At 40.1% G+C, this 55,870-nt stretch overlaps 4 protein-coding genes across 7 annotated transcripts; all 4 read right to left on the bottom strand.

Annotated features, from left to right (window-relative positions):
* Positions 1–2,793: 2,793 nt before the first annotated feature.
* On the bottom strand, positions 2,794–10,283 carry LOC308081011 (uncharacterized protein). Of its 2 annotated transcripts, none has more exons than XM_080457420.1 (10): positions 10,241–10,283; positions 6,124–6,183; positions 5,669–5,941; positions 5,275–5,528; positions 4,181–4,345; positions 4,026–4,041; positions 3,826–3,923; positions 3,564–3,614; positions 3,047–3,129; positions 2,794–2,930 (listed from the first exon to the last, which is right to left on the bottom strand). In XM_080457420.1, the coding sequence occupies exons 4-9, from the start codon at positions 5,285–5,287 to the stop codon at positions 3,071–3,073; spliced, it is 402 nt and encodes a 133-aa protein (XP_080313546.1). In that variant the 5' UTR covers positions 5,288–5,528; positions 5,669–5,941; positions 6,124–6,183; positions 10,241–10,283; the 3' UTR covers positions 2,794–2,930; positions 3,047–3,070. The 2 variants fall into 2 exon arrangements, with proteins under 2 accessions (XP_080313546.1, XP_080313545.1); XM_080457419.1 differs by having other exon boundaries at positions 4,181–4,348.
* Positions 10,284–14,351: 4,068 nt separating this feature from the next.
* LOC308081014 (CD276 antigen homolog) lies at positions 14,352–26,824 on the bottom strand. Its single transcript, XM_080457422.1, has 7 exons — positions 26,788–26,824; positions 24,746–24,835; positions 22,710–23,036; positions 21,520–21,566; positions 18,415–18,679; positions 17,670–17,702; positions 14,352–15,441 (listed from the first exon to the last, which is right to left on the bottom strand). The coding sequence occupies exons 2-7, from the start codon at positions 24,831–24,833 to the stop codon at positions 15,323–15,325; spliced, it is 879 nt and encodes a 292-aa protein (XP_080313548.1). The 5' UTR covers positions 24,834–24,835; positions 26,788–26,824; the 3' UTR covers positions 14,352–15,322.
* Positions 26,825–31,535: 4,711 nt separating this feature from the next.
* On the bottom strand, positions 31,536–39,927 carry LOC308081007 (myelin-oligodendrocyte glycoprotein-like). 2 transcript variants are annotated; one of them, XM_080457413.1, is made up of 6 exons: positions 39,841–39,927; positions 38,170–38,260; positions 35,325–35,651; positions 34,948–34,971; positions 33,461–33,493; positions 31,536–32,563 (listed from the first exon to the last, which is right to left on the bottom strand). In XM_080457413.1, exons 2-6 carry the CDS (start codon positions 38,249–38,251, stop codon positions 32,382–32,384), a joined length of 648 nt encoding a protein of 215 aa, XP_080313539.1. In that variant the 5' UTR covers positions 38,252–38,260; positions 39,841–39,927; the 3' UTR covers positions 31,536–32,381. The 2 variants fall into 2 exon arrangements, with proteins under 2 accessions (XP_080313539.1, XP_080313538.1); XM_080457412.1 differs by having other exon boundaries at positions 39,845–39,902.
* A 6,419-nt stretch (positions 39,928–46,346) lies between these two features.
* Positions 46,347–53,064, bottom strand: LOC308081008 (uncharacterized protein). Of its 2 annotated transcripts, none has more exons than XM_080457415.1 (7): positions 53,012–53,064; positions 52,465–52,752; positions 52,045–52,305; positions 51,084–51,197; positions 48,522–48,602; positions 48,333–48,383; positions 46,347–46,499 (listed from the first exon to the last, which is right to left on the bottom strand). In XM_080457415.1, exons 1-7 carry the CDS (start codon positions 53,040–53,042, stop codon positions 46,486–46,488), a joined length of 840 nt encoding a protein of 279 aa, XP_080313541.1. In that variant the 5' UTR covers positions 53,043–53,064; the 3' UTR covers positions 46,347–46,485. The 2 variants fall into 2 exon arrangements, with proteins under 2 accessions (XP_080313541.1, XP_080313540.1); XM_080457414.1 differs by having other exon boundaries at positions 48,519–48,602.
* Between the last annotated feature and the right edge of the window lie 2,806 nt (positions 53,065–55,870).

Below are 55,870 nucleotides of genomic sequence, written 5' to 3' on the forward strand. Positions count from 1 at the left end.
GTAAGTCTTTGACTGAAAACAACACTTGACCTACAGAGCGACAGCGTGGCTATGCCACTATAACAGTTATCGCCAGTATACCAGTGATCTGCCCAGTCTTTTCTGTCCTCCACAGGGCTTGTGGAGGGGTGTGAAGTGCTGCTCTACCCACCATTCTCGTCATCACTGCTCTACTCATCCTTCTTATCCTTGCTGCTTGTTTTATTGTTCGTTTCTTTGGTTATATTTTTTAGATTTTTTTTTTTTTTCTGTAAAGGGCATTTATTAAATAATTGTTTTTTTTGCCAGCTTTTATTGTTCCACGAATCTGCGTAGCCTGTTTTATATTTTGGCTTAAGTTTTAGACCAGAGGACCAACACCTCTTTATAAAAAAAGGTGGCGTAGCCGATTTTTTATCATTCTTAAGGTCTCGACACAAATGCACTGGGCACTTTAAATAGCCTGTGTCGGGCTGAGGGCCACACACACTCACACAGTTTGACTCACTGTGTGAAAGTGAAAGAGCAATTCCATTGAACTTGCATCATGTTTATAGTGTGCAGTCAGAATGAAAGTTAAGAGCAGGGCAGGGAAGTACCTGTATTTATCTTTCAAGCCAGAGCCGGCCATTCCATTAGGCAGAGTAGGCAATAACCTATGGGTGCCATGAGGCTGGGGGGGCACCCACCAAGCCTAGATTTGTTAAAAAAAACAACATACTATAATTATTCCCTCCCACACGCATGGCACGTGCACATGTGCACGTATGTACAGTATGTGGTCGCCGAATGAAATAACCGCTCTGTTGTTAAGAAGTTAATGTGTGAATTACTTACCAACGGCCAGCGGTCAGTATCACCTCAAGACAATAGTCACACATAAGCCTTCCCCTCAGATGCCACATTATCACATGAAAGAGGCTATATGAACTGAAGATGGCTACGCTTGGCTATGACATTTTCTGCAGGTCACAGTATACGTATATAGCGTTAACATGGTAGAATACACCACTGCCTAAACCTAACCTTATTCATAAACTTAACCTCAGTAAAACTATGCCTAACCCTAAACTTATTTCTAACATAATCCTCTGTAAAACAAATACAAGAATACAAAAGAACCACTGGTCCGCGATTTTTTTTCTTCATGTTTGCTCATTACTTTTATTTGGTTTGATAGATGTTACTTTTAACTCACCGGTAACACTCCTGAGGTGGTGCTTTTTGTGTCCTCAGGATAATGTAGGCTATATTAAATTGTCGGAAAACTAAATTAAATTGTTGAAAACAACCTGGTGTGAATGACGTCCCTTGATCAGCGTGTGAATTGGGCGTCACAGTCATACATGTGCGTTTGTGTTAGCCACGACCACAGCTGTTCTTGTATGATAATAAGGGGAGGGGATGATTTTAGCACTTAGTAAAAGCGGTGTATTTCGATTGGGCCTTTTGACTCAAAAGTGTGATGCCCCATTCCCTTATATAGGGTGCGTTCGGAAATTGCGCACCGGAGCACAATCGCCTATTAGTTTGTATTGGCCAGTGCGCTCATTGCTGTATTTCCGAACGCACCCATAGTGTCATAAGACTGCTTGCTCTGCTCATAGACCATATTCACACGGCGGCCATATTGCCATTAAGTCAATGAAATGCCACCCCAGTTGCCACAGCAACGCAATGTTAAATTCCAAAATGGCCGCCGTGTGAATATGGACTATACATGCTCTTCCTAGGTGAACAGGGTGGGGCAGTCTACATACCTGCTAATGGCTCATTGGAGAGCACCTGGGCCCGGTGCCTCCAGGAGTCTATAAAAGCCCTGCCCATGCCAGTTGGTGGGGAGATCCAGAGGAGAGAGGACTGCCGTCTTCCTCAGCTCTACACGCCTCTGTTATGTTTTGTTTGACTACTCTTTCCATCCACACACCCTGCACTACACTATGTTCCACTCATGCACACTTACACCACTGATTTACTGACTCCACACCTCATCGGATCCTTAGTTCTATCATGTTACTTTATCCTCAGTATATTCCTCAGTTGCCTTTGTTAGTTTATTATTTAATAAACATACTTTGTTACACCTTCCGTTGGTCTCCCTCCCCTATTATTTCTCGTGGCAAGAGCCAGCCATGACAAAAATACACAGGGAAGACATATTTGCATGTTATAACCACATCAGGGGGTCTATTAGAGTATGTTAACTTCATAGACACATACAAAACAGAAAAAGTACAAAACTATGGCACCCACTCTTTAAAAATGGCAAAAATAAAATGGCAAAAATAAAATTGCCATTCTGAAATGTTGATGGCCTCACAAATATAGTAATACCAACCTGTGTTTGAGTATGCGTGCATGAGTGCGTGCGCGTGTGTTGTTGACAGCAGTCCGTTCTGCAGCAAGCTGATGAGGGAGTGGGTGTAGTTGGAACTGAGCTGTACAACAGTACATGTGTGTTCTGCGTGTACTGGGTCCAAAACAATTATTTCACACTTCTTTTACTTAACAAATGAACAATTTATTGAGAAATTAAAACATCTTCAAATTAAATGTTAACATTTATTTTAATATTCAATAGTAAAGTTGGGTTTTAATAATGGTCTTTCATTGTTTTCTGTATGCTACACACTCACTAACATTAGACAGCACACACATGGGTGTTCACACTGAGGGCCGGAAGCATAGGGTAGAAGTTGTGGTTTTTCATCTGAAAACCACAGTGCATATTTTCCACTGCAGAATGCAACAGCTGTACCAGTGAGCTTATTGTCAACAATGTAGTTTCGATACCAACATATCCACTTCCACAGAGCTGAGAAATAGCTGCGTGCGTGCGTGCGTGCGTGCGTGCGTGCGTGCGTGCGTGCGTGCGTGCGTGCGTGCGTGCGTGCGTGCGTGCGTCTGTGTATGTTTAACTCATCCTCTCTTCTTCACTCAAACATCTCCACCTGTAACACAATAAGATATGAAGTGTGACATATAAGGACTGGCCTGCATTGTCACAAATACATTTGTTGAATACTCAGTTCTAATTGGTCAGTCAAAGCAACCAGTGGTCTGTTACCTCCCCATCCATTATCAAAGGGTTTCATCTGGAATTTGAGTAAACTGGATCAGCTGAACGTTGAGGTCTTGATGATTCTGTGACTAAAAGAGATGAGTTGAAAGATGATTAGAAGCTCTACAGAATGTGGGTCAGGTTGGAATATTCATCTGTTGCCAGAATTTGTCATTCAGTGAGTTCAATTCTCATTCCATCTTAACCACTTAAACCCCATATGGTTGACCGGAGTCCCTCAGGGCTCAATAGCCCTGAGGGACTCGCTGCGACGCGTTGTGAGGTTGTCGATCTGCTATTTTCTGCAAAAGCTTTCCCCACAATATGGATGCTGGAGTTTAAGTGTTTAATAAATCCCACAGATATCTCTGCTTACAGGCAATTTACTCAACAACCTATTGCCCTCAAAATATGAATAACTCTGGACAACTAATATACTGTATATTCGGTACCATTTTCATAGCTATAATATACTTTATACACTATACCATTTCAAAGTTATAATATACTGTATATACTGTACCATTGTCATAGTTATTAGATCGATTCATTACTTCATAGATGCTTGTGTTGCCTAAAAGTAAACAAATAAACATTAAAGTGGACAAAATATTTTTAACATGGTTGTGTCAAATATTCTGTTAATTAGCAGAGTAAACAAACACTTTTTAACTGGTGGCATTATTTCAGCTGTACAGTTAAAAATTAAAAAAGTAATGTTTTTAATTATTAAACCCTCCTTGTCAGAAGTGTCATTAACCAACATGTTTAGTTCAAAGACTTACCATACTGCAGTGGGCAGTACACATCATCAGGAGCTCCACTCTGATTGGTCCTCTGGTCTAGAACCGAGACCTGATTGGTTCCCTGAGACTGAACAGGTCTGTAATTATAATATATTATATTTAGCAAAAAAGAAGTATAAAATAAGATGGAATCTACTGCTGTCATGTTGATGAATAACAGAGATCATTACTGTACTTACCCGACACAACATGGATCTGTAAAGAAATGTATACAAAAATGAATAAAAAGGCCACAGTACTACTACTGTAAGTTAAAACTTTAAGCCTTCATATCGCTTTACCATGGTACTAAGTATTCAATTAGTTGTAATCCATCTAATGTAGTAGTTCTCACCTTTAGATGTTCTGTATAGACACAGAAGCACCAGAAGTATGGTCAGTAGAATCACACCAACAAGTCCCAAGATCACACCCACTACAGGTGGAAAACTCAGACCCACTACAGGAGGAGGAGTGTGTTCTGGTACAGGTGGAGAACTGTCTTCCACTAATCCAGACACTGCTAGCAAAGAGAGGTTATAATACAGAAGATGGAGTCAAATACACTGCTGTTAAATCACTGTTAAAGATTGCATGATTCATTTGATCTTAAACCCCAGCATCCGTATTGTGGGGAAAGCTTTGGCAGAAAATAGCAGATCGACACTTAAGCTCACAATGCGTCGCAATGCGACGCGTTGTGAGCTTGTCGATTGGCTATTTTCTGCAAAAGCTTTCCCCACAATAACAGAAAACAGAAAATATACTAGTACAGAGCCCTGAGGGACTCAAGCATATAGTTTAGGTGGTTAACTGTTAAACATGGAATACTTCAAACGTATTGACTATAATCTTATAAACAAGAGCAAAGTATATTACAAGCTTGTTTGATTCTACTTGCCTAGTGCCCCCCTCCCACAACCCAACCCTGCTCCAGAAGCCCAGTCCTACTGCACCATGACCACAACACTGAGAAACAATTAATAATCTTTCAACAGTCTTTCACTTTCACTTTTTATTCATTTCTGCCAATGCTAAACAAATGTCAATCTCAGATCACATTAATTCAACAGCTATGTTGGCCCATGCAACAAAGCAAAGACTGCTTGACCGTCTAGACCTCAGAGGGTCAAGCAGAGAGGTCACTCACAGTGTCAGTGGACTTCATCATTGCATTGGTCAATTGCCCTCTAAATAGATAATGGCTTTAGCTTGCATTGACTGGGCAGCTGTTGTATCAGCCCAAGGGGTTATACAGCAGCAAGCCAATCAGCACAACCTTAGTCCTTCACTCCTCATATAAAGTCTGGTAATATGCAGTGCATAGGACCACAATGGAAACAAGCTTTTGTGTTATCCTTTTAGCATTGCTTGTTAAATTGTACCTGCCGTACTATTTTCAACGTGCTAATAAAGTATTAAATCAATCAATCAATGCAGCGATCTCACCTCTCACATCCATCCAGCTCTCTGGTGACTTTCCAAGGTCAGAGATGTGACACTTCCTTCATCAGACTTGTTAACACTGTGGATGGTCAGCTGTCCTGTAGGCCCAGTGCTGATGAGGGATCCATCTTTATAGAAATCAGCTGTACGGTCAGAGGATGGTTCATGAAATGTCTTGGTTTTGTACCAGCAGTGCAGAGTGACATCACTTCCTTCCATCACAGGAAGTACAGGCCTCCCCAGGATCACAGCTCCATCTGAACAATGATAATTTGACTGAGGTTACATCACTCTGAACAACTCTATCCTAACATGATGAGGTTTTAACATGAAAGACACTTTAACTGACAATTTAATAAAAAAAACAAAAACAAAGTAGCTGATTTTCTGAACGTACCAGTCACAGTGACAGTAACAGTGTTACTTTTTCCCTCTGAAGACTCACACCAGTAAACTGCACTGTCTAAGGCGAGCATGTCTTTGACAAGACATCCTGTGTTGTTCATCTTCCCCCAGCGACCACCATCACCACCACACTCTGAGGTGACGTTTTTTAGGTTTTTCCTCTTCACTCTCCAGACAGTAGAGTTAGACTGTCTGTCCTCACAGCTCAGAAAGACAGACTCAAAATTTAGGAACTGAGACCTGTCAGGACTGAATCTGAGAGAGGCTGTGGGGCACAAACAGAGTTGTTGATTGCCTGACAGACTGATCATGTATACTGTATTTAAATGCATACCATACATATATTTATTGGTACAATTCCCTGATTCCATTGATAGTTATCATTTATATAATAATAATTTGATCAATAATTTGATCATCTGGTCAGTAGAAAACAAACAGACTCACCTCTCGTAACATCACAACTGTTTTGAACCTCTGCTGGGACAATCACCATGGAATTAACCACTAGAGAGAGAGAGAGGGGTGGGGGGCAGGGACAAAGCTTAGTATTCCTTCCTACTGTGTCTTGAGTCTGTCAGTGTGGTGTGTCTGTGAGGGGGGGCAGGGGTTAGGAAGGAATAGCAGCTGGGCTCAACTTGACAGAGAAGCAACTGATGTGTACTTCTCCATATGACAGACAGAGTAGCAGCTGATTTATACTTCTCCATACAACTGTGTGTTACTGTTCGGATTGTGCTGTTTGTGTATGTCTTCTAAACCTCCCGTTTCTATAATATTCTTGTACCTCAAGGACACTTGAGCAAGTTCAACTGGGCGAGCTGAGGGTCAAACCAGATCCGATTCCTATGCAGCCTCTCTACTCAGCTGCACCCTTAACACTCTCACCGCCAGGCCCGTAGCCTACGGGCCGATAAATCCAACTGTAAAGCGCCGATCCCGTAGCCTACGGGCTGTGGTGCTTTTTCCTTTTTTTTCGAAAAGAAAAACTTTTTTCAATTTTCTAGTACGGCACATTTCATTGTAACACCACCGGAAATGGAGTTATTCGGGATCACGTTTTGCCGATCCCATAGGACTCCATTCTAAAGCGCACACTGCAACGCCATTTTCTTCGATTGTAGTTTTTCTCCTCGCTGATCACTGTTTAACCTAAACCGTTCTAACTACAACATGGATGCCCCGTTTGACACGTGGTTTGGACTGGTACACGCAGGGAGAACTCCGCGATGTTTACAAACAGTGCAGAGCTCAATCTTAAGGATTTTAACGAGGTCTATGGCAACGTGAAAAAAACAAAAAACAACAATAAAACGTTGGCACTGGTGACTTGAGTACATTATGAGATTATCCTCTGGCGGTCAATGTGTTAAAGACCTAGTGAAATGGCTTTTTTGATCATTACATTTTGAAGTTTCAGTCTGAAATGGCTCAACCAATCAGAAGGACCTGTCCCCTCAAGCTATGGAACGTTGGATTCTCACTCCCTGCAGCTGTGCAGCTGAATGGCTAGTATTTGTGTAGCCTGTCGCTCACGAGAGAGAGGCCAGTGTGACGCATATGTTTGTTACTACATTGCTTATTTCGAACCTAAAATGTTTTCAGATACATGTTTTAGAGTGCTGATTAGGTTTAAAGCGAGTAGTATACACTGTCTGGACGTCATCTTGAATGAGATTCAAAACAGAGTAGCTCTGTTATTAAAATCAGGTGTGTTTGGAGTAACATGCAGCTATGTGAATCACACAGTTGAACAAAGTCAAGATACATAATTCTGTATGTTACAGTTCATGTGGGAAACCAGTACCAGTAGTATGTGGGAGAAGAGGAACGAGGAGCACCTGTTTTTGGCCGCGAGTTGAACGGGAAGGGGCAAGCGCACGAGCGGACGAGCGGGAGGCAGACGGACGGGAAGACGACGGACCAACCAGGTCCGCTAATCGCCGCCCTGGCCTCTAGGACACATTTTACCCCGACGGCCAGGTGTTTCGTTTCCCTCGAGGGGCCTAGCATTGAAGAGACCAGGTCGCGGCCCAGCCCCCCCGATCTCCCGTGTGAGCGCTCGCCGTTCCGCTTTTGCCATGTATTGGTTTCCACCATGAACTGTAACATATGGGCTTGCTTATGTCATCACTAGGGGTGTGCCGATACACTAATTTCACCAAACGATACGATACGATATTTGGCTCACAACTTCGATACGATTTCGATACGATACGATACGCACTTTTTTATTATGAAAATATATGGGGGAGAAAAAATGCAAACAAATAATTCTGTTTTTGCATTATTCAGACGCAAACTTGTAGCTTTTCAGCTACAATAGCCGTTTTGAATCCAAATAGGGCAATAGTGTGACACCTGACCCGAAAAGAAACAACATGTTGTCACCCTTTTCACCTCGGGGCTGTTTGCATGCCTGATTATTATTATTGTAAAAAAAAAAAAAAAAAAAAAAAACTTTTTTTTTTTTCAAAACGATATTTTTTTCCCCCAAAACGATACATATCGTCACGAAAACGTATCGCGATATATCGCGGGACGATATATCGGCACACCCCTAGTCATCACCCAGTACGTTTTTGTTTGACAGGAAGTAATAAAGATTGGCCTTTTAGGGACTTTTGTTATAAGAATACACAAAAATGTACATCTATTGTTGGGCATGTCCATATTATGACCACGGATATGCTCTAAAAGTGTGGAAAAACGTGTGTTTCAGTGTTTTGAATGTTTAGCGTTCAGTGTTCAGTGGAACACAATGGAAACAAGCCCTAGGCTTTTTTTGTGTTTATCCACATAGAGATTTTTTAAATGGTTGAAATTGTCAATAAATAATTAAAATCCCAAAACTTTTTGGCGACGCCTCTGACGACGTACAGAACCTACTGTTCAAAACGAATGCTGCAGGGTCCAAGGGTCTTTGGAACGTAACAACAAGTCGCCAAAAACTGGGATTATTAACTGTAAAGTTAATTTACACATTTCCTGTGCATACTGTACATAATAATTTTGGCCCCCGGTGGAGGCTCCTCACTGGCAGGTGGGCCAGTAGTGTACAACAGCAGCGACAACACACATTAATGTGTGTGGGGAGGAATTAATTAGCATAATGGCTACATTGGGGAGAAAAAGGAGTAACTAGAAAAAGTGCTCCTCGGAGCACAGGTCTCCGCCAGGTCAGGTAGGTTATTTTGGCCTCCTGGTGGCGCTATAATAGGCCAATGTGAAAAGGGTGCCATTTATTCCTAGGCCGTGCACGGCAATCGGACACTGCATGCATGATTTGAGGCATTTTCTTCTAAAAATGTGTTTTGCTGAAGTTGACCTGCTGGTGGCGCTAAAACTGGCCAATGTTAAAAGGGTGGCATTTGTTCCTCAACGTAGTGCAAATGTGCATTCAAAGTTTCACCGCAATTGGACGCTGCGTTCATGATTTGCGGCATTTTGTTCAAAACGGGCCACTCCTGCAAACATTACATGTCAATGTTAGCCAATCAGGATGGAATATGAAAAATCAAACAGATCACTGACTATAGAGATCATGTGTACCGATTTGCGTGAAATTTGGATCAAATCTGAAGGCTTAATATCAAAAAAATTGTTTTACATAAGTCTGCCTCCTGGTGGCGCTATAAAAGGCAAATGTGAAAAATGCAGGGCAAAGGTTTTTCCTTGGCCTCTAGAGAGTGTGCATACAAAGTTTTACACTGATCGGTGCAGTTATAGGTAAAAACACGAATCGGCCTGTTACAGCGCCACCATGAGGCTGATTTGAACATTTTCAAATGGCATTTCTTCCTCGGCCTAATGGGAATGTGTGTGCAAAATTTCATGGAAATTGCAAGCTGTGTTCATGATTTGAGGCATTTTGTTGGAAACAGAGTACTCCTGCAAACTTTGAAAGCCAATTTTTGCCAATCTATATATGAAATATGAAAAATCTGAAATTAGCCGTTTCTTTTAATGACTATAGAGATACTGTGTACCGATTTGCTGGATTTTTGTCCAAAATCTGTAGGAGTACTGTCCAAAAATTTGTTTTGCACAAATCGGCCTCCTGGTGGCGCTAGAAAAATTTGGAGCAGAGGTTCTGCTCTGGCATCCAAGGAGTGTGTGTGTACAGTTTTGCTGCGATCAAGCCAACGGTGCCAGAGATTAGCTGTACACAAAATGACAGAATGACACACACACACGCACGCATTTACGCACGCACGCACGCACGCACGCACGCACGCACGCACGCACGCACGCACGCACGCACGCACGCACGCACGCACGCACGCACGCACGCACGCACGCACACACACACACACACACACACACACACACACACACACACACACACACACACACACACACACACACACACACACACACACACACACACATACAACCTGCCTTGTCAAACTCATTTTGAGACCTATCTTTGATTGAACCCCGTACATCATCCAATTACTTAACTTTAAGCTTAATTCTGACCCTAACATGTAATCAAACACACGTTCATATAACATGAAATACCTACACTACAATAATTGTTATAAAGTGTTTTTGTACTCACTGACTATAAGGTAGAGTGATGTTAACTCCATCCTGTGTTGCCGCTCACTGACTGACACACTGTCATGACAGAATCACTGACTCCTCCTTCTGTTGTGGTGGTGAGGAGGAAGTGTGTACAGTGTGTGTGTTTGTGTGTTGGTAAAAAATTGTTAAGCTACTCATTTGAAACTGAAATCATGTTTCAAAGTATTTTATATGGACCCCACAAACAAACTGGTACCAAAGAGATTTTGCAACCTTAGGGAGAGTTAGGTGCTACCTGGTCTGGCCTATACTATTTCTCTTAAAAACTTCCTGTGTAATTGAGTGTGTTTACCTCCTGTGGTTAACATTTCCTGTGTGGGTTTTCAGATCTGCTTAAGCAGATCTGAAAACACCCACACAGGAACACACAGTTTATTGTTTATTGTCTCCGCCAGGCCGAAAGGCATGGCGAGAGAGTATGTTTTACCCCCTGTCCGTCCGTCCGTCCGTCCGTCCGTCCGTCCGTCCGTCCGTCCGTCCGTCCGTCCGTCCGTCCGTCCGTCCGTCCGTCCGTCCGTCCGTCCGTCTGTCATTCTGTCATTTTGTGGACAGCTAATCTCTAATCTCCGTAGGCTTGATCGCAGCGAAACTGTGCACACACACTCCCTGGATGCCAGAGCAGAACCTCTGCTCAAATTTTTTCACATGGGCCTTTTATAGCGCCACCAGGAGGCCGATTTGTGCAAAACACATTTTTGGACAGTACTCCTACAGATTTTGGCCAAAAATCCCGTAAATCGGTACACAGTATCTCTATAGTCATTTAAAGAAACGGCTCATTTCAGATTTTTCATATTCCATCCTGCTTGGCAAAAAATGGCTTTCAAAGTTTGCAGGAGTACTCCGTTTCGAACAAAATACCTCAAATCATGAACACAGCATGCAATGTCCGTGAAATTTTGCACACACATTCCCATTAGGCCGAGGAAGAAATGCCATTTGAAAATGTTCAAATCAGCCTCATGGTGGCGCTGTAACAGGCCGATTCGTGTTTTTACCTATAACTGCACCGGTCAGTGTAAAACTTTTTATGCACACTCTCTAGAGGCCAAGGAAAAACCTTTGCCCTGCATTTTTCACATTTGCCTTTTATAGCCACCAGGAGGCAGACTTATGTAAAACACATTTTTGGATATTAAGCCTTCAGATTTGATCAAAATTTCACGCAAATCGGTACACATGATCTCTATAGTCATGTGATCAAGTTTGATCTGTTTGATTTTTCATATTCTATCCTGATTGGCTAACATTGACATTTGAGTTGCCCGTTTTGAACAAAATGCCGCAAATCATGAATGCAGCGTCCGATTGGTGAAACTTTGAATGCACATTTGCACTACGTTGAGGAACAAATGCCACCCTTTTAACATTGGCCTGTTATAGCTCCACCAGCAGGTCAAATTTAGCAAAACAATTTTTTAGAAGAAAATGCCTCAAATCATGCATGCAGTGTCCGATTGCCGTGCACGGCCTAGGAATAAATGGCACCCTTTTCACATTGGCCTATTATAGCGCCACCAGGAGGCCAAAATAACCTACTGTACCTGACCTGGCGGAGACCTGTGCTCCGAGGAGCACTTTTTCTAGTTGCTTATTAAAAAGATCCCCATTTGCTGCCGCCTAAACGACTCCTAGTCTTCTTGCGGTCCAAGACAATAATATACATTGCAATAACAATAGATTACACAAAAACATGTATACCATAATATATAATACACAAATAGAATATACTAAATATGTATCATAAAAAACATGTATCACTGTATCACATAAGAAAAAGAATACAAGAGATTAAACTGATTCAGAACTAGATAAAACAATATAAGGTATGCAAATACTCAAGCTAGTCTGCAGCTTGAATGTCTGAGTGCATGTTAAGTCTAGCGTTCCTTTTAAAACAAGCCTTTTCTTTAATGTAGTCACCTGGAAGATTGTTCCATGATGTGATAGCCCTATAAAACACAGCCCTCTTCATATAATCGCAGATCGGACCACCTCTTGCCCCTCGAGTTGAATGTGCAGGAGTACTTGAGCTGAATGTAGGGCTGTGGGACCTCCCAGCCGGCGTCAGTTCACAGCTGCAACCAATGCCTAATGATTAGTATAAAGGTATTGGGTAGGGAGCTGAGCGGTGCGGTAATGAGTGTCGAAATCACCTGCCCTCACGCTGAGCTGGGGAGGAACGTTACTTGGTAGGCAAACATTTACTTATGTGCAGCGATTTTGTAACAGTTATTGATTTTAAAGGGTGTATTTTAAATTGTATTTGTTTATATAGGACTTGGCAAAGGCTGTGAGCTGAGCTGCAGTGGTTATGATCAGTGGACCATAGTAGAGGTATGCACACGCCATGGCAATATTCTAATTCTTATTAATAATTATGGTATGTTATTGAAACTGATAATTAATACTTTACAGATTGCCGAGGCATTGTCTGCCGCTGCCCTATGGTTTATTGTCCCTATTAGTTTATATGGTTTTGTGTTTTTTTGAGTTATTGTATTTTGTTGTATTATGTTGATCAATAATTGTCTTGCTATATTTTATCTATTGCTCTTCTAACCTCATAGATTTTCTTAAACAGTACTATTGTACTATGATTTTATACATTCTGTGTTCATTTGACAGCCTGACTGGGAAAACCTTATGTGGTGTTTATTGAGTTCCCTTTAACTCAGTCTAACTAAAGGGTGGCGTAGTCTATTTCTCGCTGTGTTACATATAAATTATGTTATTGTGAAGAAATTTGGTATAGTCTGAGTTGAGAATAATTTTATGAAAATATATTCATAAAACCCTCCTTGATTCTGGTTTAGGAGCTATCTGGCTGCCAGGTCACAGAGAGTATATTTTAATGGAGCGCTATCTAGCAGTCAGGCCCTGGACTGTTTAACGCCAAAGGGAGCTGCCTGGGACCTCTCCTATTAATTTGTTTTTTACGAATGATATGCAGTATGTAATTATTAAAGCTAATTTGACAGGTTGGCGACAGGATAATGTTTTTATTTTATTTTATTTTATATTAACTTTGCTGGAGGTTTGGACAAACATGTCAGCTGCACAATATTACAAACATTTAACAATTCCAACACACGATGTTTGTCAACTGGCCAACTAAAAGTCCCCTACTCCCTTACCCCACCCTAAATGGCCCACAGGTCCACAAGCATAGAAAAAAATATAATAATACAATAAATACATTTTATAAAATAAATTAATAATAATAATAATAATAATAATAGTAATACAATGGAAAAAAACTAAAACGGGTCCAAACAAATAGCTGCAATAATAATAATAATAATAATAATAATAATAACAATAAATGTATATAATGCTAAAGTTTCTCCAGTGCTTTGGATAAGATGTCAAGCTTATTTCCTTTTGCTCCATTGGTTTGAGCTATAGAGAGTTCCAAAGAGATCAAGTCCAATAGTGTGAGGATACATTGTGAAACTTTGAGATTATGAGGAGAAGGATCAACAGCTGTTAGACCCAAGAGCAAGATTCTTCTTTGAGGTTTTGTCAACCCCATCACTGAATCATCATTCAACATTAAAATATTAGGCAAGAGTTTCCCATTACCTCAGATAGTACCTGTGAAACTCTGAACCAAAAGCTATCTGCATCTGGATACTCCCACATCATGTGCAATATGTTCCCAGTTTGTCATTGCTACATAGTTTGCAAATGGGTGTTGTACAGAGCTGGAGTTGTAAACGTTTCCTTGGAATCAAATAAAATCTGTGAATACATTTAAAATTCAACATTTGAAAGTTATAATTTCCTGATGTAAGAGACAAAACTCTATTCCAATTAACTGCTGCCAATTCTTTAAGTCAACATTCCAGACCTTAGACACACCCATTGGCGGATAAGTGGATTCTCTTAACTTCTTGTGCAAATAGGATGCAAAGCCCTCATATTTAGGAATATAATTTACAGTATATTATGATTAAAGGGTGTACAGGCCGACGACCTTTGCTGCGTGTCCCCCCCCCCCCCCCCCCCCCATCTCTCTCCCCATTTTCTTGTCAGCTTACTTTTCCTATCCCTCTCTAAATAAAGGCATAAAAAAGCCCCCAAAAATATCTTTAAAAAAAAAAAAAGAGTGGGTGTACAGGTGAGCATTTTTCCACGGAACATCATATGCTTGAATGACTTAACTGTAAATAAAAGAAAGAAGAAGTTGTTGGAAAACCGAAATTTTTCCTGAGATCTTAAACAGTCATTATTAAATATATCAGAGAATGTAAGGACGCCACAGCTGAACCAAGATGGAAAGACCAAGGGTTTGCGCTCTAAACACAATGACATGATGACGCGTTTTTTTAAAAAAAAGTGTATTTTCCACTTTTTTTTTGCTTGTTGCCATATATAAATAGAGTGAGATATGATAGGGCCACATTTTGACTGGCAGTATTTGTTAGACAAACCACTAAACAGAACTTCATTTAATTCGTAGGGGGTGACTATAGGCCTACTGCGCTCCAGCATAAGTCATCATGGGGTATTCTTTTCTTGGCAAAGGATACATCAGAGTCATATAACTCTAAAAAACGATTTGGTAATTCAAATCCGCCTTGTTTTTTACTCTGGCAAAGGATTTTTCAACCTTGGTCGTTCCCCCTTCCAAAAACCTTTTGCAGCAAGGCCCTGTAAAATAAATATTGTGAAAATAGCTGATCTACAAGCAATTAATTTGTAGGTTTTAAAAAGGTCTTAAAAGTCCTTAAATTGTCATATTAGAAATGTGCAGATACCCTGTTTACACTTATACTGTACATTAAGCTAATCATCTGGGGACCCCCCCAAAATCATTTGGGGACCCCCTGGGGGTCCCGACCCACACGTCGCTGAGAACCACTGGTGTAGACAATGCCTGCTTAGTGCTAGTACATAGGTATATCATATAATGATATCACAATTATCATAACCATGTTGTTTCATCTTTGTCAACATGTTGAAAAAGCATAGAGAACAGTTCAGCAGAATGGGTTGACTCGTGTTGTTGTACAACATCAAGAGTTAGAGGTTAACAGACAGTACTCTAAATTCATGGGGGGGTGCTGCAGAATCTCTTATAAATCAGGCCCCTAGTGATGATGATGATGATGATGATGGTGATGGTGAAGAGTGTGATGATAAGCCATCCCCACCAGGGAAACTCTCCAGCTGAGAGATAGAATGAAAGATGAAGAGGTGGGAAGAGACACATAAGATGAAGAACAGAGGTTCAGTCACCCATACTATACTTACAGATCCATGATCAGCTACTCAATAATCAATAGCTTTTATAGATCAGTCATTTTTACCACTCAATGATACACAAGTAGCCTACATACAAGTATTGAAACACACACAAGTGTAACTATCTGTATCTATCCTACTGTATACAGACATGCACACACATCGCTTTTTACCTTCTCGCTTGTTTAGTATTTGAATGAATTCAAATACAGTTTTGTTAGGACAGTAGTAGTAGTCATAATAATAATAATAATAATAATAATATGGTAAATGGGCTGCATTTATATAGCGCCTTTCTAGACCCTTCAAAGTGCTTTGCAATATAGGCTACATCACATTCACCCATTCACACACCGTTGGCAGAGGAAACCATGCAAGACACCAATCTGCTCATCGGGAGAAGTTTGATTGCTCAAGGATACTTCGACACCTAACCAGGAGGGATCAAACTTGGAACCTTCAGATTCACTCTACCTCCTGGGCCACTGGCCCACTGCCGCCTCAGCAGTCTAAAAACAGACTTTTGTGAAGCACTTTTGAAAACACAGTTACAACGTGCTTCACATAGCATCAAAGACATCAAATTTAGCATATTGAGCAATAAAAGAGCATAAAAACGAAAAACACAATCCCAGACTGTAAGCAGGTTGTCAAAGTAAGTCTATAAAAGTGTGTTTAATAGATTTTAAATGCCGACCATGAGTCAGGCGCCTATGGCCCTGGTGGCAAAGGCCCCATCGCCATTTGTCTTCAGTCTAGACTTAGGAACAACCAGAAGGGCTCTGCCCGAGGTTCTCAGACCACGCTCATATGGGATTAAACGGTCTGTGATGTAGGAAGGGCTAGCCAATGCTATGCCTTAAAAGTTTTTTTTTCGGGAAAGAGAGAGAGAGAGAGAGAGAGAGAGAGAGAGAGAGAGAGAGAGAGAGAGAGAGAGAGAGAGAGAGAGAGAGAGAGAGAGAGAGAGAGAGAGAGAGAGAGAGAGAGAGAGAGAGAGAGAGAGAGAGAGAGAGAGAGAGAGAGACTCAGTCTCTGTGTACACAAGAGAGGATATAATGTATACAAGAGAATTAAATAAATAATGTTTAATGGTTTTATAATGTATTGGACACATGATAAATGATCAATTATAATACATTTGGATGCATCCTGCTGCTTATATTTTCCATTCATATGGCTACAACTACACAGCTAACACAATACACTGCTTTTCAAATAGCTGAACTACAGTTTAAGCTCACAACTGTACTATTTTCACAATGCTTGCCTCTTTCTTATGTAATGTTTGACAATTTGGCCAATTTAGTATTAAAAAAGGTCTCAAAAGTCCTTAAATTGTCACTTTAGAAATGTGCAGATACTCTGTATACACTTATACTGTATGTTGGTTTACACTTATACTGTATGTTGGTTTATGTACTGTTGAGTGAGAAAACACATTAAGTAACTTATCAACTGGGGACCCCCCAAAATAATTTGGGGACCCCCCTGGGTTAGGGTTAGGGAACCACTGCTGGTTTGTCCAAACATCTGTAGGACATCCCTAATATGATGCCATGAATGGACAGAGATGTTGCATGTTGATGGGACATTCTAAGACGTATTACTGTCTCTCATTCTTGTCTCATAATCCATCCATGATGACACTGTTAATAAATGCAGTGCAGCTCAATATATTCCATATAACAACATAAGTCAATGATCACCAACTATTAATTTGATGACTCAAATGAACGATTCAAGGTAAAAAATGGCAAGATATACTACTCTGACCCCATGGGGGCTTAGAACAACATTTCTGTCAGAACAAAAGTACCAGTACCACTACGAGTCTACTTGTGATACTGATGGTACTACTGAGCGGCAGTGGCTCAGGGGTAGAGTGGCCGGATAGAGTGCACTGGAAACCGCAAGGTTCCCAGTTTGATCCCGGTTTCCCCCAGAGTTAGTGTTGTGTGTCCTTGAGCAAGACGCTGAACCACTAATTGCTCCCGATGAGCAGGTTGGTGTCTTGCATGGTTTCCTCCGCCATCGGTTTGTGAATGAATGGGTGAATGTAATGCACAATCTATGTAAAGTGTTTAGGATAAAAGCGCTATATAAATGCACCATTTACCATTTTACCATTTACTGATACCACTGCTGGTACTCACCTGAGACCCTGGGTTCAGAGAAGGGTGGACAATCTGTAATGACACCATAGTTAAAGGTCAGTACTTCAATAACGTTTAGTTACAATTTACTGTTATATTACTTCCACTACTAATGCTACACATACAAGCTAGCAATACTAATGTATATACAAACACTACTACTAGATTACTACTTCTAAAAACTAAAACCCAAAAGTGTCAAGTAGATTTCCTTTTTGGCCGGTAAATTACAGAGACTGTTGTTGTGCCTTACTTGCATTGAATTAAATGGCCCAATTATCCTTGGCTCTGGAGTGGCCTATGAATTGTGATCCATAATAACAGGGGGTGACTCAAGAGCACAGTGAGAGAGAGAAAGAAACCGGCGGCAAGATTAAAGTTAAATTTACGGTTCTGCCAGCCTGCAGTTGGATATTTATTGTTTGTGTGCATTCCATGCACATATTGTGTCATTCCCCAATGCCTAGTCCCACATATATAGGTATGTCTCATGCGAGTAGGCTATTAATAGGCTACAATACCGGCCTTAACATGAATCTGGGAACAGTCACATGACGGTAAGGAGGGCCATGAAAACTGTGGGAGGAGTACTGTGTATCGTGGGAAACATTTGCGGTTATATACTATAATATACTCCACAGTTAGAGTAGATTCTACTACTCTACTCCAATCTACAACCACACTTGCAAGTGTGGTTGGGTTTGAGGTATCTCTTTCCCTTGCTGTCACTCAACCATAGACTCACCAGCCTTCATGTTGTCAATGATGGGTCCACCCACTGCCTTCATCACCAACTGGAATCTCTCTGGGATGTCCTCACAAATCACATGAACAGTCTGGTTCAGAAGACATGGGACACAGGAATATGAGGCAGGAGGACTGGTGTCTAAACACTTCAAAATGTCAGATTGTTCTCCTTTCCACAGGAAGCCTTTATCCACCAGGCCATTACAGATAAGGGTCACAGTCCAAGAGTCTGGGTCGGTGGTGCGGAAGCAACTGAGCTTCATCTGTGTAGGAGAGAGGTGAAGTTTATTCATTAACATTATTGAATGCTTTTGGAATAATACAGAACGTATACAGTAGTACTAGGCTGACTCAACAATCACAGTTGGAGATTGTTGAGTCTATATTGTTATTTTTTACTAGTCACTGGAGTTTGTCACTGGTGACTAATCATGACCATTTGGTGACTGTATTGTATACAAGACAGGGTATAATAACAATGGCATGGCTTCCCTGCCAAGCTCTGATGTCATATTGATGACATCAGTTTTTACAAACTATGGAGATATGGCAGGGATTATGAAATCACAACTAAAATACTGGCATTGTGCATCAGACCTTTGGCACTGAGTTTAGCCTTGCACAGACACAGGTTGACGGACACGCACAAGAACACACAAAGATTTGGGGTGTATATACAGACTAATGCTGTTCTAGATGTAGACGACTGACCCCTTTTGTGTCATTCAGTAAAAACAGCCTAGGACAAATCTAGTGACATTTTTCTTAGAACAAAATTGGTCACTGGGTTGGTGTCACATATACCAAAAATCAAGCTAACAGGTATCACACCAATTTATTTAAATTAATGAAACTGCTTTTTGGTATTTGCTGGGCAGTCTCCTATAGTAATTCATTTTTTGAAAGACACACATAACTTATGACTTGAGCAAATATGATGGTTATACTACACCTTTTTTTTATTAATAGGCTAATAACTAAATGCTGCTGTATAACCCTGCATATTGAATCTCTTGTCTTTGTGTCAGTAAATGTGTACATTATTTTATCTTATGTCGTGGAATATATCCATATAACTGCATTAAAAAAGGTGCGGCGGCGCCCTAGCGTCCTCTATTGACCAGCCACCCCTTGCTAGTAGGCCTACTTTATCAGGCAAACACAGGAGCGCTCACCAATATTAAGGAGGTGCTGACCATCCGCGAGGAGGCCGATGCAATAATTATTATAATTATATTGAAACCAACGTTTCGACCGTATCGTCTTATTATCACATTAGTGTAATTGTTTTATTTGTCACAGTGTTTTGAGAGTGTTTGTATTTTTCCTTTTAAAACCCAGTTTGTGTGATTGTATTCAGTTTTCAGCTAAAAACAACAATAACTTTGGTCAATAGGTGGCAGTGTAAGACCATAGTTCAGACCTGGTTTGCCTCCTGAGAGTAGTGTAGACCAGGGGTTCCCAAACTTTTCAGGCCGTGACCCCCCAAAATAATCATATTTGAACTGGAGACCCACCACCCTGACAAGCACTTGGAATTGTAGGCATTGCATTTAATTTGACTCTGTTCCACAGATAAATATTGTGAAAATAGCCGATCTACAAGCTCACAAGGCCTCGCACTTGTAGATTGGCTATTTTTACAATCTGTACCTCTTTCTTACCAATATTTTAGAATTTGGCCAATTTGGTATTAAAAAGGAAAAGTCCTTCAATTGTCACTTTAGAAATGTGGAGATACCCATGTGGAGATACCCTGTATACACTTCTACTGTACGTTGGTTTGTTTAACCGACGTAGTCATTAGGTTTGACTCAAATTTTTCCATCGGCATGCCTTACATCACAACTATGCAAGGTCTTAGACTTTCTCATCATGATAGAAGATGTCTCATCAAGATGTTACTGTAATGGAAACCACTATCGAAGCTCCTTACCAGGTAAAACTGGTAGAACTTGATCTCCTCCTGACCTCAAGTAACACTGTCCTCTGAAAAGCCAGCAATCTCTATAATAACCATATGACAGGCACCCACTCACCTCTGCACCTAAATGGCCCTTTGCTCATGTAAAGTGCGATGGAAGCACTGCCACTAACTGTACTGATATGAATTATTGAAATCCCACATACTGAATAGACTTTCACCATGCCACATTTAATGCCTGTCTTAGCCACCTGGCAGTCTTAAGGTTTTCTTCAGAATAGCTAGGTAACCTCTTTAACACCTGGCATCCCGATTTTGGGCATGTTATTATATGCTAAGTAAATAAATAAATAATTAGAACAATTTATGAAACGTTTTGAAAATACCGGATCTACAAGCTCTCAACATGTCATGATGTAATATGTTGTGAGCTTGTAGATTGGATTTTTGTTTTAACTTATATTTCTCTGTGGCTCATTGGTTAATGCAGAAATAATATCATTGTAAAATGTTTGGCACATTGGCATAGACACTATGGCATATCAGGAGTTCATTATGTATTTCTGGTAAAACAAAAATATTGATCACTTATTTTGTATGTCTGTGGCAAAAATAAAATATTGCTAACTAACGCTTATATGTAAATTCCAACACACTTCATCGCCCCAAGACAAAGCTCTGGACCATGGCCGACCAGGCCTTAAGCTCAGCTGCTCCTCGGCTGTGGAATGCCCTCCCATACCACCTGAGAGCACAGTTGACACTGTCTTTTTTAGGTAATCTCTCAAGAACCGATTTCTTGGCCGATGGGTTCCCCCTTTTTTTGGCAGATGGGTTCCCAGATTGGTTTTAGGGGACTAAAACGTTTTAACTCTTTTTAGCCCTGTATAGTTGGAAGAGGGGCATTTTTTAATGCCAATGTAGCAATTTGAAATTTGCTTTGAATGCTAAGTGCACTACAAATAAAATGTATTTTCATTATTATTATTACTATTATTACTATTACTATTACTATTATTATTATTATTACTCTTATTATTATTATTATTATTATTATTATTATTATTAGTAGTAGTAGTAGTAGTAGTAGTAGTAGTAGTAGTAGTAGTAGTAGTAGTAGTAGTAGTAGTAGTATTAAGTAGTAAAATGGGTGAGTTGGTCGAAAGTGGCTTAACACACCTTAGTAGTTGACTTTCCCCTTGGTCCCTGCGGTGGAATCTTGCTTCCTGTGGGAAGAGCAGTGAGAGGAGCTCATTATTTGTGTGTGTGTGTGTGTGTGTGTGTGTGTGTGTGTGTGTGTGTGTGTGTGTGTGTGTGTGTGTGTGTGTGTGTGTGTGTGTGTGTGTGTGTGTGTGTGTGTGTGTGTGTGTGTGTGTGTGTGTGTGTGTGTGTGTGTGTGTGTGTGTGTGTGTGTGTGTGTGTGTGTGTGGTGCTTACTGCAGATCAGGCCATTTCCCATAAATGACTCCCTCCCGACAAGTGAAAGTGAAAGTATGTAACTGTCTGCCTTGATGCAATTAATTGTATGAAAAAATGAGTGTATGTGTGTGAGTGAGTGTGCGTGCGTGCGTTTGTACGTGTGTGTAGGTGTGGTGCTTTACAGCTGGGCACAAAAGGGACACAGAGAGACGGGTACAACAGGTATTCTGACAAAGTCCCAGACACTACGACTCAGACATTAATTGGTCGGATCGGCAAACAGTTGTAGGTGTGAGGGCCCAAACCTCTAGTAGTGTAAATTGAGAAATAGACATTGTGAGGACAGTTTTCCTGGTCCTCACTTGACAAATCGTTGTTGTTGTTTTTTGTTTTTTTTATTAAGACAATTCGGACAAGATTCAAGTTGGGGATAGAGTTAGGATTATGCATTTAGATGTTAGATGTAGGGGTTAGGGTTGAAGTTTTGCCTGATATATTGTTAGTTGCACATCAGTGTCATGCACCTGAAATAGCTGACTACAAGCTCGAAACGGATCACGAATCAGATGAGATCCTCTCTGCAAAATAGATTGACCACTCCTAGCTAGGCCAAACTTTTCTATAACAACAGATCTAAAATCTTCATGTTAGTGTTTGGTGAGCAACAATAGATACGTAATATGTATCTCTAATGCTGCAGGATGTTCTGAGATTGGCTGAGAGAGACTGGCTGGTTTCCATTGACGTGATGTGCAAGAAGAGGGACCTACAAGATTTGTGTATGTATGATGTAAGCACTTGTATAACTGCAACTACAAGGCAATATAAGGACATAAAGTGAGAACACAGCCTGATACTACTATACTAAAGTATTTCAGAAAGGTAAAACAGTAAAACGCTTTAAAAATTATTGTTCTTTCTCGATCATAATTTCTCAGTAAATGTCTTACCAACAATGAGTTGAACAGTGAATTCCTTCTTGATGTCAGGAATGGAGCATGTGTAGATTCCTTCATCAGATGATTCCACTCTGGAGAGTTTGAGGGACACGTTGCCTTTCTTCACTTCATCCATGAAGACCGAAGTTCTTCCATTGAAGGACGGATTCTTATCATCATCTAATTCTTTCCCGTTCCTCTGGAAATACACATATTGACCAGGTGGAAGGTCCAGCATGGACCAGTGTATAGTCATTTCAGCAGTGGCCCTGGTGGGATCAATCTGACATGGTAGAACAGCATCATCTCCAACAGATGTATGCACTACCGTATCATTCCCTGGAGGAATATAAGATAAGACAAGACAAGAAAATCATCATCATCATCATCATCATCATCATCATCATCATCATCATCATCATCATCATCAATCATCATCATCATCATCATCATCATCATCATCATCATCATAGTTGGACAACGACAGCTTATTTAATTTGTATAACGTTACAGCAATGTCTAATTTGTCCAAAGTGTCAGAGAAGCCAGTTTATGTTTAGAGCACACAGGGGCAATATTAAACAAATAATGTAATGTAATGTGACCAACATGGGGAGAGCAGAAGATCTTATCAAAGGATTTGCCCACTTCCACTTGCGCAGGTGTAGGAATCTCTCTGAGTGACGTCCTCGTTATATTTGAGTCTGCACTTCCTGCTCTTTGACTATTTAGAAGATAGATGCTTAGTGAGGTGCATGTTTAATGTCCAGGTTGCCTGTCAGGGAACATGACTCACATTTATTCATTCACTTATTATACGTTTTATTTTATTTTATTTATTTTACAGCCAGTATTTTGTTTTCAGTCATAGCTCAACCTTCATTTGAGATTATTTAGACTGTCAAACCATTATAGAGTGAGGAAGTGTCCACGTGTAACTGTATTAAACCTGTTATATGTAATGGGATGTTATTAGCCTATTACAATGCATTTATACTTGAACTCAAAGGGCTAGGACATTTTGGTAGAGGTTTGGGTTGCTGTTACCTGGCTTGCCATGATGTAACTCTAAAGGTGGGCGAGAAATCACAAATAGTGATTGATTAGATTTTGATAATTCAAAATATGCTCCTCATTGTATAGTTGACTACAGTGAAGAGGCTCTGGCGGCTCTTTTTTAGCCTGTAAATGAACGCAAACAAAGCTGATTCTGACAGTAGTATTACCATTGTTTTCCTTCTTTTCTATGTCAACTTCCTGTTGAATTAAGTTATTTTTAATAGGAAAACCTGGACTGGATCCACAGATCTGGATCTTCAAATAGTAAATTCAACTATTAGATAGCATGTTATGTAGACAGATGCCAGGTTCATTTATCGACCTGGCATTCTATAGTTTTTATAGTTTCAATGTACAGATTGTTTATTTTTGGATATTAGCCTATAGGCTACTGTTTATACTGATGATAGGTTCTTGGTTTACCTATGATCCTAGATTACTATTTCTATGCTATTGATGTATTACCTCGTGTTTACCTTGCTTACTGTAAATCACTCGTCTGCTAAATACCAACATTTTAAATTGTTAAAAAAACAGGAAGTTGTACCTGGTTTGGTGATGTTCTATCTATACTGTAGTGTATAGTAGCAGAATCAGCTTTGAGGGCACGCAAAACACAGGGGAAAGGGGACTTGCGAAAGGGGACTACTTTCTTGTAGAAATTATTCCTGCAGTGAAATCATTATAAACTCCTTAAGAGACGACGTCACACTGATAAGAACCAGTATGAGTGCAACCAGTGTGCGTGCAATGAAACCCATTCTATCAGGTCTCGCTAGGACGCGCCTCACCAGCCAACACACAAGAGGGGGTTGGGGTGTGCTGAAACTAGCGTACCCCAAAACAACAGGTTGAGAATTGATTGCGTGAAACAATCACCTGTGCATCCAGTCTCAATATAAACAAATAATTGGTCTATTAAAAACAGTGTTAATTAATTAATTTCATGTTGCCATATTTGTACTCTCTTTAAATGCAGTGTAATTTACCTCCACTGTAGCAGAGCAGAACTGAAATTAGAAGAAGACTTGAAGAATGTGTCTGATCGTAGATCATATATAGATACGCCATCTTCATATCTAAAAATAATAATAAAGAAGGAAAGAAAGAAAGATAGAAAGAAAGCATAGTTCCGTATCAATATGAGTTATACCATGATCACGGATAATAATAGATTCTGATTGGCCAGAAGGTGTGGGTTTTTTTCTTTCTAGATCACTTCTTTTATTTATTTTCTATCCCGTGATTTTTGTAACCCATTTTTTTCCACTCGGTGCCAATTTCCTAAGTGATCCTGGGCGCTACACCAGCCCTACACCAGCGCTACACCAGTCCCCCACAGCCTAGGGAGGCCAGGGCCGAGCTCATGCTTCCTTCAATGCACGAGAGCCAACTGACCATCTTTTGGGGAATGTAGAACATAATGCGGTGGAGGAAAAAGTACTCTTTTTTTTTTACTTAAGTAAAAGTATCAATACTGCAATGTAGAAATACTCTACAAGTAAAAGTCCGGAATTTACAGTCCGGAGTAAAAGTACAAAGGTATTGGTATCAAAATGTACTTAAAGTGGGCTGAAGTGGTTAATGTATGTTTTGTAATAATAATCTAAATCTACGAAGTAACTATAGTAACTGAAGTATCTATAGTAACTTTTCAAATTATTGTAGTGGAGTAAAAGTACAATATTTGCCTCTGAGATGTAGTGGAGTAGAAGTAAAAGTACAGAAAATTGGAAATACTTAAGTAAAGTAAAAAATACCTTAAAATTGTACTTAAGTACAGTACTTGAGTAAATGTACTTAGTTACTTTGCACCACTGAACATATGTGTTGACTGTGCGCGAGTGAGTGGGTATGTGTGTGTGTGTGTGTGTGTGTGTGTGTGTGTGTGTGTGTGTGTGTGTGTGTGTGAGAGACAAAAGAAGAGGTGGATCTATAGGCTTCAGTATTTGGGTAGATTTTTACACTGGATTTTATTCAATAGACCGCTCAGAGGAGAGAGTTTCTGGATCCATGAATTGAAATGCACTGATTAGACTCCTCTCCCGGCTTTTATCAATTAACTAATGAAAGTAAGGGTTCAAATAGTAATTTCCCTTGCTGGGTTAGGGTTACTCTGATGAAGACACTGTGCTGTCCCAATGTCACCAACTATTTAAAGGTTTTTTTAAACTCTGGATTTTATGATCTAAGTCTAAGATATTGATGCGGTCACAGTCACACACATCCATATTGAACCATATGGATGTGTTTATCTATATCCTCAAAAGAGGTGTACGTTTAATGTCCAGGTTGCTTGTTTGGTTTGGTTCTCTAGCTCATTACAGGAACATGACTCACATTTATTCATTCACTTATTATACGGTTTATTTTAATCCTCATTTTTACAGTCTTCAGCCATACAGTAGTTCAACCTTCATTGGAGATTATTTAGACTGTCAAACCATTATAGAGTGAGGAAGTGCCCACATGTCTCTACACTGTTCCCCCCCCCCCCCCCCCCCCGCCTCATCTATGATAGTCATGTGAGAGGCAGTTCCATGTGCGTCACAGAAGGGGGCGTTGCCAAGTTACAGCGATCGGGTAGGAATCGACAAATGCGTCACAGTCTGGTGACGTTATGTCCTCTAATTCAAACCACACCTACATCCTTTTCTCTGAACAAATAGTTTGGTGGTTCAGCAAATACAAATGGTTGTCTACACTACAAGAGTTTAGACTCTTTCCCCCAAAAAGTCTGCCCACTCTTCTAAAAAAGATCAGAGAAGCTACGATGTAGTTTAAACAAAGCTCTCATTCATAAAATCTACTTAGTATGGAAATGCTCTGAATATTTCTTGTTGGAAATATAATCAAAACAAATATCAGATAGAGTGTCTTAATATAAACAGTGGAACAAAAACAAAATATACCCAGGGGATGTGTCTTTCTGCAGGAAAACACACCAACATAATTATATAGTGGCTGATAGAGGGAAACAAAATCTAAATAAATACATATATATATATTTTGAATTTAGGCTCAAAGTTACCTAGTCTGCCTTTAAGCAGGTTGATTTGCTGCTTGGTCCACCGTGCTGGAATTCAACTGACACATGTAAGGCTCAGGGAACAAGACTTATATTACTTACTCCTCCTCTCTCTGTGTGTGTGTGTGTGTGTGTGTGTGTGTGTGTGTGTGTGTGTGTGTGTGTGTGTGTGTGTGTGTGTGTGTGTGTGTGTGTGTGTGTGTGTGTGTGTGTGTGTGTGTGTGTGTGTGTGTGTGTGTGTGTGTGTGTGTGTGTGTGTGTGTGTGTGATCCTTTACAGCAGATCAGGCCATTTCCCATAAATGACATGAACATGTTAGCCTGGTAAACCCCCCTCCCTCCGGAAATCTAATTTGCATTTGATTTCAGGCTGGAAACAAAATGTGTGTCGCAAGCTTCTTCCATTCGACGGAGTCAGGTTAACAACGTGTGTCATGACACAACAAAAAGTGAAAGTATGGCCCGGGCGGCTGGCGTAGCCGTCTGGGCACCTACAGTAGGCTGGTAATCCAGCGTGACAGCGTGTCACCGGTTCGAGTCTTGATCTTGACCTTTGCTGCATGTCATCCCGCCATCTCTCTCCCCATTTCCTGTCAGTCTACTGTTCCTCTATCATTAAAGGCAGAACAAGCCCAAAACATATCTTTAAAAAAAACTAAACAAAAGTGTAAGTATACAGTTGTTACTAACACAATGTATGCTACATGCAGCTGCAGAGCATTGAATTAATTGATTGATGTACTTTTATTTAGTAAGACATGAGAATAACAGTACATGGAAGTACAAATTCACAATACAAGGTCTACTAAACTAGAAGACTCATTAAGCACTGAGCTTGTTTAAGATGAGATCCCCATTCACATACATCATGATGACATATAAGAGACAGACAGATATACACACTACTATACAGAATGTCATACAATCAGCTTACAGGTTACTGGTATGAAGAGTGAAAAATATGTACAAGAGAAGAAAAAAACGGGGAGGGGGGGGGTGGGGGGATTAGGTTAAGACTTAGACAGGGGCCATTTTCGAATTGCAGCCCCCTGAAGGTGTATCTTTAGGGCAGTTTGTGAAAGTGAGTAGGGTTTTACACTCCTTTACTCCTTTTGGTAGGGCATTCCACATTTTTGATGAAAAGCATGAGAACGAGTTCATTCCCTTTGTTGAGCCAAATCTGGGTTGAACATGATTCGTGGAGCTGCCTCTGGTGTTATGATCGTGGACTTCATCAACGTTTTTGAAGTATTTTGACAAATACAGGGGGATCCCAATGTTGTGGTGAATCTTGAAGACCAGGCCCATAGCAAGTTGCTGTACTCTGTCCTCAACCCTAAGCCATCCAATCCTAGCAAAATGAGCAGGGGTTAGGTTTTGTGATTGAGGCCAAGAAGTAGCCTTACTAGTTTGTTTTGGGATGTTTGGAGCCTTGTTTTTAAGGCCTTGGAGGTGTTGTGATACCATGAGGAGCATGCATAATCGTAATAACCTTGTATGAGGGCTCCTGCAAGAATCTTCAGAGTATTCTTACTAGACGTCCAATCCTATACAAAAAGCGTATTCTTTGGTTGACTTTTTTGATCACTCTTTCAGCGTTTTTGTTACCGGAGAGGTTTGCCTCAAAGATGGAACCCAGGTTGGTAATTTCCTCCTTTCTTGTGATAACATCATCACCCACTTTGATCGTGAAACTCTCAGCCTTGCTAAGGTTAGAACTGGACCCAAAGAGGATGGATTCAGTTTTACACAGGTGTAATGATAGTTGCGAACAGGAACAGTTTGCAGTCGCAAGCTGAAGACATATCGTTCACATATATCAGGAACAGTAAAGGTCCTAGTATACTTCCTTGCGGAACACCACAAGTCACTGGGAGGGGAGGGGACTGGGTACCGTTTACTTCCACCACTTACTCCCTCCCTTCCAGGTAGGAACTCATGAAGGCATGCAGCTAAAGAAACTGCAGATACCATTCTATAAATCTCAGTTGCACCAATCTGGGAACCCATCGTAAAAAAAAAGGAAACGTCTGTTCTTGAGACATACAGTTGCACTGACTATTGTAAGTGTGAAGGAGGTGAGGTCCACTTCTGCAACCCATATTCACTCTAAGGTTGGCCATAGCTGAATTGGTAGAGAGTCCCACGTTCAATTCCTGACCCCGGCAATGTGTCAACTTCAAGGTGTACATAAGCATGTCCCACATGACTCTGACTGCTCCCTGAACTAAAGTCTGATGACTTAAGCAGTATTTTATATGCACTATGCAGTACATTACCATTAAAATGAACTTAATCTGGGAAGTCAGTGATTATTTAAAATTTTCTCTTTTATTTTACTCTACACTTAATTTATATACATTATGCTAATTACACAACATTTCTATCTTAGAAGTTCACAGGAAACACCATTTCGGAGTCTGTGAAATTCCCAGTAGATTATTGGGTTTCATTTATAGAGCAAACCTGCCATTTTAACAAGCATATATATCATAATGGATAAAGAAAACCATCACATGGATGCAACTGGGACGTATCATCAGTGTTGTAGCCTGGGGTCAACGGGTGTTTCGTGTCTCGCAACATACACCCTCGCCCAGGTGACCCAGCCGGGGTTGATCAAGCCCCCGACTTACATGTACGTCCCATGCAGCAGCTACCCACGGTCAGTCCTCTCAGGGAAAGACAGGGCCACTCATTCCGCTTCTCCGGAACTACTCTGCCGGAGCTGGGGAGAGGAGAGGCTCTGGCATGTGGAGGGACTAGGCTCTGTGGGTGGCCTCCTGGCCGGGCTCCTTCTTCGTCTCACCAGGTCATAATGGAGAATAATGGGGCGAAAAGTGGGGGGGAAAAGCAATTATTTGGTCAATGACCCCTCAAGGTCACCAGAGGTCAGTCAGAAAGTGTTTCCACGTCTGAAATCAAACCTTGGGGTATGATATGCTGAAAGTTTCATGCTTAAGTCATAAAATGCACGGTTTGCTCTGCCCTAATATAAATGGAGCAACAAAAATATTGTAAGTGAAACACACTACAGGACAGTGGCGGAACAACTGAAAGCCGGGCCGGGAGGCACAGCACAGTGATCAGGCCCCCCCTGCGCACCCACGCGCAGGGGGTTTTCGGCGGATTCGGTCACTTTTGGGGGGCTTTTTGTCACTTTATTTCGGTTCTAGGGTTAGGGTAGGGTTAGGTTAGGGTTATGTTGTTTAATTCTTATTTTTGCCTGATTTTACCGATTTATTATCTGACGGCACGGGCCCGCGAGGGTCGCGGGCCGGGAGGCGGCCGCCTCCCTGGCCTCCCCGGACGCTCCGCCACTGCTACAGGACACGTTTATGAGCAGCAGTAATTTCTGCCATGAATCTGACTGCATAGGCCCAGATTTCACTACGGACAATAAACTTAATTTAATCACAACATTTATGGCACACATGGGCAACATACGGCCCGGGGGCCAGACCCGGCCCTTTGACCATCTCAATCCGGCCCGCCAAGTCCTCAAAGAAAAACAAAATGACCCCCCCAAAAAATCTACATTGTAAAAGGCTGCCATATATTAATGGTTTTGGGACAAATTCATTTAACTCGAATCCAATTAATAGTAATTAATATTTACCATTTGAGTACATACCTGCATTCTGCCATGTAGGCTACTCAAATGTTTTATGTTTACAATGTAACAGTGAAACAGTTTGCCTTGAGTCCATATTTATAACATATGCAATGTGTTTTAACAGTGACCTTTGGAGTGGTGCATATCAGTTAAGATAAGATACTGTCTAAATGTATAGGCTCATTTAAAAGTTGATACGGCATTGACGCGGATTGTTTTATGTAAGTAATCTTTTCATTGTAACCTTGTACAGACTACAGAGTACACAGTAATACAGTGCAGTGCAGATGTAAAAAAATATATATATATATATCATTTTGCAACTGAAAATTGTTGTTGTGAAAGCAAGGACCTTATTGTAAAGATAGTCCGGCATGTCTACCAAATTCATGCAGTTTTAACATAATTCAGCACTACTGTATGTGTTTCAAGTTACTGTATATGTGTTTCAAGGGGGGGTCGGCGCGACGGGACGCGCGACAGGACGCGCGACAGGACGCGCAATAAGCCCACCTTTGCAACTACTTTCGCCTGCACACTTCACCGGGTATGGTCTGGTTTGATAAATTCATGATACAATTCACCGACAGGGCCATGCTTTGCTGTAGAAAAGGTTCGGCGGCCGCCTGGGGCCCCACACAGGCAGGGGGCACCATGAGATTTTTTTGGGGGGGGATTTTTATATATATATATATATATATATATATATAAATAAATATATATATATATATATACATATATATATATATATATATATATATATATAAATATATATATATATATATATACATATATATATATATATATATATATATATATATATATATATACATATATATATATATATATATATATATATATATATATATATACATATATATATATATATATATATATATATATATATATATATATACATATATATATATATATATATATATATAGAGAGAGAGAGAGAGAGAGAGAGAGAGAGAGAGAGAGAGAGAGAGAGAGAGAGAGAGAGAGAGAGAGAGAGAGAGAGAGAGAGAGAGAGAGAGAGAGAAATAAACTATACATTATTATTTAAAAAACTATATAAACAAACAGCTTTCCATTCCATCCGAGGCCCTTAAAAAATCCAACATGGGGCCCCAAACAGTCAGGGGGGCTCATCAGAGCTCCTCAAATTTTGAAAATGCTACGACAAGACCGCTTCACTAGGCCCCCCTCAGTCCAGAGTAGACTTCTTCCATAGGCCACCGGCACAAGGAAGCACGAAAACATGTTTACATTGCCAAAGTGAAACAAAACAATGAATGTACAAATAAATGTTAACTTCTGCTTTTAGCATGTAGCTAATTAGGTGCTAATTAGGTGCTCTCAGGTGATCTCCAGACACCATGCCACTCCTCCAATCTCCACTCCACCCTACAATAACCAAATGGGGCACTGAAAACACTCAGAAGGTTTAAAACACAATAAAAACACAATATGAGGCCACACAGGGCCGTAACAATATATAATAACTATTATAACTAAATAAAAATCACTGTAGTAATAGCATTCAATTCAACAACAGTCATAAAACAAGTATTCAAGAGACAAATAAATAAATAAATAGAACATTACATCTAAAACACCCAAATGTAGAGTATTACAGGTGCCACACTCTAAGTCAAATGAAAATGTGCCCTGACTTAGGTTTAAGGTTTTGCTACATTTACCAAACTCTATGTTTTCTTCCATTTTATTTTATGCAGCCGGTGTGTGGGGCTTTATGCAGCAGGTGTGTGTGGGGCTTTGAGGAGGCCACCGCATGTAAACATATTCAGAGTAGAGCTTTGAGGTGTTTTATAGTAGGCTATACCGCTAAGTTGGCCATTGGAGCCGACATACAAAAATAAAATGTGATTGATTGATTGATTGATTGATTGATTGATTGATTGATTGATTGATTGATTGATTGATTGATTGCAAATGACACAGAATAAGTTGACATGTTTTCAAACATGAAACATTTTGCCGTCCTCGTCACCAGCTGGACTTTCAGGTCTGCAGAATATGCTGTGACCAAACTCCAGAATGCTTCGTCTCTTATGAACCAGGACACTGAGGATGATGATGATGATGCTGAGGGTGATGATAAGACCACCCCACCAGGGAAACCGTCCAGCTGTAGAAAACTCTACAGAGATAGAATGACAGATGAAGAGGAGGGAAGAGAGAAGTGAAAGATGAAGAACAGAAGTTCAGTCATCCATCCTCCTTACAGCTCCATGATCAAATGTTTACAGCTCAATAATCAATAGCTTTTATAGATCAGTGATTTTTCAACACTCAATGATATGATACACAAGTATACAGTTACGCACACACACACACACACACACACACACACACACACACACACACACACACACACACACACACACACACACACACACACACACACACACACACACACACACACACACACACACACACACACACACACACTCACACTCGGTTCAGTTCGATAAAAAATGGTCATGGTTAAGTACATTTTAGCAAGTTGTTCTGGATAAGAGCTTCTACTAATCCTTATGTTGTAAACTGTTGATGTTGAGTTGAATTAACCCTTTAAGACCGGGAATGCATCTGTGTCATTGCAAGATTTCTTTGGCTATACAAAAATAGCAGATATGCAAGCTCACATCACACTATCATTCAAGCTCACACGGTGCTTTTTTTTTATCGTGAAAATGTGTGCAAATCTTTATTTCTCTATCTCTACTGGTAGGATCTAAATCCTACCAGTTTTTTTTTTCCTAAAGTTTTTTATTAATTAATTTTGTTACATATTTTACAATATTATCAATGGTTTTCAAACTGTTTTCATGTCAAGGACCCCCAAAATAATATGTATTTGTCAGCGGACCCCCTCCCATCTAAATATTTTGTTCCAGGGACCCCCAGAAGCAAAGATGTGAGTTAAAAAATTATATAAAAGATTTGCACAAAATGTCATGATTTTTCTAAAAATAGCAGATCTACAAGCTCATAGCACGGCACTCGGTTAGAGAAAGACAGCATGGTTACTTACCTTCTGGAGAACCACGGTGTGAGTCCAGCTTACCTGAATTAACAAGAAATACCAGAATTAAACCAACACTGATAAATACAAAAAACATTTTTTTTCTGCATTCTTGAGACAACATCTTTGTTTCTTTGACTTAAGGTGACAAGATTCATCCCATGCATGCAAGAGTGAGTGAGAGAGAGAGTGAGTGAGTGAGTGAGTGAGTGAGTGAGTGAGTGAGTGAGAAAGAGAGAGAGAGAGAGAGAGCGAGAGAGCGAGCGTGCGAGAGAGAGAGAGAGAGAGATGTAGATCACAGTGCTTAATTAAATTCTTCAAAATGTTTGATCTAGAATAGGTAACAGTGGGTCAGTGAATTAGTGGTTAATTAAGCAATATTACACGAGAGGGTGTGCTTTACCGTCATTATTAGCACGCCTGTGATGCGGTCAGGAACGAGGCGTCAGCCGAGTTCCGCCGCGATCACAGAAGTGCTAATAATGTAAGGTAAAGCACACCCTCGAGTGTAATATTGCGATTATACAACAGTTACCAACAAAACACATCCAAATGTATTCATATTGTGGGGCAATTCATAATAAAAATGTTTCGCTTATCCGTTTCCCTGTAGAAGAGAAGAGTTTATTTGACTGAGACAAAATAGTCCCTGTGGCAGCGCAGCACTCGGAGTCATCGTCTCATCAACACAGCTGATTCCAGTAGGCTATATGCTCCGTCGTACGATCGTGTTACGTGGCCAAAATAACTGATCTACAAGCTCACAACTCGTCAAGATGGCGATGCATTGTGAACTTGTAGATCGGCTATTTTTGCCGTGCGATACCTTCGTACGATAAAGTATAACATACACTGGACTGTTAACGAAATGGGAGTAATTTTACTTTAACACAGGAGGATATTTATACAGTATGGATGTTACCATTGAAATAAAGCACACTTTTTTCCAGTTATTCCTTTTATTATAGGATTTTAGGCGATTTAGTGTGCTCTCTTCTAACCATTGATCAACCGTAAGTCCACCAAATAAGTCAAAATTAACAACATAGTCCATTTTGCGTAGCTGTTTGTTCTCCGGTGGGTACTGTCTGTTTGTTTTCCTACGGTGGGACAGCGTGACTTCACAGCACAGCTGTGCGATATATGGTCTAATAAGGTGCGGACTGCAGTGCGGAGTGATTTATTAAATGTGATTAGGCCCGTGCTATGATGCTGGTTTGAAGCACGGCTAGAAAGCTATTTCAGCCAATCAGATTGCTTGGTCGGAACTACCTGTTGTATAATTGTAGATTAACCCATGTAGACCTGGAACACCTAAGTTGTTATGCCTTTCAAGCTGGGAACACTGTGTAAATGTTGCTACAGTATACAACATACTTTTTTTAAATTTCTTGAAAAAAGTTTTTCAGAAAACTTCAATCAGGATTTAGAAGGCGTTTTTGGAATCTGCCTACAAAGAAATATAAATGAAATAACAAGAACAGCAGGTTACTTACCTTCTGGATAATCACAGTCTGGGCCTGAATTAACAAGAAATACCAGAATGAAACCAACAGCAACACTGATAAACACAACTAACTAAAACTTTTTTTTGCATTCTTGAGACAACTCCTTTTTCATCCTGTTCTCTCTTTTTCCTCCCCTAACATTTCAGTTTTTCTTTTTTTTAGATGCAACAAAGAAAAAGAAAAGCATGATTACATTGGCTGGTTAACCAATTTCAACCAACAATATATGATGACTGGGTTCTGTCTACTCAGTCTACCACATGGAGCTGATTATGCCAGAGCCAATGGCTCTGCATTATGCTAAGTCTAGACACTAGAGGGCAGTGCTACTCTGTTGAGTCTCAACAAAGACAATTGTCTCTTACCAACAATCAGTTGAACAGTGAATTCCTTCTGGCATTCTGGAATTAAGCATGTGTAGTTTCCTTCATCAGATGATGTCACTCTGGAGAGTTTGAGGGACACGTTGCTTTTATTCACTTCATCCATGAAGAGAGACGTTCTTCCCTCGTAGGAAGGATTCTTAGTGTCAACTAATTCTAACCCGTTCCTCTGGAAATACACATATTGATCGCGTGGTAGGCCTGGTCTGGACCACTCTACAGCCATGTCAGTGACATCAATGGTAGGATCAACCTCACATGGCAGAACAGCATCATGTCCAACACATGTTTTCACTTGTAGACCATTCCCTGATAAGATAAGATAATAAGACAAGATTTGATTGACTTTTATAGACTTTATTGATCCCCTGCAGGGACATTCAGGTATTAATAGCAGCAAAAGCAGTAAGAATATATGCAGGAGAGGAGAGAGTACAAGTCAAGAACCAAACCTTGACAAATAAAATAAAGTTTAAGATGTATGGATAAGTGGAACAATTCTGCCAATTTTGGTGAATAAATAATAAGTAATAACTAAGATTTTAAGGTCTGGTGGGTCTGGGAAATTAGAGGGATATTTCATTTTCAAACATGTTTGGGGTCATTTTAGCTGACTTTTGTGATCATCCCAGACAGTTGCTTGATCCAGTACTTAGATATTTGATATTAATTTTTATCAGACACGCCCCCCTTCCTATACAAACTCCAATTTAACCATGATACTGTAGATTCATCAAAAACACCCATCCTTGGTTCTGATGACTCATACTGTACTGATATCCTAATATGTGAGGGGTCGTGTTTTTTCAATAGCTTTTTTTCATTTATTTTTATGTAAATTAAATACAATAAAAAAAAGTAATACAAGAAACATGGGCCCCCCACATATTAGGAGGGCAGCATGAGTCACCAGAGTTCGAAGTTACAATGGGTTTGTATAGGAAGGGGGCGTGTCTGATAAAATGAATATCAAATATCTAAATACTGAATCAAGCAACTTAAAAACGGTCAGGGCCCAGGGGTGCTCCCAAAAACCTGAGTGGGCGTTAAAATGTGCGGTGTCGCTCCACACACGACACCGCAGCTACAGGCAGCGCTCTGAGAGATTCGTCTATAGGACCAGCTTTATTCACACTAACATTAATATCATTTTATCTCTATGAAAGGAAGTGGCATGCCCAGGGGATGGCCTAAGGTTGCATGGGCCACCACTGAAATCTGAGTTTCCAGCATGGTGACAGCCCAAGTGCCTCCCCACTCACACACGTGAGTTTGGAAATTACGCTCTGAAAACACGAATGCAGCTGTTCGGGGAACAGTCAGAAGCTCAGAGCGCACACTGACCGCTCTGAGTGAAAAGTTGTCAGAGCATCTGAACATTTCAACAATAAAGCATTCAACATGCATACATGTAAAGCCGGCTATGATCGTGTTTATGCATGTTATGAATTAACGTTCATTTGAATGCATTTCAAAAGACAAAAATGGAAAATGACCATTCCGGAGTGCTCTATGGCGTCAACACCAGAGCACTCTGAAATCGTAGCAGATTCTCACAGCATATTTACAAATGCACCAAAATATTAAATGGTGCCAAAATGTGGAATGCCCTACCAACAGTTATAAAAAGTGTGAATCCTTACTCTCCTTCAAAACCGTTCTAAAAGAGCACACAGGTGGCTGCAAATCGAAACTGGTCCCTGTAAAAAGTCCAAGTCTATCACCAGAAATTGGACACATGAACCAGCAGCATACATCCACAATACAATACCATTTAGTACAAAAACAATAAGGCACACAGTGACACATACAACACATTTAGGCCTATACATCACAACTACAGGCTCCAGCATACCCCAACCAACATACCTAGTGCAACAAGAGCAACACCTTAGCAGCATTAAATGACCCAAAACATGTTTGAAAGTGAAATATCCCTTTAATTACATTATTGTGACATATTTGATTTGAATAATATTGTCATTATTGATAAAGATTTATCTCAGAATAATTGAATGCAGCCAAAAGCCAATGTCTGTCAATATTCATATGACAGACAGGCTATCCAGTGTTCATCAGTGTCACATTCATGAAGGCTGGATAGCCTAAAAACGTCCGTCATCTTTGTCACCTTGAGGCGTATAGTAGTGTCAAAATATGAGATAGTTTCATTAGCCTGTGCAGTACAATACTGTGGTCAGTATGTGACCACAGTATGTGCTAAACTGACCATAGGGATAGACCGTCATGCTGGGGCCCTTTCATTTCTATTTATTTGATAGACAGACTGATTTTTATAAATCATATGTCGTGGCTGTTGGGTGGAAACCTTGTATGTCCAAAACTATTTATTTTTAATTATTATTTAAAACACGATTAAAATAGTGAAAATAGACTCTCTACAAGCTCACAACGCCTCGCATTGTGAGGCTATTTTCACTACTTTTGTGAAACACTCTTTTGTATGATGAAGTAGGGCATTCATTTATGAAAAAGGTTTCTGCCCGACAGCAACAATATATAACAATAAAATCCCAGGCACATTTTTGTTTCCAGTTCACCCTTGAATGCGTCTCAGTTGGCCCAGTTGTCTAGAGGCCCTCCTGAACGTTGGGCTCCTGGGCCTGGGCAGCTGCCCGTTCAGGGATCCAGCTCTGGGCATTGTTAAGCATGACGACTGTTGTAACATCACTGTAAATCACAGTCTCTTAGGGATTTCCAGCATTTAAATTGACCTGTTGTTCGCTCTTTAAATGTAAATTAATGTAATAAGGGCTACACCAGTTTTCAATTTAATAAACGGTAGGTTAATTGCAGTGTAATTTACCTCCAGTGTAGTAGAGCAGATACAGAATTGATATTAGAAGGAGACTTGAGGAATGTCTCTGATTGTACGTCATGATGAACATCTTCAATATCTAAAGAAAGAAAGAAAGAAAGAAAGAAAGAAAGAACTTTAGTTCCCATGTTTCAATATGAGTTATAACTATGATCACAGAGAATACGCATGTGTAATTAGCGAAGGTGTACATTATTTTCAGATAATTGCAAAATAATGGGCATACTAAATCGTGTATTAGCAATTATTTAATCTAATGAACCCCAAAAAGCATCTAACTCCCCATATAGGCCATGCCCATGCAGTGCAAAATCCTGTGTCTGGGTTCACATAGCTCACCCACCCTAGACAAATTACGCCATTGCTGACCAGCAAAGTATGGTAGATGCACAGGTAAATTAATATAAAATTCTTAACATATATCTATGCCAAATATAACGAACAATCTTAAACATATTGGATTATCGCTTGCATAAAGATAACTTTTGAATGGGCAATTGTTGGTTGAGATTTGTCAGCTCATCTATAGACGAATCCACAGAGCGGCAATCATAACTGCGGTGTCAAGCGGCTGCCGCTCCACACGCGACACCGCAGCTACAGGCAGCGCTCTGAGAGATTCGTCTATAGGACCAGCTTTATTCACACTAACATTAATATCATTTTATCTCTATGAAAGGAAGTGGCATGCCCAGGGGATGGCCTAAGGTTGCATGGGCCACCATCTGAGTTTCCAGCATGGTGACAGCCCAGGTGCCTCCCCACTCACACGCGTGAGTTTGGAAATTACGCTCTGAGAACACTGGAATGCACCTGAGTGAAAAGTTGTCAGAGCATCTGAACATTTCAACAATAAAGCATTCAACATGCATACATGTAAAGCCGGCTATGATCATGTTTATACATGTTATGAATTAACGTTCATTTGAATGCATTTCAAAAGACAAAAATGGAAAATGACCATTCCGGAGTGCTCTATGACGTCAACACCAGAGCACTCTGAAATCGTAGCAGATTCTCATAGCATATTTACAAATGCACCCAATATTAAATGTGCCAAAATGTGGAATGCCCTACCAACAGTTATAAAGAATCCTTACTCTCCTTCAAAACCGTTCTAAAAGAGCACACAGGTGGCTGCAATTCGAAACTGGCCGCTGTAAAAAGTCCAAGTCTATCACCAGAAATTGGACAAATGGACCGGCAGCATACATCCACCCACAATACAATACCATTCAGTACAAAAACAATAAGGCACACAGTGACATATACAACACATTTAGGCCTATACGTCACAACTACAGGCTCCAGCATACCCCAACCAACATACCTAGTGCAACAAGAGCAACACCTTAGCAGCATTAAAATGACCCAAAACACATGTTTGAAAGTGAAATATCCCTTTAATTACATTATTGTGATATATTTGATTTCAATAATGTTGTCATTATTGGTAAAGATTTATCTCAGAATAATTTATCCTTCTACCAGGCTGTCTGCCCTCCACAAGGAGTCCATAGAGGAGTGTAATTGACAGAGGGACAAACGAGTACTTGTACCTAAACTTCTGATGTGACACTACATAAGTTGGAAGTTTAAATATATAGGCCTAATATAGCCTACATTTACATGTATATATAGGCAATTATAGCTACATACATACCTTCCTTGTGACCAGACAGTTCGGGAATTCAGTAAATCAGAGAGAGAGAGAGAGAGAGAGAGAGAGAGAGAGAGAGAGAGAGAGAGAGAGAGAGAGAGAGACTAGTAAAAACTCACTGTATCATCAAGCACACCATGGGCGCAACTAATAGAAATATTCAGAAGTTATTTGGAAATGTTTTAGTTTTCACTTTCATGCTGAGTCATGTGGTTAGATGTAGGTGAAAGTGGAAGATTTGTGGTATTTCCAAGCAGCCGAGTCTGGAAATACCTGTTCACACACACTATTAATCTGGCCCAGAGCCATAGTTCTTTTCTTTTTTTTCTTAGTCTTGTAAATGACCACTATGGCACTATTGATATATATTGATATCATATTTATTTGCTATATGCCAGTTTGTGTTTGAGAGTAATTGATTGACTCATTGCCATAATAGGCTACTAGCAGGGAGTGGGACCTGGGACCCCCCCCCCCCCCCCAGTCTATAAATGTATCTATACCATTTATGGAAGGATGATTGTTATTGCTTAAACATGTAACTTTATAATTTAGTGGGACATAATATGCTGTATACAGTAGGTATTAAAAAGTTACATAGTGCTGCTTTAAAGACTCATCTTTAATAACAATGAGCCATCATCCTCATGGGATACTCTTCTGAACGAATTACATCTGAATTGTAAAACTATTGGCCAAACCATAACAATCTCTCAGACAATCTCTCAAATCAGACCATGTCACAATAACAGCTCATATCTATCAAACCACTTCCACTTTGATTGACGTCACTCTGACACTTCAGTTCTGTGGATTTAGATAATTCTACTGAAAACAACAGTATAATTTATCATCAATCTGTAATCACATGACAAGCAACATCCAACCAACATGTGTACAGTATTATCATCAGTCGGTAATGGTTAATATTGCATGCCTAGAGTGAACATACATTTACATGTATATATAGGCAATTATAGCTACATACATACCTTCCTTGTGACCAGACAGTTCGGGAATTCAGTAAATCAGAGAGAGAGAGAGAGAGAGAGAGAGAGAGAGAGAGAGAGAGAGAGAGAGACTAGTAAAAACTCACTGTATCATCAAGCACACCATGGGCGCAACTAATAGAAATATTCAGAAGTTATTTGGAAATGTTTTAGTTTTCACTTTCATGCTGAGTCATGTGGTTAGATGTAGGTGAAAGTGGAAGATTTGTGGTATTTCCAAGCAGCCGAGTCTGGAAATACCTGTTCACACACACTATTAATCTGGCCCAGAGCCATAGTTCTTTTCTTTTTTTTCTTAGTCTTGTAAATGACCACTATGGCACTATTGATATATATTGATATCATATTTATTTGCTATATGCCAGTTTGTGTTTGAGAGTAATTGATTGACTCATTGCCATAATAGGCTACTAGCAGGGAGTGGGACCTGGGACCCCCCCCCCCCCCAGTCTATAAATGTATCTATACCATTTATGGAAGGATGATTGTTATTGCTTAAACATGTAACTTTATAATTTAGTGGGACATAATATGCTGTATACAGTAGGTATTAAAAAGTTACATAGTGCTGCTTTAAAGACTCATCTTTAATAACAATGAGCCATCATCCTCATGGGATACTCTTCTGAACGAATTACATCTGAATTGTAAAACTATTGGCCAAACCATAACAATCTCTCAGACAATCTCTCAAATCAGACCATGTCACAATAACAGCTCATATCTATCAAACCACTTCCACTTTGATTGACGTCACTCTGACACTTCAGTTCTGTGGATTTAGATAATTCTACTGAAAACAACAGTATAATTTATCATCAATCTGTAATCACATGACAAGCAACATCCAACCAACATGTGTACAGTATTATCATCAGTCGGTAATGGTTAATATTGCATGCCTAGAGTGAACCTATACAGTTGGAGACATGGTGCTTTGTGGCTCTTAAAGGGATACTTCACTCTCGGGCCGGGGACACATTTAAAAAAAATATTAAAAATAAATGAAAAAAGTTATGGAAAATTCATGGCCCCCTCACGACACGCAGTGTCCTACTAATGTGTGAGGGGGCCATGAATTTTCCATAACTTTTTTCATTTATTTTTAATATATTTTTTAAATGTGTCCCCGGCCCGAGAGTGAAGTATCCCTTTAAGTCTGCTTTATGTCAGGTGACAGACTAACTCCAAGTCCAACCCTATAAAACATAATACGTTATTGTTGTCATTATAGTTGTTGCTGTGCATCTTTGCGCGCTCTCTCTCACTCTCTCTCTCCCCCCCCCCCCCCCCCCCCCCCCCCTGCAGAGTAGCAGAGTATGGTCTTGACCTGCTCTTAAGTGTCTTGACATGGCTTGTGATTTGGCACTGTTGGGTTCCACGTTGTTTAGGGTTTGTCTGGGTTGTTGTGTCCTCCCTGCCTGTCCCTCCTCCAATCACCTCATAATCATGCTGTCAATCAACCCATTACCTGGTCCCTTCCCCATCAATTGTGTTTTCCATTCCCATTCGTTGGTCCCTGCTTCTGACTCCACCTAAACCAATCTGCAGTCATATACAGTGCCTGGGTCTGCACAGTTCATTCTGTCTCATCCATATGACCTGTCTATTTGTAGCCTTGTACTTAGCCAAACTTAGTCTATGTATTCATTCACCTACACAATTGTGTGTGCCTTGGGACAGGTAACATAGGGCCTCCATAGTCATCAAGTAGGTAAAATTCTTGTTAGATATATTAGGGAAAGGGAGGTTGCCACTTTTGTATTTATGAACATTGATTAGAGTAGTTTGATTTCATTACTAGTTAAGTTAGTCAGTGTGTCTTTGTTTCTCTAGCTGCTTTGTTTGTTATTTTACATACTTTGGAAATCAGAATAGCTACCACACTTGTCCACTTATAAAAATCTTTAACAACTTTTTATAAAATGGTGTTTTACTATTATTTTCTATGCTTTGATGAATAGACAGCAAGACTATGGTTTTCTGTTCCTATTTCTTGACTGCACTGCATATTGTACTTGCACTTTGTTCTTTGTGCACTTTGTTCTTTGTGTGTCTGTGAAGCACTTTGAAAACTTGTTTATTAATAGCAATTTAGCAGCAGCAGGGGGCACACTTACACAGTGTGTGTGTGTGTGTGTGTGTGTGTGTGTGTGTGTGTGTGTGTGTGTGTGTGTGTGTGTGTGTGTGTGTGTGTGTGTGTGTGTGTGTGTGTGTGTGTGTGTGTGTGTGTGTGTGTGTGTGTGTGTGTGTGTGTTGACAAGTTACCAACACTGAAATGTTTAACCACTGCAAATAGAGACGTTTCCATGTCACTAAAAGCAGCCTTGCACACGCAAGCTATTCTTTGTTCCAAAACTGACAAAGTTGAGATCATAGGAAGGTCGGCAGGGCAATGTCATATATAACTCTATTATTACTCTATAAGGACATATGCATGTGCTATATGTCTTTATAAAGTCTATATGGTTATGACAGAGAAATGATATGAAAACACCTTTAATAGTCATTAGTAAAGTTGGGTTTTCATAAGATCTTTTATCATTTCTGTATAGTATCCACTCACTAACATCAGACAGTCAATACACAGTGCATGTGTTCATACTGGAGCACAGGACAGAGGGTCGTTTTCACACCTGAAACCTACAGCACATTATTTCCTGTGAATCAGGATGCAACATCTATACCAGTGAGCTTATTGGTTGCAGACTTTGTTGTCATAGAGATGTTTAAGTGTTGTGGTTAACACAGACGTTCCGTAAATTTCCACTTGCACAGAAATAGTTGTTTGTTCCAAAACTCGAAAAGCTAAGATGATTAGGGGGCTCCGTCTTTTTAGCAAGAAAGCAAGCATGCAATAACCCATGAACTTCAAACTCTTCTAGGCCCCATAGCTGAATGGGAGAGGCCACCTGGGGAATAGAGTCTCAGGTTCGATTACCGGCCCAAGAAATGTGTCGACACTTAACCCCTAACTGGATGGATGGATTTCATACTCTTCCCTCTCTTACTCACACTGTCAATTTATCTGATGCTGCTGTGGGTGGTTTGTGCTTTTCAGCACAGTATCAGATGAATAATAGAACTAGCTATTCCAAAGAGACATTGCTACATGATTTGTTTGAATATAAGCATAATATATAATAGAAAAGGGAATTTACCAAAGTATTATTTAAATTACCCATCTCTGTTTAAATTCATTTAGCTATTACAAAAATACACTGCCAAAATCCTGTTTCGTCAAGGGAACCAGGAGGTTGACAACTTCTAGGATGGCCTATGAAAATAACTCATGCCTGGACCAGTCTACTATGGAATTGCAGATACAGCCATTGTCTATAGACTCTAGAGTCGTCCATCTCCAGAGGCCAAATTGCCTGGAGGAATCCAGGCCTTAGACAGCAAGCTGGTTAGAGAAGTGGCAAATAGTTGTCAAATCTACAAGCTCACAACGTTGTGAGCTCGATGAGTTGATAGAACTAAGGTACTGTTGCATTCTGATAAATACTGGGTCCAAAATAAGAAAGATTATGCACATATTTATAGTTATATCTTTTCTTTCATTTGATTTAATTTGATGATTAGGTCCACATTGAGAAATGTCAATGATCAATTACAGGATCAAATGTGGTACAAATTAAATGAATACTGTGCATCTGTATTTACTGACAGTTTTACAGTTGAAAATGAAACACTGTTATGATGTCATAAAGATGTTCGTTAACTGCTCTGACACAAATAGGATTTATTTATTAAAAAATATTTTCACATGATATGAAAAAATAAACATTGTTACAAAATTTTGAATGTACAGTTAATTGTATTCAATGTCATATTTAACACTATTACGGACATTATGCATGTACTGTATGACTCCTTAAAGCCAAAAAGTAGTGCATTGATAAGTAACAAAACGATCTCTTGTCCTGACAAGTACAGAAGTGGATCATATACAGTTTTTTTGTTATTAACTTTGACCTCGGTCTTGGGTATCACTCCTAGCTGTTGCTTATTTGTTATGTTGTAAACATAATACCACTTCAATCTTCATCTGTGTCCCCAGCAACAACATCAAACATATTGTAATACATATACTAACACTTATCATCTGTGTCCCCAGTAACAACTTCAAACATATCGTTGCTGTCGGGCAGAAACCAGCTAACTCCATTTGACGCTTTTGATTTTTTTCCATAAATCAGTGCTACTGAACACCCTTTACGTCTGTGTGTTGGTAAAACAAATATTGAACGAATGATAAGTATTAAAAAGCGCTTCTGACTAAATCAGCTAACTCCATTGGATCCTCAAACTTTCTGCTAAACCAGCTATAACTCCACCAAAGGGGCTCCACCCCCTTTTGACCTCCGACCTCATTGTGAGCTTGGAGCTTGGAGCTTGGAGCTTATCAATGATGAACAAAACCTCCTAACTCCACTTTTTTTTTCATTTTCTGAAAAATGAACATTTTGGAGTTAGCTGGTTTCTGCCGGACAGCAGAGATATAATGCATGCTGGTTAATTTCTTACAGTGTCAGTGATGGAGTGCGTGTGCGTGTGTGCGTGTTTGCGTGTGTGTGCGCGCGTGTGTGTAAGCTGAAAAAAACTCTTTGGTACCAGTTTACTTGTAACTAAATCAATTGTATTCATAGAGCACCTTTCACAGACACTGTGGTTTCAAAACATAAAAGCATATTATCAACAAAATAGTCAAAAAGCAAATGAGCAACAATCAAACTTACACAGAGATACAAAGACTACAGAGAGATACAGTCAAAAATATGTAAATAGTTTTTTTAAAACTGTTGATAGAGGACACAATTTAAGAGTAGGGGGAGATTATTCTATAATATAATTCAATCGTCCTATGGTATCTGTATGGTAGGTTTGTGTTAGCCTGGAAACCAGACGAATCTGCCAGTGCAAAAAAAAAAAGAAAGCCCTCTGCAGATGTATTAATATCTACGCAGTGATATTAGTCTGGCTATGCCAGGCTAGGTTTGTGTGCAGTCTATTATGAGAGTTACAGACTCAGGTCCCTGTTACCTGTGTCGGAATGACACTTCATGACAGTTGTAAAGTCTTGGTTATGACAGAGTCATGTTAGTCTTATCAACAAAATATGTTACCAATTTTAAAAGTCAATAGTAAAGTTGGGTTTTCAGAATGGTCTTTCATTTCTTCCTGTATACTATGCACTCACTGACATCAAAGAGTGATCACGTGGGGAGTGTTCACACTGAGGCCTGGAGCAGGGGGCAAAGGTTGTGGTTTTCATCTGAAATACCACAGCACATACAGTACTTCCGCTAATGGTGCAGAATGGAACATCTATGTCAGCGAGCTGAGCTCATGCTCATTCTTTGCACACTTTGTTCTTTCGATGCCACAAAAAATATCCACTTAGACAAAGTTACCGTTTGTTCCAAAACTCACAAAGATGAGATGGTGATGATGATGATTGTGTGTGTGTGTGTGTGTGTGTGTGTGTGTGTGTGTGTGTGTGTGTGTGTGTGTGTGTGTGTGTGTGTGTGTGTGTGTGTGTGTGTGTGTGTGTGTGTGTGTGTGTGTGTGTGTGTGCGCGTGGCAAACAAGCGGTAAACATACACTTTGAACTCTTCCTCTCTTCTTCTCTCAAACTTCTCCACCTGTACCAATAAAACAATAAAAGTGGCATTCATGCAAATATTTCAATCAATCAATCAGTTATACTGGCTAAGTTTATCCATGATAATTCCATGAAAGCACAGGCACGTAAGTGAAGGGGACGTTCTGTGCGTTTTGTTTGTTTTGCTTTTAGTGCTATCCTCTGGATCTTTTATTGCATCATGTTGTCATGGGATGACATCTGAAACCTAATAAAATCTGTCTGTCAATCAATCAATCAATCAATCAATCAAACAAACAATCAAATGGTCTTGCAGCAACTCCAAAAGGATTTCACGTTATACTTATTAGAACTGAGTTTTGTGCATAGCATTCCTTATTTTATATTGATGTTCAACAATAGCTTGTGCTTATGTAACCGGGTGGAGTTTTAGTCAATGTCTTTGACACCAATTGATTGTGGTTTATTTACTGCAGGTGTACATGTGTGGAGATTTGGTCCATCAGGATTGGTGAGACACTCTGATGCCATCCAATCATGATCTAGTTCTGCCTTTAAAAGCAGGAAGTTGGCAATCAGGAGACAGGTTTTTGTAATGGGTGAGTAGAGTGTGTTCCAGTGCCACCGATATGTTTTTAATGCTTATTGTGAGGTTAAATAAGGAGTAATGATGTTGCACATGTATGTGCACTGTACACAGGAGTTACACTCCTGTGTGAGGCAGGTTTCTGCATTTAGGTGCACTTCACTCTGCTCACCCTGGTGAGAATGTTTGTTTTTATCATTACATGCATGTGATGTCATATTATTTGTGTACTCATTGAATTTGTATAGCCTATTTATGTTTTAACCCACTTGTCAATAACGTAGTAGTCCTGAGCTCTCCACTCTGATACAATGTCTGGGCCTTGATAGTAACTTTTTGTGTGCTTTTTGCAGTGCAGTGAACTGACTTACTGAGTTGAATTCTCCCTTTTGCTGTGATGTGGGATTGCTTGTCTGCTCTTGATGTTTGACGAAGGACAAATTGTGATCTATTGTGTTAAGGACCAGTTGCAGTTATTGTATGGCAGTGGCCTAATTTGTGTTTATATATATGAACCTGAAATAAATGTTATATTTTTTTCAATCTGGTGTCTTCACTAGGCCTCCCAAACCCAGTTTTAAAGCTCTGCAAAACGAACCTGTGTTTTTAAAGTTAAAGCCTTAAATGGTTGTTGGTGCAATTCCAACTGGCGTAGTCAGTAGAGTTTTTATGTTTTTAGTAACCCCTAAATAGTCCATTTGGTTACACTTAGACAAACTTTCTACATCTGAAATAATAGAATACTGCAATATAGTCATTATTCTGTGTGGTTCATGACTTCTCACACATCTTCATAACTGAGAAACTACAGTTGTACTTCATCTTGAACTTTTAAACCACGTGACTGTCTCCCTCTCAGCTTCCCTACTGTCTGTCTCTCCTACGCTCTCCTACGCTGACCCTGACTAAAAGTGTCCTCCTTTAGGTAAACCAGGCTTGTAAGAATGAGTCTTTGGTAAAAATGCACTTTATCTTTTATGTTCCCCTCATTCCATTCTGGTCAGTGCAGACAGTGTGGTTCAAATTATTAACAATTGCAATGCAATTATGGTGAACAAGTGGCCTCACGTGATGTGCGTCATTGACGTGAGCATCACTTATACCTTCCATCTGTCAAGGCCTTAATACCTAGGCCCAGAGGAGGAGTGTTCTCCTTTATGTAAGCCAGGCGAATGCTTAAACTAACTAGAACGGTTCTCCTGTCATGAAAACCAGACTAAATAGTGCATGAGTCCTGAATCTTTGATTAAAAGCCATCAACATATAGCTGTGTATAATGTGACTGACCTGTGTTTATCTTCACAGTGGAGTAGATGGCTTGTCCTTCAGAGGTCTGGTCTGAAAAACATAAATAAAATAATAATACAAAAGAAGTGTTAATATTTGACTCTCTGGTGAAATAATAGTAAAACACAGAGATGGAAACAAGTAAACAACAGAATAAGTGAGTGATATGTCAGTGTATTTAGTGACAACCTCTCCTCTTGTGGTTAGCTGGCTGCTTCACTCTCACATCAGCATACGTCACATCTTCACTCTGTCTGTCTGTCCTACAGCCTGTAACACACAAATACGTATCAACTCTTAATTACAAATATTAATAATAACTTTATTATTTGTTATTTGTTTAGATAAATGGCAGGCAAGGCAATGTTTCTGATGTAATGTAAATAGCTAAATTAGGCACTTGGGTGGCGCAGTGCTAAAGTGCCTGCCCACCACCACGGAGGTTGTGGTTTCGAATCCGGTGCATCTGGCTTTGTTGAGCGTCTACTCTACACGAACACAATTGGCCCATGTTCGGGGGAGGGGATCCGGGCAGGGAGGGTAGTAATTGTCATTGCATGTAATCCTACGGGCTGGAGCGGCACCTGTCAGCAGGGAGTGTTGGTTGGGAGGAGTAGGACGAAGGCTCTACGTCCGCCTGGTGGGAGCTCCACACTGGTAGGTGTGCCAACACATAAATGCGTGCAGGGAGGAATCAATTGGCTTAATGACTAAATAAGGGAGAAAAATGGGTAAAAAGCACACAAAAAAAAGAGGAAAAAAGGAAATAGCTAAATGTATTAGGTCAGCTGTTGATACAAATTATTGTTTGTTTGTTGTTGTTTTAAGCAAAATCTCTGGCCAAGTATTTCAACATACAAGGAATTTGAAGTCTACTGTAAGTAAAACTATGAATATAGCTGCTGCACTGCAATTGGATAGGGCATTTGTGGGCTCAATTTGTGAAAATTCTAAACTTTGGCTTTATTGTCTGTGGAGGATAGTCCGAAGATTCAGTGGAGCTAGTTTGGTGTCAATTGAGCAAAACGTGGGAGGAGATAGATTTAATTTGTTTTACAGTTAAAAAAAGAAAAAAGAAGAAAAAAAGATTGTGATAGATTTAATAATTCCTACCACCTCAACTCATATGAACTGTTTTGTTATGCATTTTCAAAGCTGTACATTTGGGACAGTTAATGTAGCGCCACCAACACGACTATTAGCCCACAATGCCAGTTGAGGTTCGGCATCGGAAATATTTGTTTATTTCAAGCATGGGAAGGTAGACTTCCTGATTAGACAGAAGAAGAAAGACAAATACAAGAGGCACTAGCCCCTAACTAGCCCCTAAATATAAGTTATAGGCTTAATTCGTGACCCTCCCCCAGGGTGACGTCTCTGTGTGCTGCTGTCTTATTACATCTAGTAACTACGTTCCGGAGCATTAGCAACATTTGAGAGCTACACGTGAGCATCACTTACTGTATACGTAACTAGAACTGTTCTCCTGTCATGGAAACCAGACTAAATAGTGTGATAGAGTTAATCTTGTTGATTATAATTTGTCTAGTGTCATAAACTGCTTTAAATGTCAATTTAATATAATGGTGTCATATTGGCCTAATCCAGTCATGTTAAATGCTTCTATTCTCCTAGTCTCCTGTCTCTCTAGCAAGGTCAAGCAGCTGGCTACAGGCTTTCTGTGGCTATCTGTTGGCTCCTCGAGTAATGTCAATATTTGCAGTTAAAAGGAATGTTTTAGAATACGATACGATAACCATTATTTTCAGTGCCACTGAAGTGACCACTGACCAGTGACCGGTCAGAGCCGAGGTCAACGTGTTGTTTGAGACATTTGGGCGCTGTTTGTCCAAAGATAAACTGTCACACCATCATCATCATCTTCATCATCTACCATCCTCATCTTCATCATCTTCATCTGATGACAACTAGCATCATCACTCTCCACCAATGGCAGGATTACACCTCCGATGGCTGGACGCTCGATGTATCTTCCATGATGTCATATGTTTATGTTAACGCGTGCTGTTAAAACGCAGTGCTTTCTCTGTTCTCATGGTGAGAGACGACGACCGATAATGCGTGCAATGCCTGTGATACTGTAACCTTCCCTTGGTCTTTCATGTCTGACTAAATATAATATAATCATTAGGGTGATAATTGTCATTACATGTAATTTAATCGGGCTGGGTGGCACCTGTCAGCAGGGAGTGTTGGGCGGGAGGAGTAGGACGAAGGCTCTACGTCCTCACTGAGATCCTCACTGGTAGGTGTGCCAACACAGAAATGCGTGCGGGGAGGAATCAATTGGCTTAGGGAGAAAAAATTGTAAAAAGCACACCAAAAAAATAGGAAAAAAGGGAATAGCTAAATGTATTAGGTCAGCTGTTGATACAAAATAATGGTTGTTTGTTGTTGTTTTAATCAGTTATAGGCTTTATTCTTGACCCTCCCCCAGGGTGACGTCTCTGTGCTGCTGTCTTATTACATCTAGTAACTAAGTTCCGGAGAATTAGCAACAGCTGCGAGCTATGCGGGCTGAACAAAGGTAGACAGCGAGCCAGAAAGCTCTACCCCCCCCCATCCACACCCCTTTCCACCCCTGTTGTTATAGACGGGTGACAGCGACTGAGCTTGTTCGGTCGGGTGAGCGACACCGATGTCAGGCTGGTGTGTACCCCACACACCAGCCTGACGTCGGTGTCGCTCACCTTTACTGCTTCTCTAAATGGCTGGACATTAATGACATACCTTGGCATTTCTTCCAGAGACACAGGCCCAAAATCAGTAGAAGGATGGAGAATCCAGCAAACATCAAAGCGTAGAGATATGGAGGCAGGTTGTTATCTTCGGAGGCCAGAACATCTGAAGCAGAACATGATACATAGCTATTCCTGTTAAACACATTTAAGAGCTGTGAACCTATTTTAAATGGCAATCATTTCAATTCAGCCTCAGCAGAATTTATAATTAGGTAAAGAGTAGGGAGGATACATCATTGAAAAATCACACAGACGTGTGTGTGTGTATGTGTGTGTATGTGTGTGTGTGCGTGCGTGCGTGTGTGCGTGTAGACTCTGGATCAGCTAAACATTCATCTTGAGAAATGTTATCAAAATGCCTTTTCACCTTCCTCTGACGAATACGTTTGCTTTGTTAATCCCTTTCAACACGGAGCATATCGTTATAGGTGACATTTTACACAACTCTTCACATCTCAACGCGGCACGTTGCGAGCTTGTAAATCACCCAGCTCTGCAATTCGTCGAATATACGACAAAGTGTACGTACGTTTTTAAGGGGCCCGTGTTTCATGTTACCCCCCCCCCCACCTCCCTTTTTAACGGACCACAGACTGCCACAGGCCCCAATGCAACCGCATTACATGCATTACATGCATTACCCTTATGGCCCTGCTTTCCTTATTGGCAAAGTCGCTAAACACAACCCCACTGTTAATGAGAAATCCCCTTGGCGAATTAATTGGTTTAGTCCGACTGGACTTCCCTGGACTCCCTGACAATGTGATGTGGTTTATTTTAGTTATTTTAGCACTGATTGGTCAACTGCACTATAACCTCTGACTTGCATTGACTGGTCAGCTGTCGTTCCAGCCCTAGGCGACCACATCAGCTGACGATCAATCAGCACAACCTCTCAGTCCTTTTATCACTACTCAATATAAAGTCTGGGTTTGTGATTGTGATCTCACCTCTCACATCCATCCAGCTCTCTGGTGACTCTCCAAGGTCAGAGATGTTACACTTGTAGAATCCTTCATCAGACTTGTAAACACTGTGGATGGTCATCTGTCCTGTAGACTCAGTGCTGATGAGGGATCCATCTTTATAGAAATCAGCTGGACGGTCAGAGGATGGTTTAGCAGTTCGGTTGGTTTTGTACCAGCAGTACAGAGTGACATCACTTCCTTCCATCACAGGAAGTACAGGCATCCCCAGGATCACATTCTCACCTGCACATTGATAAATAACATTAGAAAATAACAACATTTGACTGAGGTTACATCACTCTGAACAACACTATCCCAACATGATGAGGTTTTAACATTAAATACTCTTTAACAGACAACTGAATAAATAAACAGAACAATTTGTTGATTTGTTAAACGTACCAGTCACAGTCATATTAACAGTGTTACTCTTTCCCTTTGAAGACTCACACCAGTAGTTTCCACTATCTAAGGCATGCATGGCTTTGACCTGACAGCCTGTGGTGTTCATCTTCCCCCATTGTTGACCACCTCCACACTCTGAGGTGATGTTTTTTATATTGGTCCTCTTCACTCTCCAGACAGTAGTAGACTGTATGTCCTCACAGCTCAGAAAGACAGACTCAAAATTAAAGAAATGCGACCTGTCAGGACTGAGTCTGAGAGAGGCTGTGGACATGGAACTAACCACTAGAGAGAGAGGGAGAGAGATGTTTAGAATTTATTCTCAAATGAAAGTAATTAATAAAGTAAAATAATATGAGTATAACTCATCATCCAATGATCAACTGCCATGCTTGCCTTAACGTTAATTAATGTAGAATTAAAGCCCTGACCCTAAGCCGAGATCTCTAGTAGTGAGGCATCGCAGCTTATCCTCAAGAAGGAAATGGACACTACATTAAATTCATAAGTAAGTATTATAATTGTACAGTGTGTTTGTACTCACGGACTAGAAGGTAAAGTGATGTTAACTCCATCCTGCACCACTGACTGACACACTGTTATGACAGAGTTACTGAGTGCCAGTCAGTTTCCTACTGCTGTTGTGGTGAAGAGGAGGCTACACTGAAGGAAGTGACAATGCAGTGCTCTACTGGTGGTGTGGTCGAGACGACGCTACATTGAAGGAAGTGTTGTACTGGTGAGCAGGTTTCATGAAGAAGTGTGGCCTTATTTAGGTCATTCTGGGGAATATATACTATACCATAAATAGTATACTAAATACATTTAATACTGTTAAAGTAAAAGGTGAATAGGTGGAAGTAAGCTCTGGTGAACCAGGTTAGAACTCAACTGAGCTGATATTTGAAACTTTGCATAGGTTATGAAATCCTCCTTTCTCGCTACCAATTTGGGGGTGGGGATTCTGAAACCAACAAGCAGAGAATCTACAGCCATTTTCCCCAGCGATTGGCCGGGTGTACTCAGATGTGAAAATGGATAGGATACAATTGGGCTTCATTAGCAAAGCTCTTCTTAAATTTCTACTATATTTGGTGAGGCCTGTGCATAAATAAAGACCAATATTGGATTCATGAACTTTTTTGTGTGTTTGTGCATACACAGGTGTATTAATGAAGAATGGCACACTCGTTCATATATTGGATGTACATTCACATGTGAATCTTTGCATAGATCAACTTTAACACCATAAAAAGCATGTACCCGAAACCTTGTGTGCACGAAGAGGAGCCTACTCTACTACGGTGTCACTCATCCAAAAGAACAAATATATAAGCGATGGATTAAGACACAAGGAGGCCCCTGGACTAATTATCATTTAGGGCCCCCCACCCAACCAACCCCATCAGTGGCATAGCTTTAGGGGATGCAGTTGCACCAGGGCACCGGGGGTGGGGAGGTAAAGGGGAGACACTTTATTGTGAAGGGACGACTTGAAGGAGAGAGTTATGTTGCTGTGTTGTTGGCACGAAATGGCAGAGCGCCGGTATTAAAGTTGAGTTTTTTTTAAAGTTCAACACCCCCGCCTGGCTGCCCTCCCCCGAACACGGCTAATTGTGTTCCTATAGACCAGGGGTGTCCAAACTTCCATATTTGAAAATAGGAAAATACTGTAGGGCCAACTGCATCTCCGGTCATACTGTACCTTTAACAAAGTCACAAACAAATGCATCACATTTAAACAATTTTATTTAACTACAGTGCAATATCAATATACTTATACTGAGTGCTGAGTTGCTGAGTTGCTCTGACATCGCATGTCAAGATCTTCGAAGGACTGGTCCTGCAGCACTTGAAACCGTGGGTGAGTGACTACATTCATGAGGAAAACAAACCACGCACATTCAAACCCAAATTAAGCAGGTGCCAAGCACAAAATACAATAACACTTACAAAAGAAAAAAAGGAGCTTGCACACGGTTGAGCAGTGACATAAATAACAGACCCTATATTAATACAAACAGTCACATGATGTGGACATTCACAGAAAATGCATTGCACCTGTTGATAGGTAATAGACAAGAATGAAACATGTCACTAATCAGGTAAAAGTCTCATCCATACATTTGAAATGTAATAATACAAATTTGAAATCATCACGTTGGCAAACATCATGTACATCTGTACAGTATGCCTATGTATTACACACAAATCAAACAGTCAATGTCAAAATCGTGAGGTGATATGACCCCAAATTGGCACAAGAGAGGATGAAAACAACGCACTAGTGCATCACACACCATTAATTAGGATAATGCCATCATTCAAGAGTGAATAACTATAGAGATGCCTCTACAAATCTACTAATCTACTTGCGATTCTCTCATCTTCTGTGACTCGGTCCTGTCTCACCACCAAGGAGCTGGTGGTGGATTACTTAAGCAGTAACTTAAGCAGGAAACCGGGTTCAAATCTGGGGTACAAAAGGAAAGTTACATAGTGCAGCTTTAACTAAAACTAAAGAAATAAGTCAAACTAGAATTGAGAAAACAACATTTTAGGTAGTTTTACACCATAATTTTTCTGAACACTAACAAATACCCCATATTACGATAAAATAATTGATAATACTTTTCAAAAAGCGAAAATGCGAAAAAAGCGAAAATCAAACCCACTTTAAAACAAATAAAATAAATAATAAATACTGAAATTGATAAGATAAACATAAAGTCAAAATGAAATAAAAACTAATGAAAAAGACAAGAGATTCTATATAGACCTCAAAAGATTGACCAATCAGCATCAATCTTTTCATGCACCTGCCAGTAGGCCAAGGGAGACGCTCAACCCCAATGTTTTTCAAATCTGAATAATGGTGGTGCTACACTAGTCTTGATGAACAAAACCTCTTAACTGAAAAATGAACATTTTGGAGTTAGCTGGTTCCTGCTGGACAGCAGAGATATGTAATAGAAAGGCTATTTCACCCTGCAGCTTCCTCGGGTCACAGCACTGGGTAGGCCACCTGGCCTGGTGTAGATACTGTGCTTGGCAGAGCGCCACTTTGTATTTCCCCGTCTGTCATGTTGAGTTGTTAATATTTAAGGACCTGAAACAATGTGTACATTTATTCAGAGGATATAAACATGCAGTACAACATACTGTAGTCTGGCATTTTATCTGCTGCAGAAATGCATTTCTTTGGATAAATCAACTGGGGAATAAACGCAACATTGAAAAAACGAAGTGAAAAATATCATGCAGATTATACACAGCATTACCTCCACTTCCATTATCAAAGAGTTTCATCTTATGTTGACTCTTTGATGATTCCTGACATTTGAATAAACTGGATCAACTGAACGTTGAGGTCTTGATGATTTTGTGAGTGAAACATGAGTTT

The sequence above is a fragment of the Gymnoscopelus braueri genome (genome assembly GCF_963280865.1).
Source record: "Gymnoscopelus braueri genome assembly, contig: SCAFFOLD_156, whole genome shotgun sequence".
Taxonomy (NCBI): Eukaryota; Metazoa; Chordata; class Actinopteri; order Myctophiformes; family Myctophidae; genus Gymnoscopelus; species Gymnoscopelus braueri.

Excerpts from the sequence above, each read along its gene's own strand:
- LOC308081011 (XM_080457419.1), bottom strand. Across the intron at positions 3,615-3,825 it reads GTACTGCCCACTGCAGTATG|GCAACACAAGCATCTATGAA; the intron begins GTAAGTCTTTGA and ends GTTTACTTTTAG. Across the intron at positions 3,130-3,563 it reads ATCTAATAACTATGACAATG|TCACAGAATCATCAAGACCT; the intron begins GTACAGTATATA and ends CATCTCTTTTAG.
- LOC308081014 (XM_080457422.1), bottom strand. The coding sequence starts at position 24,833 with ATGAAGATGGCGTATCTATATATGATCTACGATCAGACACATTCTTCA. Across the intron at positions 23,037-24,745 it reads TCTGCTCTGCTACAGTGGAG|GGAATGATACGGTAGTGCAT; the intron begins GTAAATTACACT and ends ATATTCCTCCAG. Across the intron at positions 21,567-22,709 it reads CACTGTTCAACTCATTGTTG|GAAGCAAGATTCCACCGCAG; the intron begins GTAAGACATTTA and ends CTCTTCCCACAG.
- LOC308081007 (XM_080457413.1), bottom strand. The coding sequence starts at position 38,251 with ATGTTCATCATGACGTACAATCAGAGACATTCCTCAAGTCTCCTTCTA. Across the intron at positions 34,972-35,324 it reads CACTGTTCAACTGATTGTTG|GCCCAGACTGTGATTATCCA; the intron begins GTAAGAGACAAT and ends TTGTTAATTCAG. Across the intron at positions 33,494-34,947 it reads AGACTGTGATTATCCAGAAG|GTAAGCTGGACTCACACCGT; the intron begins GTAAGTAACCTG and ends TTGTTAATTCAG.
- LOC308081008 (XM_080457414.1), bottom strand. The coding sequence starts at position 53,042 with ATGGAGTTAACATCACTTTACCTTCTAGTCC. Across the intron at positions 52,753-53,011 it reads ATCACTTTACCTTCTAGTCC|TGGTTAGTTCCATGTCCACA; the intron begins GTGAGTACAAAC and ends CTCTCTCTCTAG. Across the intron at positions 51,198-52,044 it reads GAGCTGGATGGATGTGAGAG|ATGTTCTGGCCTCCGAAGAT; the intron begins GTGAGATCACAA and ends GTTCTGCTTCAG.